The sequence below is a fragment of the Hydra vulgaris genome, chromosome 03 (genome assembly GCF_038396675.1).
Source record: "Hydra vulgaris chromosome 03, alternate assembly HydraT2T_AEP".
Taxonomy (NCBI): Eukaryota; Metazoa; Cnidaria; class Hydrozoa; order Anthoathecata; family Hydridae; genus Hydra; species Hydra vulgaris.
Genome location: NC_088922.1, coordinates 1,519,954 through 1,592,042, shown reverse-complemented (window position 1 = coordinate 1,592,042; position 72,089 = coordinate 1,519,954). Strand labels below are relative to the sequence as shown.

The 72,089-nt window shown below is 27.3% G+C and overlaps 2 protein-coding genes across 3 annotated transcripts in view; one reads left to right on the top strand and one right to left on the bottom strand.

Annotated features, from left to right (window-relative positions):
• LOC105844953 (uncharacterized) overlaps positions 1-9,287 on the top strand; it is a 117,037-nt gene extending 107,750 nt beyond the window's left edge. Inside the window, exon 21 of the mRNA XM_065792041.1 lies at positions 8,944-9,287. Within this exon, the coding sequence (XP_065648113.1) occupies positions 8,944-9,054 (111 nt within the window). The 3' untranslated portion in view covers positions 9,055-9,287. The remainder of the gene's footprint in view (positions 1-8,943) is intronic.
• A 27,692-nt stretch (positions 9,288-36,979) lies between these two features.
• Positions 36,980-66,564, bottom strand: LOC100204219 (inositol hexakisphosphate kinase 2). Of its 2 annotated transcripts, XM_065792039.1 has the most exons (6): positions 66,283-66,564; positions 54,657-54,747; positions 54,109-54,146; positions 47,364-47,450; positions 44,179-44,339; positions 36,981-37,486 (listed from the first exon to the last, which is right to left on the bottom strand). In XM_065792039.1, the coding sequence occupies exons 1-6, from the start codon at positions 66,488-66,490 to the stop codon at positions 37,085-37,087; spliced, it is 987 nt and encodes a 328-aa protein (XP_065648111.1). In that variant the 5' UTR covers positions 66,491-66,564; the 3' UTR covers positions 36,981-37,084. The 2 variants fall into 2 exon arrangements, with proteins under 2 accessions (XP_065648112.1, XP_065648111.1); XM_065792040.1 differs by lacking the exon at positions 47,364-47,450 and having other exon boundaries at positions 36,980-37,486.
• Positions 66,565-72,089: the final 5,525 nt, after the last annotated feature.

Below are 72,089 nucleotides of genomic sequence, written 5' to 3'. Positions count from 1 at the left end.
CCTCTGGTGCAGTGTTGACTCACCTGTAAGTTGCTATCTGTGTGTTTGTGTTTTGTCTGTTTATGCTTATATGTATGTTTGTGTTTTGTCTGAACCTCTGGTGCAGTGTTGGTTCACCCATATGTTACTTTATGCTTGTATATGTTCTATTTAAATGTTTAAATTTTTTGATCTGTTTTGATGCAGTATGAGCTCATTAACTAGACACTACAACTATAAAACTTACGCTCACTTTTATCTCTAGTATTTTGTTAGATGTAAAAATTTTCCTAATGCATTTTGGATGTTTTAAGGTACTGTTTGCAGTAAGTAGAACCTTTTAATTACTCCAGGTCAGGTCAGGTTCAGGATTATTACGATCACCCTGCTCCTGTATTATGTAATCCAGTACTACCTGCCCCATGCTCTGCCGCCTTGTAGAGCGTTTTTAAGCAAAGGCTAAGAGAAAAAAACTAAAATATAAAAATCCCCTGCCTTGGGACTCTCGGTTGAGTAAAGGCTTGAAATGGTCTCTCGATAAAAATACTCATCTTGGGCAGATGTTAATTGCATCCAACTAAAATTACCCTGCCTTGGGGCTCTTGGTTGAGTATAGGCTAAAAATAGTGTCTTGATAAAAATACTCATTTAAGGGAAATGTTAACTGCATCCAGCTACTGTCTTGTAGGAGGCCTCCTAGGCAAAGACTTCAGGGGTAAGCAGAATAATTCTGCTAACTAGCCTCAAACCCTTTCTCATCTTAAGCTGGCATAGTTCCAAACCTGTGTTACATTGTTTCCTGTCTAGGATGATGAATGCTGGATCTTCTTGACTTTTCTCATAGTTTTTTGCTTTTGGTCCTTAATAGTGGCTATGCAACTCTTCGTGTTATCTCCTAATGAGGGTAAAGCTCTAAAACTTCATTTAACTTTTGTTAATGAGTTTAAACCTCATTCTACTTCATTGTTTTCACCTTCTTGTGCAGCTGCTACATCTAATTGTAATCATTTTTTTTCATCTTTTTCAAAAGAACAATTCTCTTGAGAACAAACAGCTATTTATTATTGCAAGATATTGATGTAAAAAGGTGCCATTAGATGCTAAGCTCCATAGTTCTCAGTTCACTAAATCTTGTATCTTATCTCAGAAGTTAGGCTCTAGAGACTTTTGGAAAATCTTCAACAGCGTTGTTAACAAGGGAAGGTCTAATATTCCATTTCTCATTCATGGGACTGATCTTATTAGCTCTTCCAAGGAAAAGGCAGAACTTTTTGCAAAGAACTTTTCTTCTAATTTAACTCTCGAATCTTATGGCCATTCTCTTCTTTCCATTCCAGTTAAACAATTTAACCAATTGTTAGACATTCAAATCATCCTAGCTTCTGTTGCTAAAGTCATATCTCAATTAAACTCTTCTACAGCTTGTGGTCCAGACAACTTTTCTGTCACAGTCTTACAAAAAAATTACAAAAAATTCTCCAGAACTCTCTCAATTCTCTCTAAATTATTTAATAAGTGCTTGACTGAGTTTTTTTTTCCTGCCTTATTAAAAATGGCATCTGCTGTTCCAATTTTCATAAACTCTGGTGAACATTCTCTCTCTAAATTATCAGTAACAGTTTAAATATATTATTTTTACTAATTAACTTTTATTAAATTTGAATAATTATAATAGTAATTTAAATTTAAAAAGTTTAAATAAAGTAATATATATGTAAATATATAGCTATCACAGAATCATGAAATATATGTATATATTTACATATATATATATATATATATATATATATATATATATATATATATATATATATATATATATATATATATATATATATATATATATATATATATATACTCTTTCTGATGATCCAGCAATGGTGAAACTTAAAGTTGAAGAAAAAAGTTAGATAAGTGTTTTTTACTAATTTATTATTGCTCTGTTCTTTAAGAACATTGAGCACTCTATTTGTAAAATACACTAACATAATTCATAGTTTTTTCCATATTTTGTTGACAAAAAGTAAAAATTAAAATGCAAGACCGGAATTTTTTTTTTTTATTAATGATAGACTGCCTGCCCCAACCAAACCCTCAGTCGATGTAGCAGCACTCCTCTGCGAGTCAGGCTATTTGTCAGTCGATGTAGCAGCACTCCCTTGCGAGTCAGGCTATTTGTCAGTCGATGTAGCAGCACTCCCTTGCGAGTCAGGCTATAAGATAGTCGATGTAGCAACACTCCGCGCATGATTTACAGTAAAAAAAATATGAATAAAAACATTTTATTAAAAAAAATAAAAATAAAAACATTTTATATAAAAAAATAAAAATAAAAACATTGTTTATGTTGTTAAAAATATTCAGAATGTTTTTAAAAATATTCTGGTCAATTAAATTTGCGTTTTTGTGGTTTTTTTATATAACGATTAAATTGTAATTAAATTAATGGTTTTTACTTTCGTCCAACACGAAAATGTTGGACGAAAGTCAAAAGTAATTAAAAGTGACGTATGTGTTGGCGTAAGAATCACTTTTTTCCTTCAGCTCTTCCCAAAGACAACAAACTATAGATCTATATATATACATATATATATATATATATATATATATATATATATATATATATATATATATATATATATATATATATATATATATTTAAACAACTTTAAAAAGTATTCTACACAATAGAGTGCTCAATGTTCTTAAAAGAACAGAGCAATTATATTAGTAGTAGAAAATCACTTAACAAAAATTTTTTTTTCCATTTAACACTGTGTTTCATCAACAAAGATTCATCAGAAATCTATATATATGTATGTATATATATATATATATACATATATATATATATATATATATATATATATATATATATATATATATATATATATATATATATATATATATAATATATATATATATATATATATATATATATATATATATATACAGTACTGTGAGTAAGTCTTAGACCACTTGTACAATTAGATGTATTTATAATTTTTTTCCTATGTAATTTTTTTAAAGCATACTTAAGTTTAATAATAATAAAAGTTGAAAGAATATATTATTTTGAATAAATAAACAAAATTGATGAGGAAACATGAGGGATTTGTTTGTTTATTTATTGAAACAATGTGTCATAACAACTACATCCAAAACAGGATGTTCGAAGAATGCTGTTACAGAAATCAGAGAAACTGGCTCCCTTGAAGATAGAAAGAAAAGTGGTAGACCTCCTAAGCTAACAAAAGATGACAATAAAACTTAAACAATAAAATTTAAAAACCCTATCTTTATGAAATACAAAAAAAACATCAACCAAGCTGGCAAAAGACATTAACACAGCAACTGGGGAAAATGTCAGCTCTTCTTTTATTCGACAGTACCTACTTAAATTGGGATTAAGAGGGTTTGTTGCAATTCGAAAACCATTATTACGGTGTGACAATAAAGAAAAATGACTTAAATATGCAAAACAACACAAAGATTGGGCCCAGGAAATGTTTAATCGGGTCCTGTACACTGATGAGTGTAAATTCAAAATTTTTGGAACAAAAGGATGCCAATATGTTTGATGAAGAATTGAGGAAGCCTATCATATGGAGTAGGTGATTTCATACACCTACTCCATATGAATATGGAGTAGGTGATTTTGATCAAATCACCTACTCCATATTCATATGGAGTAGGTGATTTGATCAAAATAGGGAGGGTGACTCACCGGGGAACGTTATGTGGGTATCCTATGGCACCATGCTGTATCATCCGGAATGAGACTAATAGGTTATAATTTTATTCTGCAGCAGGACAATGACACAAAACATTGTTCCCGAGTGGCAAAAAATTGTTTAAATGAAATGGGAGAGGAAGGAGTACTGGAATTGATGATCTGGCCTCCCCAGAGTCCAGTTTTGAATATAATTGAGCATATTTGGAATTACCTGGACAGAAAGAAGGTCGAACATGCTCCCCGAAATGCTGAAGAATGTTTTGAAGTACTTCAAAGAGAATGGCACAACATACCCCATTTTATAACTAACTTGTATGAATCAATTTAGGCAAATATAGGCTGGGATTGAGACAAAAGGAGGACATAGTAAATATAAAGAGTTTTTTCTGAAATTTGACATTAAAAAGTTTGTAATTGTTCCATATTTTGTGTGAAATACACGTGTTTTATTAAGTTTATAATTTAGAACTACAAACTTAAATATTAGAGAAGAATTCCCCAGGATTTTTTAGGGAAGGTAAAAGGTAAAAGACATAAGAAAAGAAAAGTTTTTTTTATTTTGTTCCAGTTTTGCTTTTTAATTAAATTTAAAGATTTATATATATGTGTGTGTATATATATATATATATATATATATATATATATATATATATATATATATATATATATATATATATATATATATATATATATATATATATATTCTAATAGTACTCTTCCTGATGATCCAGCAATGGTGAAACTTAAAGTAGAAGATAAAAGTTAGATAAGTGTTTTTTACTAATTTATTATTGCTCTGTTCTTTAAGAACATTAAGCACTCTATTTGTAAAATACACTAACATAACTTACAATATATATATATATATATATATATATATATATATATATATATATATATATATATATATATATATATATATATATATATATATATATAAAAGTAAGAAAAAAAACAACTTTTTTACATTACTTAAAGTTTCATGCCATTTGCGGCACTCATCAGCCATGTTTTTTTTCATCTTAAACTAAAATTAAAAATAAACAAACTATAAACTGGAAAAAGAAATTAAAAAAAAAAATACAAATCTTATCTAAATACAAACTAAACTAGAATAATAAAAATCTTAACAAATGATAAAATGAATGAAAACTAAACCCGAGAAAATAAAAGCGTAAAATTAATATATATATTTTTTATTTTAATTTAAAAGTGTTTCAATACAAAGAATTTAGAAAAAATCAAAGTTTCAAAGTTATTTAATTATTTAAAAATTTGGAACTGATGTTTTCTTATGTCTACAAAGCAAATAAAGCATTAAAAAAACGCTATCTGTTACTAGGATTTAAATCCTTGACCAATGCCAATATAACTGTAGCGCCTCATAATTATTCAACCTAAGCGCTACATCAATGTAACAATATATTATTTGAAACGCTTCTTTTATATTAATTAAGTTTAAATTGATTTGCTTCTAAATTAAAAAACACATATATATATATTTTTTTATTCTGATTTACTTCCAAGCAACCACTATTAAGTTGGGAGTTACTAGAAAAAAAGAATAGAGTTATAGAGCAAGGAAATAGTTGACAGAAGACTTAAAAAGTTGAAGGTTGTATGAATCAGGAAAACATGAAGATGCGAGAGGGTTTCAAAGGGATAAACTGAAACAAAAATGGGAAAGAGGCTCAAGGTTAGCAGAGAAACTGGGTCCAACAACGTTTACAATGCGTTTTTGGACCTTGTTTAGAAGAGAAAAAGCATCATTAAAAGAACCAGCCCAAATATGACAACAGTATTCCATACAGGGATGAATAAGAGATTTGTAGAGGTACAGAATGAAATCTGGAGAAAGAAAATGCCGAGCAAGATAAAGAGAAGCAACCTTACCAGATGTTTATTTAGCAATCAATTGTATATATGGTTTCAATGAAAGGTCAGTAATAAATGATAATCCAAGAATATGTAAAGAAGTAGACTCAGTGATAGGGTTGTCATTCATTAATATAGGAATGTCAACAGTACTGCGATAGTTGTTTGCAGTAATAAAGTCTTGTTGGAGTTAAAATTTACACCCCACTGTGAGCTCAATCTGTTTCAGAAGTGAGATCTGATTCAAGATTGACTGCCTGTTCTAAGTGATCAAAAAGAGAAGACTTTTTGTAAAGACAGGAGTATAAGGTTGAGTCATCAGCAAAAAGAGCTACTTTAGATGTAAGGTAATCAAGAATTAAATTGATTAATCATTAAAATAGATAAGAAATAAAACAAACAGGACCAAGAACAGAATCTTGAGGTACCCTCGAAGATACTAGAGGTAAAGGAGAGTGTTGGCCTTCAAGGATGACTTTAATAGAGCAGTTATAAAGAAACAATTTGATAATCTCAAAAACTTTCCCAGATACACCATATGAAACAAGCTAATGGGGAACACCAACATATCAAACTTTGTCAAAAGCATTATATATGTTAAGAACAATAGCCCTAGCCTCTCCACCTCCATCAGACATGATCGGACAATAATTGGAAGGGTCACCAGACCAGAGTTGTTCTTGAGTGTACAAAGTACACTTACCAAATAGAATACTGTAAACACTAACTTGGTGATTGTACAAAGTATAGTTACCAAATTGGAAGCTGTAATCAATAATTCAGTAAGTGTACAAAGTGCACTTAGACAGCTATATTATTATTCAACATTTTATTATTTAAAATCCATTTATCATTTTTTTTTTAGCTTTAAAAGAGTTTATAGAATTAGTATAATTAAAAACATGAGTAGTTGATTCCAACATAAGTATGTTTTGTTTGTAAGAAATAATGTCTCAGCAAAAAGTTAGTTATTTCATTATTATATTTCATTTGATGTGCTCTTGCTGATTGGCAAACATTCTTGGTCAAAATTATTTTTTCAATTCCATTAATTATTTTGTATTACATTTGAATTAAAGTGCCTTGAATCCATCTTACAACTGAAGTAGTGAGGCTAAAGTAAGGCACCTTTTTCGTAGCAATACCAATCTAGTAGCATGAATCTTTTCTGAAATTTCAGAAAATTTTTTTAATGTAAATAACAAGTAGTAAAAGGCTGATAAAAGAGCTCAGTGACACGCCACTAAATATATCCTACCAAGATTAAACATTTTTTAGGAAAATATATTCTCTGTCTTCTATTTTGAAGAAATACTTCAATTTATTTTATCAATGTACCAGAAATACCATAACATCTAAGTTTTATCAGTAATTTTATAGGGCACAGAATCAAATGTGAAGTCCAAGTAAATTGTGTCTGCAGGTATATCCTATGACAAATAACTTGAAATTGTTTCAACTGTCAAATCAGAGTACAAAATCTTTTAAGTTTTGAATAAAAAATTTTAATTTGTTTGATACAATTTAAGAGCAAATTGATGCAACTTATCTCTACTTAAACATTTATCAACAATTAAAATAATAACACAGTTTTTTATTTAAATACCATTTTAAGTGACCAAAGCCTTAGTTGCTTTTAGATAAAATTCAATAAATTTTTGGTTTAAAAAAGGTGAACAGATAGATTTAACAAACTGTGATGAAAATATTTAAGTAATTTTGTTTATCTTTAGCTCTTTAAATAATATTTAAAAAGTTGTTAAATACTTTTTCATTAGAAATTAATTTTTAGCCAACATTGTTTTGTGATTTAAGGCTTATAGCCAAGAAAATGGCATAAATGAAAATGTAGATAAAAAGCTGTTTTTGATTTCTTTACATAAAGACTGATAAAAACTTGGGCTCTGTGTGCATCGCTTGTTATCATTCTTAATAAACACTCTCACACAAATGCACTGTTGCACAAATCCTTAAATATTAAAATTATAGAAATAAAAAAATATTTAACTAAAAATTAATTAAATAAAAATATTAAGTGATTTTTTTTTTTTTTTTTTGTTTTTGCAAAAATTATAGTGTATTGTCCAAGGGTGGGTTTTTCATAGCTTATATAATTTATTATACCAATTCATAACCACTACATAGTGCTACTTGTCAAAATTTAAAAAAGTGTAATTTGTAAAGTGTATATACATATATATTTATATATATATATATATATATATATATATATATATATTTATATATATATATATATATATATATATATTTATATATATATATATATATATATATATATATATATATATATATATATATATATATATATATACACATACATATACTTTTTTTGGTTATTTTATTCCATACACCTTTTTCAAAAAAAAAAAAAAAAACGAAAAAAAAAGTTACTCCCCAGGCCAAACTCTTAGTTGATGTAGCAGCACTCCCTTGCATTTTCCAACTATTTGTCAGTTAATGTATTGAAACCCTCGGCAACAGCATAAAAAAAAATTCCAACAACACTATTTTAAAAAATTTAGAGTTAAATGTAACCTCATGTACTATTAGAAGACGTTTACTTAAAGCAAGTTTATTTTCGAGATCACCTAGAAGTGAAGATCACCTAGAAGTGAAGATCACCTAGAAGTGAAGATCACCTAGAAGTGAAGATCACCTAGAAGTGAAGATCACCTAGAAGTGAAGATCACCTAGAAGTGAAGATCACCTAGAAGTGAAGATCACCTAGAAGTGAAGATCACCTAGAAGCCTTTATTGAAAAAACAGCATATAAAAGCCAGATAAAAGTTTTTTCATAAATATTCTGCATGGACAAATGAAATAAAAAATGGGGCACAGTTTTGTGGACAGACGAATCTAAACTTATTATTTTGGGATCAAATGGTAAGCAGTTAGTCTGCAGGCCAACGCACCAACCAAGAGTTTGACCCATATTACACAAAAATATAGATCTATTATATTAGATAATTTATATATATATATATGTACATATATATATGTATATATATATATATATATATATATATATATATATATATATATATATATATATATATATATATATATATATATATATATATATATATATATATACATATATATATATATATATATATATATATATATATATATATATATATATATATATATATACATATATATATGTACATATATATATATATAAATTATCTAATATAATAGATCTATAGATAAAAGTATAAAGGCAGAGCAGAGTGAAATTTACAGATTGAAGTAACAGAGAAACCAATGACAATAACACAACAATGTTTTGTTGAGTTATTCATAAATTTTTTAAGCTTTTTTATTTTTAGCCATTTAAATCAGTTGAAGATTTAATCAAATTCTACCAATCAAACTTACTTTCACTTACATCTGGTGCTGAAGTATGTTTAACTACGACTCCCCCGCGTCTCAAAAAGTAATTTTTGGGATTTTTTCCTATAAGTTTATTTTTTGTAAGTTTTTGTATCAAATAATGTTCATTAGTATTAGAGAAGGAATTTTTAATTTATTTTATATCTTATAACTTTTTTTATATGTTTGGGAGATTATTTTAAAGTCTTTTTTAATAAAATGGAAAAATATATTTTTTTTTAATTCCTAATTTTGTGTTGATTTTTTTTTTTTTTTTTTTTTTTTTTTTTTAAATATTTTATTATTGTGGAAAAAAGTATTAGTTATTTTTAAACAAATAACTAATTAAAACGAAAATTTGAGATTTTATATCACTTTGCGTCATCACCACACATTTCGTGTCCTCAAGTATAAATTTTATTGTTGCATTTCCGTGAACATTTTCGTGAACATTTTTTGTGTATTTAATTCTTAAAAGTTTTTTTACGAAATTATTTTTTTAATAAAAAATTATTACTACGGATTTGTTATAAATTAATATAGAATAGAACAAATTTTAGGGTTATAAAAAAATGTAGTTGTAAATCTTTTAGTATTATATGATATAATCATATTCGGTGTTTTTTATTCATTACCAAATAATTATTTGATTCGTATCCTTAATTTAAGATCAAGAAATCTTGATTTAACGTCAACAAACCTCAATTTAAGATCAAGTTATGATAAGATGATGATAGATCGTATGATCTATCATCATCTTAAGTCCTGCCGATTATATTTGTAATAAAGCTATTCTGTAATTGTAATTTTTTTATTGAAGGCAAATTAATAAATTAAAAAAAAAAAGAAACCTTTATTAAGATCAAGTAAAAGAATGAAAACTTTTTGCATAGTTGTTTCAAACTCTCCTCTTTCCTCCTTTTTTGAAAAATCTTAAAGTTCCGTAAAATTTTTAACCTCTTAATTGTCCTTCAATAGCATTACTAAGATTTCAATAGCATTCAATAGCATTACTAATATGTCTGTTCATAATTTTTGCTTCCTAATTTCACCTATTTTTTTTATCTTCTAGGAAATTTTGTTTAAGAGAATGGATAATAGTAATTGAAAACTAGAAAAGCAAAAAAATTATTCAAAATTTTGATGAGCGTTATTCATTTTAGAGTTTTAAAAAATTAAAGAAAAAACGTAACTAAATTGCATTTAATCAAAATGCAATTTTTCTTTATCGTAACAAATAGTTTTGCTTTTATTGCTTATTCTTTATTATTTTATTGCTTCACTTAATTCAACTTCCTTTAGGAAGTTGAATTAAGGGAAGCAATAAAAGCAAATTCAACTTTCTTAAGGAAGTTGAATTACTACAACTTCCTTAAAGAAGTTGAATTAAGTGAAGCAATAAAAGCAAAACTATTTGTTATGATAAAGAAAAACCTCCAGAATAAATGTAAAAAATCGCCAGATTTTTTGCAAAAAACAGATTAAATGCAAAAAATCATTTATGCATAACTGTTTATGAGACAATCATACAAGCATATATTTATCTATAGTTTACATTTACCTTGTTAGTAAGACTGGCTACATTTGCTTGCATTATAGTTAGCATATACAAATTATTTATAAAACGAACCCGTCTCTGGTATTTTTTATTCATTCTAGTCAAGTTATATATTTAGTTTAACTAATCGTACTCATTACGATTAATGACCTTTTATTCTTTACCTTTTGTATTATACTTTTAATATTTTAATTTAATACGCAAAGTCTATTATTTCGCAGCAGTTGTTGATTTTCATATGAAAATCTGTAATTTTATTTTACTTTGCTATTTCTATTTTATTTTTAACTTATCTCAGTCCCACTAAAAGTATAGAACATTTATAAAAGATCATTTATTGAATTTGGTAGTTAATATATTGTCAACTGTTTGGAAGTAGTAAATTTTTTTGATTTAATTATTAAATTTTTTTTTTCTGCATCAACACATTGCTATGCAATGCATTTAATTTAACAATTGAATGAAACTAAAATCATGTTCCAGAATTGGGCAACAAAATTTTCTCTAAGAAAATACATCTAACAGTGACATTTGTAATTAAAAACTCACTATTACAACAGACACTAGTCTAACGGAACTGTTTCCTTGGGTGTTTATTACTAGGGTGTTTCATTCCCAACAACTCTTCGAGAATGGTTAAATTACTTGCATAACGGGGCAAATGATGGACAAAAAACACGTCTATAAATCTTTTGAAATTTTAATGTTATTTAGAAGTCGCCATCTTTTATCAACTTTTTATAAAAATTTCAATAACTTCAAAAATAACTAATAATATGTAATGTTACTTGTTGCAGATAATAGAGGTTATCAAATAAACATTTGGTCAAATTTTGAAAAGAACTGGTTAATGTCTTGAAGTCGCAGTATTATAAAGTTTTATTTACAACATTTTATTGTACTTGCTTTCTTGTTGGTTTGTTTATTTAATTATTTATTTGTTTATTTTTTTTTTTTATTTTTTTTTTTTGGTTTCCTCGCAAAACAAACACGAGGTCAGCGGTAATAGTTTAGCTTTAATCGTTTAGCGTAAATAAAAGAAATCGTTAAGAAAAGTAATTAAAACAAACAATAAACAACTAATTTTTAGCGTTTTAGTTTAGTGTGAATAAATAGAATCGTTGCTGAATAATAAAAATATTAAAAAAAAAACTTTTTAAAAATAACATTTTAAAAATGGACTAAGAAGCAAAAAATAAACTATTTCACGAGACCCAAGTACTTAGTGTACGTACACAACTTGATATCCATTAAAGTCAATGACTGAAAATGTTAGACAACTATGTACAACTCGTTCCTATTGACGTCCAACATTTTCAGCCATTGACTTTAATGGGTATTTCAGGTTGTGTACGTACACAAAGTACTTGGGTCCCGTGAAATAATTAATTTTTCACTTTTTAGTCTACTTTTAAAATGTTGTTTTTAATAAGTTTTTTTTGCCATATTTTTTTACCTAAAAATTGTTTTTATAGACTTAATGTCTTGAAGAATGTTGTTGCATTGTATACAAAATTTTAGAGCGAAATTGATAACGTCGCGACGTGGTTAATTTTGCTCTAAAATTATTCAGGAAGTTATTTAATTTGCTCCTGACAATCATAAAAATATATAGGGAGGGTAGGCACTTGTAGGCAATTTGAGATGTCTTTTATATTTCAAAAAAAATGCCTTAAATTAAATAATTTTCCATTTTTTTTTTATTATGAAAAAATTAAATTATAAAATTCAAAAATATCTTATTTTGGATCGTTACTCGTAATAGATAGATTGACCTTTACAAATCTCAAAATTCTTTTCTTCTTTTGGTAATTTCAGTTTGTAATATTATAATTTGACTATTTTCAAATTATCGAAATTTGCAACCTTTTTTTTGTTTTATACCTGGGCACATATTAGAGGGATGTTTAAGCACGTTAAGAAAGAAAACCGATACATTTTTATTTAATTTATAGTAAACTACAGTCATTTCAATAGATTAGAGTGATTTTTTATATTAAAAAGAATTTTTTCAAACCTTGAATTCGGCCATTTTTTTACCTGTTTGAGTTTTTATTTAAAAACTTCTACAAGGTATTTTAAAACTGGTTTTAGTAAGCTAAGTTTAGGGAAAAGCTGATGTACCGATTCGATCAGATGACTCTTACCTTTTATCACTTACAAAATTGTTGGGGAAATAAGGTAAAAATAAAGAATATGCTAAATTTTAGCTTTAACATTTTCTTTATTTTTACCTTTTTCCCCAACAATTTTGTAAGCAATAAAAGGCAAGAGTCATCTGATCGAATTGGTACTTCAGCTTTTTCACAAATTATGCATTTGCCGCATTTTGGATAGGAAAATTTGTCAGATTTTGTAATGAACTTAAACAACTTTTTTGACATTTCAGCAGTAAATACACATAAACAGGAGTTGAAAAAACTTTTTATATATGTTTTGATACAACAGTCAGCAATACAGGTAATAAAAAAGAAGCAGCAACTTTAATCGAAATTGAGTTAAAGAGACCTATGCCTTGGCTAGCATGTCGCCATAATAATAACGAGCTACACATCAAACAAGCATTTACTGCATTTTAAGGTGAAAGCAGATAAACTTATTTTTAAACGTTTCCAAGTTTTCTAGAATTGAGATTTATTACTCAAACTTTACTTTTTTTGAGCGGAGAAAAAAATAACGCCAAGAAATCTTTAATCAAGCAAATTTAGGTCTGAAATGGGTTTATCAATGTCTTGACAAGAAAACATTTCCGCGAAAAGACTACCTTGAATTAATTGATTTAACTCTAAACTGTTTTGAGGGGACAACTGCCAGGGGACAGAAAAGGTATTAAAAAATCCTCAAAAAAAAAAAAAAAAACTTTATACTAAATACTTAAAAAATAGAAATGAGGCAAACCTAAATATTTACAAACAGTATAAAAACTTGTTTGAAAAAATTAAAAAAAATTCAAAGAAAAACTATTACTTAAATAAAATAAAAAACACAAATGGTGATATTAAGAAAACTTGGGATATCATGAAAGAAATAATTGGGATAAAAACCTGCAAAATAAATAGTTACCTGCTCAAGTGTCATAGATAATAAAGAGTATAACAATAGTAATGCAATTTCAGAAAAATTTAATAGTTTTTTTGTCAACATAGGCCCAAATCTAGCTTCAAAAGTCAATTGTCCAAACAACTCATTTGAAACTTATCTAACTAGTGTCAACAACGAATTAACATTTAAAGAACTAAAAATTGATGAACTCGAAAATGCAATAAACTCTCTTAAAACAAACAAGTCTCCAGGTATTTATGACATTTACAGTAATATCGTCGTCAATGTCTTTTCGGAGATACGCAAACCTATTTTCGAAATATTTAAATCATCAATTATAACAGGAACTGTACCAGATAAATTAAAAGTAGCTAAAATTGTACCTATTTTTAAAACCGGTGAAACATTTCTAATAAACAATAACAGACCAATCTCAATACTTCCAACCTTTTCTAAAATACTCGAAAGAATAATCTACAATAGATTATATTAATACCTAGTTTAAAACAAGTTCTTAAATAAAAAACAATTCGGCTTTCAAGCACAGCACTCAACAGAACATGCAGTTTTAGATTTAGTTAATAGCATAAGTGATTCTTCTAATAAAAAGCAATTTGTATTAGGAACTTTTATAGACCTATCCAAAGCATTTGACACAATTAATCATGATATCTTACGGAAAAAAATGGAAAAATACGGAATAAAAAATACTAGCCTAGATTGGTTTAAAAGTTATCTGTACAACAGACAACAATGGGTTATTTCGAACGATAATAAATATTCTAATTTACTAAAAATAAAATGCGGAGTTCCTCAAGGTTCCATTCTTGGTCCTCTTTTATTTTTAATTTATATTAACGATCTTCCACAATCACTAAAAAAACTTGATGCAATAATGTTTGCTGATGACACAAATTTATTTTATTCATCAGCATCAATTGAAAATCTCTTTACATTGCCCATAAAAAAAACAAAATTTTTGAGAATTTCAATTGTATACCGTGGCCCCTATTTATACAACAAAACAATACCTCAAAATATAGAACTTACTAAATTGGATAATCTTATTGCCCTGAAGAAAAAACTAAAAGATCTCATAATTAACAAAACCAATTTTATCGATATGTATTAAATATAAAAGAACAATTAATATAATAAAATGTAAAAAGAACAATTTAAGCTATAAAAATAAAAAATAAATAAAAAAGAAATAAAACACAAAATATAAAAGAATAAATAAATAAAAATTGTTAGCAACTATACATAGTAAAATATTACTGAACAGTAGACCTCAAAAAATTAATGTGTGTCTTTACTCTTTAAATTTTTAGTTTATTTTGTATTTTAAAGGTTCTCGATGAAAAGACTTTTCTTAGTCTTCTGCGAGTTTCCTTACAACTACATAGTACTACTAATGTTGATATATATTTTCAACATATGTTGATATATATTTTCAACAAATAACATATATTTTCAACGACAACGACAAGCAAGTCCCTAGTAGCCCTGTGGTGCGACGGACTTGCGTATATTTTTTAAATGCATGGGTTAATAGCCAGCACTTTATATTATAAACCACGAATTTATTATTTTAACTCGCATGAGTTAAAATGTCAAACGCGCATGCGTAAAACAGCATAGTTAACGCTCTTTAGATATTGTAAATATTTGTGGTGGACATTTATATAAACTGGAGACATGTAAGTATTATTTGTTTTTGAAATATATAATAATGATTGTTGTAAAAAAAAAAAATAATAAAAAAAAAATAATAAAGCGACCTCCAGACATTACCTCTAGACATTAACTAATTTTTTGAAATTTGGACCAAATGTTCATTAATTGATCTTTGATATACACACCAATTAATAGCGGAGTCACTTAATAAAATTTTATAAAAAAGATATTTAAAAATTTTCTAAATAAATGAATTTTTTTTAGAAACTATGGTTTGCAAGCTTTAAAAAAAATGATCAGTGCAAATGCGTGACTCCAACAAACATGACTTTGATCAATGTGCGGTGTAATAAGTATGTTCGTGCCGTTGAAAAGTCTGCCTAAACTACCTTATTAATGAAAAACAAACCAATGTATTATAAATCTGCTTGATTTACATAAAAGAGCAATTATTGTGGTTGGAAAAAAAGTCTCTAGCAATTTAAATCTCAGTCTCAGCAAGTCTGGCAAATTTTACAAGAGGTAAGATTCAAATGATAGAGTGTTACTTCAAAGACCACGGATATTTGCAAAAGATATATTAAAACAGCAAGGTGGTGAGGATGGTTTTGTGGCCTTGATAGTGCACACCAAAAACATTAACAGGAACACCATCCAGGCGCAACATGGCACTGTTAATACTCTGATATTTTACAGCTATTAATGGAATCAGCCTCTCTGAGATCTACTACAGAGTTCTGGAAACCTTACCACTAGCTGACCTCAGAACCATTAAACTAAGTTTTAGAACTGTACTCTTATAAGAAGATAAAAAAAAGAATTGCCGCTATCAAGGAGGCTTAAACAAAAACCTATGAGAAGAGTCTAGAAAATCCAATATTCATCATCCTAGACAGGTAACAATGTAACACAGGTTTACATCTACACTAGCCTTGTAGATGAAGAAGGGATTCGAGGCTGGTTAGCAAAATTTTTTTGTTTACCAGTAAAGTCTACGCTTGGGAGGCCTCCTACAAAACGATGAAGTTAACATCTGCTTAAGATGAGTATTTTTATTGAGACACCATCTCTAGTCTTTACTCAACCGAGAGGGCCCATGACAGAGGATTTTTAATTGTGGAGTTTGTTTCTCCTAGCCTTTGCCTAATCTTCAGGTCTGTGATTGCTTAATAGAAATTTGTTTTCGTTAAGACCTTTGGAAATCAGCTCCGTTTTTTTCATTCAGTAGCTCTTCGGCTTTTTTTTAAAGTAAAATGATTAGTTTTTGATATAAACAAAATAAACATTTTTTTGTTGTGTTATTGTAAGCAGGGGCTCTTTTTAGGATAGACTAAGTTTATTCAGGTGTTTCTTTGAGTTTTTCCCTAGTTTCCCATATATATTTTGAGAGAGTGATTGCATTTGATAGTTTTTTATTTTTAAATGATTGGTTATGATTCGCATATCTCGGAAAGATTTCTTTTGGTTTGTAATTGCAAGAGAAATTTAAGTCGTGCTTTTTGAATTTATTTCTTTGTTGTGACTATGATTTTTGAAATGTTGTTAGAGCAGCTGTACCTAACCTTTGTGGTGTTTAAATTGAATAGTTTATGCAATAGGTTTTCTTTGGTGTGTCTTAATTTTTTGTTATACTTTTTTGTTGCTGTTGTTGTTGTTGTTTTTTTGTTTTTTTTTAATTCACCTCCTTAAGGCCATGAAGGAAAATTACAGACGAGGAGGCTACTTAATTGTGGTTATAACCCTCTCTCAACTCTATGTCTCCGAAACGCGAACCTTGACGAACAAGACCGCTGCGCGGAGAAACAAGTTGAGCGCGGTACTACCAGGAACGTGGTAGTACCGCACTCAACTTTGTGATGGTGTGAAACTGTATTGTGTAATAAGATTATGAAGTTTAATTTGAAAATCTGTTAAACTCTTTTTTTGTTTTTTCAAGTAACTACTACTCTTTAGTGCTACTAGCGGTACGGCTTTTATATACATTCAGTCAAGAATTCCTTGGTTCGGAATTGATCTACAAGGGAATTATGGTGTTGCAATCGTTATCGATTGTGCAAATTTACCGCGCCACATAAAAATGTATTTAAAACCTGAATATCTGTGGACAGTTATCCAATAGATATATTTCATTTTATGATTAATTAGTGCATACTTTTTTTATAAAAATCACTTTATAAAAAAAATCCATATCTAAAAATAAGCTTACTTTATGTAAGCACATGACCAACATGCAAAAAGTAAAAAAAAAGTAAAGTAAAGAGATACTATAGTTAAAACTAGAAAGTATTCTGCCCAATTATCTAAATGCGTAAACTCGAGAAATTAAAAAAACATTCACAGTTTGTTCAATGGCTAGATCCAGATTTTCAACAGAAAAAAAAAGAAAGTTTGTTAAGCAAACGTTACATTAAACAAAGCATTAACTTAGCAGAAAGATTTGTACACAATTTGTACATAACGGCACATGTTTGATTGGGAGGGGAGTTCAACATCAATGTCCTAAAATAAATAACTTTGTTCAAAGTTATTTAACGCTTCTGAAAAGAAAGAAGCTTGAGCATGTTATCCATACACATCTAAATAATTTGTTTATTAGATTTATTAGTGTTTTGGAATTGATTAAATCATCAATAAGTTTCAAAGTGCTTTCGATAGATAATCAAAAGTATTTTATTATTCAGGTAGGGTAGGCCATTACCTATAGCTATTGATGTTCCTCAATTAGTTATAAGTAAAGTCAAGTTTAAAGAAACTGAAAACTCAACTAAGTTGATTCAAATCACACATCTCTCCGACATCCTTAAGGAAAAGTGGAGTTGACTTTAAGAAAAGTCTTGAAAAAAAACTTTATCCAAAAAGTAAACTGATTTTTATAATGTGAAGACAGTTATTTCAGAAATCAAGTAAAAATAAAAAAGTTGTCAACAGATGTATTAAGAGACTTTGTTTATGTTTGTCAATTAACCGAGCAGCTCAACTTTGTAATGACTTACCGACAGCAAAATCTTTACCAAACATTATCAAGAATTAGAATTGATTCAGGTAAATATGTTATGAGATAATCTTCTCGCCCCTGCTATATTTATATTTTGTTAGTAAATTACGGAATGTATATTTTTAAACGGCAAAAAAAAAAAAATAATAATAAAAATAAAAAGATAAAGAGATAATTTAATAATAGTTTTTCAAAATTAAATTTAATATTTTGTAGGAGGCGGATAACTTAAAGTAGTTTGTAACTTCTTTGATCGGTAGGTTTATGAGAAAACTTTTATCATCGGCATCTATCAATAGATCTATGACTTCAGAGATACAGAAAAGTTGGCTATCGAAGTTTCGAAATGATGAATTATTAGGTGTAAGTGTTAATTACTACTTAATTTAAAAATTATTATTATTTTTTTTTAATAATAACAAAATATTTTTTTAAAGTTAATAACCAAGTTAATAAACTTTACAGGAAAACAAGTCAAAACTAGTTTTTACGTCATTCCTTTGGGAGAGCTTCATATGTTAACGGGATTTGTAAATGAATAAGAAGCGAATAACCATGGGGTGAATACATGAAGACAATACATGTAAGATTATTCTTAAAAACTGTGACCGACTTTCACTAAAGCTACTAATTGAGCTCTCACCACTTCTATATCCAATAAAAAACTTGAGAAATTAGTTCAAGGATCTTTGAAAACAACTGAAGCCAGTTATTAGTTGAAGATAATCAGAGCTAAGATAACTTTATCTTAACTCTGGTTATCTTCAACTAATAACTTGCTTCAGTTGTTTCAACAAAGCAACACTGGAGTACTGTTCAGAGGTACTGTTAATTATAACAAATTGGCTTTAAATTGACTTTGTATTATTATTTTGCAACTATTATCTATCTTATAGAATATTTTATTTGTTTCTAAGCAAGCAACTTACTGTGAACTGGAAATACATTTATTCTCAGCTCGCTTGCAACAGTCTATTGAACTTGCTGTCTATTTTTTTTAGACGATACAATGAACAAGCGCCTGAATTGACATTCAAAAAAAAAAAAAGCCAATAATCCAACAATTAAATGTTTCACAAACAAGTTTAGACTCTAAGAAGCAAAATAATTGCTGAATTGTTCAACAGTACTAATTTATAGATTGAAAAAATGAGATATTATATGTTTATATTTATAAATTTAAAATATTTATATATATAAGTTATTGGATTATTATAAATATATATTTATATTTATAAATTTTTAGATTATTGCAAATATATTTTAAAAGTGTTAGCTAACAGTATGAATAAATCTTTCTTTTTTTTCTAACGGTTGCATTTTTTAACTTGAAATCAAGTAGGAGTATAATAATCAATAAAATGTTTTCTTAAAGAAAGTTTTTTAAAATCCCTTAAAATCTTTTTACTTTAAAAACTTTTTAAACCTTTAAAATCTTTTTACTACCCGTTTCACTCCACTTAGAAATTGTATTGCATGACAATTTTTTTTTTAAATCACCTTTCAAAAAAGTTATTGGATTATTATAAATATTAAAAGGTAGCTGTTTTTTCAAAACGGCTACCTTTTAATCTTTAAGCTACTAGATACAGTATCCTGAAGAATCACTGATAAAATTTCCATAAAAATATTTTAGGTACTCTGACCTAAAACGTCTTTTTTTGATATGTGTGGTATGGAATCTGTTGAGACAAAGGTTAACACTTTTAAGTTTATATTATTTCCAGACTTCAAAAACTGTGACTTTTTGCAAGGCATCTTCATTTGTCATAAGTATAAACTAGAGATGTCACGAATATTTGGTGGCTATTCAATATTCGGCCTAGTCAGTTACCTTTTTTTTTATTCGGTATTAAACGGAAAAATGCGAACTGTTTGTCCGAATATCGAATACCAGATTATAACGAAAAAAAAGGAATTCATATAACTATCTTTATTTATTTTTTATTTTAACAAACAATTGGCATAATTAAACTGCAGAAAGCAGCCACAAAAAACTCAAACTGACTAGTTAAACTAATCAAACTAGTTAAACTTAATAAGTGGTTGTGATAAAATATTTTCATCGTTTAATGACATCAAACGGTTGCAAATATTTTATAAGTTATACATACTTACTACCTTATATTTCTTTATTTACAAAATTTAGCCGAAACATCACTGGTGCTACTACGCGAAGTTAGAATTATCCTGTTCTATCTTCGCATTTATGAGTTTTGAGATCAAACAATTTCAAAAAGAAAGACTTAAGGAGACGGTACATAAAAATATTTTTATTACTTATGTTTTTTACTAATAACTTAGGTTTCAATACAGTAGAAAAACATTTTTCTGAGGTATATGAAACTATCAATAACTTGATTTTTTTCGAAAAGTGGAGATAAAACAAGTTAACTCTGACGTCGCGATGGTCACCGGAGATGGTTCATTGTTGTCAAGAGGCTCAGAAGGATTAATCTTTCACAGGCCTAATTTTTCCCAGAGGATTTAAATTATAATTTTTTTTAGCTCGTTATGTTTTAATTAATCTCTTGAAATTAGTTTTGTAACATGTATCTATAGAAACATGCATCTATCGAAAAAGGCAACCGCATAATTACCGTACACATCCTCATTAAAGTTAAAAATCAGATTGTTGTGAAAATATCATTTTTATAAGTTTGGAAATTTTATGCTATATCTATCTATAGAAACTTCTGAAATCTGATACTAATGTACTTTTATATATAACTTAAAACTATTTGATGTAACTCTCAACAGATAATGCGAGCTGTGGCACAACCTAGTCATAAATGAAACAAAACAATGGGTTTTTAATTAAAGTAGGACGGAGTCATCAAAATAACGAAGTGTTGCCGAATATTCAGTGCATTGGCCGAGCCCTTAGCCGAATATTCGGCATTCGGTAAGATCATTATTCGTTACATCTCTAGTCAGAGTTGTTAAAAGGCCAAAAGTTTCAAGGCCAAGGTCACACGTTCAAGGCCAAGGTCAAGATCAAAGCCAAATATTACAAGACCAATGATAAGGCCAAGGCCATGAGTTTTGAGGTCAAGGCCAAGATTAGGAGTTTTGAGGTCAAGGCCTACGCAAATATTTTCAAGACTTAAATTTTTGCCTTGCCTTAAGGCCAATTATTAACAAAACTGTAAGTAGCAAGTGCAGTAACAATAAAACCACATTTTGCAAAAATAGACCGAGGTTGGACCAAGGTTCTGCGCAGAATTCAACAAAATCAATAAGAAAATATGTATCTTTTTTTTAAGGCTAAAGCCAAAACAATCAAGATCAACGCCAAAATTTTTAAGACCAAGACCAAGGCCAACAGTTTCAATGCCAAGGCCTAATTTTTGGATTTAAGGAAAGGCCAAGGCCAAGGACTAACAACTCTGTCTCTAGTATAAACATATGCAACTTTGGGGTTTGCTTCTTGCATTAAAGTTACCTATTCATCAACAAAGACGTTCATAACCTTTCACTTCAAAGTTTTTGAAAAAAATTACAAAAATCATAAATATATTTATACTTTTTGCTTTAATATCCAGAACCAAATTCAAAAGTTTCATAGACAAAAAAAATATAAGAACAAATAAAAGTTAACAATTCAATATAATTAACAATAATAAGAGTGTTTTATGTTTTGATTGTAACCTCTGAAAATTACATCATTATTATTTAGTAAATATTTACGTTTGTTTCCAAATAAATTAAAACACTCAAATGATTATTTTTAATTATTAGGTCCAAAAAAACTGTAAATGTAAATGGTATTAACAGTATAAGTACAGATGTCATGCAAAGTTTTTTGTTCAAATCTGTTGAACAAACGTCTTGTGCAAACGTGCTCTTCAAACGTGTTCTTCAAAAAATATAATTTAAATATGGTTGGTATATAAAAATATATAAGTATATAATAATATTTAAAGATGTTCTAAAGTTTAAACTTTTTTAAAAGTATACTTTTTGGCATAGAAACCTTGTTTTGTTAAAATCCAGATGTTAATAACCCTTTGTATATTGATTATTTAAGAACATACTATATTTTTAATATAAGAATATTATACCGCAACATAGAACAATGTATTTTTAAATGAAGAATTCGTATTTAAAAGAATGACTGAAACAGTAAATTTTTTAGGTCTTGTAGCAGTTGGTAAATCCATTATTGAAAAAAACATTATTAGCAATGCAAAATTGGTCGTCTTCTTTACAGTAAAAAGCCTCACTTTTTACTGTGAATGAAACTTCAACACTTTTGTCCAAACGAATACCTCTGTTACCTTCCCCACATCGTCGAATACCGTGAAGATTTTTATCTGTGTTCCAGGTATACCATTTCTCAAGAACACGTGATCCAATTATAAAATTTACTCCTTTTTTTTTAAACCCTTCTACTGTAGAAGGGCCGCAACTGAACGCTAAAAAATGTATGCAAACGCTGCCGAGGTATTCAAATGATATAAATTGGAGTGGACTTCTGTTAACCTAAAAATAAAGCATATATATTACAGACTACAAATTCATACTAATATTTAGGTTTAGAAATAATATTAAAATAATAAAATAAATTTAATTATATATTAAATAATATTAAAATAATAAAATAATATAAAACATATCGAGAAAATTTTTAAAAAAGGAGGGGGGTAGTTTTGGAAAAAAAAAGACAATTTACAATTGCAGATTATTATCTGTCTCAATAAAACTTGCGTGAAACGATTAAAACTTTGTAAAAAAAAAAGTGTTTCAAATTTACCCGACACCAAAACCACCCACCCACCCACCCTTACCATTCCTAACGGTACGGACATGTATTTAAAAAATCAATATTAGGCTATTAACCTAATAATTTTGATTAAATTTAAAAAAATATGATTCACAAACCTTCAAAACATCAAACTTATATTGAAAACCTTTTTTATACTTATTGATATTGAGAGTACTTTTTTGCCATTCTGAACTCCAATCTTTGGTGCACATTTTTACAGTTGCAGGTAATGATACTTCAATTTGAATTCTGGCATTGTTGATGCATTGAAACGGTTTATCTGTTTTTTTTGATTCAATTGATGTAATTAAATTAGAAGCCAGTTTTCCTATAACGAGTACGGACGATACACCGCCAAAAATATCTAAGTTTACAATTTCTCTTTTTCCCACAACTCGTACATTATGTGGTGGACTTTGCGTGATGTTTGATAAACTCGCCACACTAATTGTTGTTAGCACCGTTAGAAACTCTATTAGCACCATTTTCAGCAAAGTATAAAGGAATAAACAAATTGGAAAAACATTCTTACTTTAATATTTAAAAACTAATTGATATTATAACCGCAAAATTATAAAGACATTGTTTTGATCTATTTCAAGAATATATAATTGCAAATTCAGCCAATTTGTTGTTGTTGTTTATTTTTAATTACTTTAGCAAAAAACCAAAGTAATTAAATAGTCCTTCTCGTTTACCAATAGATAATTTAAAAATAATCCAAATGTATTTACATTGAACAATTTTACATAAGTGCCTTTTAATGAATAATAATTTTCAAGTTTATGTGTAAAACAAAATTGAAGTTATTAGAATTATAACTAAAGTACAATCACTATAACTTAAATACTTAGGTGTAACAAATATCTTTGAGAAAGAAAATCAAAATAACATATAGGATTCATAATAAACCAACAAATCTGAAAAATTATTCTGATATTAACTTTAACTTTTTGTTGTTATTTTATGCTCGTACTGATAAATTGTTATTTTATGCTCGTACTGATGAATTGTTATTTTATGCTCGTACTGATGAATTGTTATTTTATGCTCGTACTGATGAATTGTCTGGTCAAAGAAAATCAAAAAATTTTTTGGTCTTCATTGATGCTAATATTAGCTTGACCATGTCAAAGTCAAAGAAAGACTCAATTAGGTATGCAATTCTTTACCACTTTGCTGATAATACTAACTTGCTCATTATCAACAAATCTTAAAAAAAAATTAACAATATATTAATCAAGATCTTGCCAATCTAGTTCAGTGGCTTCGCTCAAACTTTCTCTCAACTGTAACAAACTAGCTAAACTGAACTGGTCATATTCAAATCTAATAAAACAAAAATCAATAAAAATTTAAACTTCAGATTAAGTGGCCAGAAAATCATTCCCGTAAACTCAATCAAATATCTTCGTATTATAATTGATTCCAACCTATCGTTTGTATTCCATCTTAAAGACTTAGTCATAAAATTAAGCAGATCAAATAGAATGCTGGCTAAAGTTCGCCATTATGTCAATCTGGAAATACTATTAATTATAAATCATGCCATTTTTGGTTCACATATACGATATGCTTGTCATGTATGGGGACAATCTCAACAGCAAGTAGTTTTAAGGATATCCCATCTTCAAAACAAAGCTTAAAAATAATACATTTTCAGAATTACGAATTCAATCCTAATGTGCTTTATCTTACTTCTAAGATTCTTAAACTATGTGACCTTGTTCAAATCTTGAATTGCCAGGTTGTCTGGAATCACCAACACAAAAACCTACCCCTTACCTTCAACATTTTCTTCCCCAAAAATGCAAATAACCGATACTATTTTTAATCAATTGGTAATCTGAATCTTGCAGTCTTAAAACATTGTTCTGTTACTTATGGATATAAGTCCATAAAAAACCAAAGTATAAAATCTTGGAATAACCTTCCATATGACCTAAAAGTTCTCCATTCAATCTATGTTTTAATGAGTAACCTATTCTATTCCTTCCTAATCAAATACAGTTGATAAATCCAAAGATATGTGCATCTGTGTATAAGTGTTTATTATAAGTACATGTGAATAAGTGTATATGTATGTATGTGTATATGTATGTATGGAGGTGTATGTGTGTATGTGTATGTTTGTATATAATTATATGTGTATATATATGTGTGCATGTGTATATAAGTATATATATGTGTATTTGTGTGTGTGTGTGTGTGTCTGTGTGTGTCTGTGCGTGACTGTGCGTGTATGCGTATATATGTGTATATGTATATAATATATACATATATAATACACATATATAATACTATTAAATGTGTGTATATGTATTTATGTTTGTATATGTGTATGTATATATGTGTTTTTGTATCCGTATGTATGTATATACATATATTTATGTGAATATATATATATATATAATAGTCTACATATATGTGTGTGTATATTATGTATGAATACAATTATTGTATACATACCTGTATTGAATACAGGGGAGTATAAGCATATGTGTTTATATGTATTTGTGAACGTAAGTGTGTATGTGTGTTTGTATGTATGTATTTGTATGTGTCTATATGTGTGTATGTGACTAATACTAATTACTATTATTTTTGTTATGATTATAGTAATTATTTTTTATTATTATCATTTTATTTTTATTATTATCATTTTACTTTTATCATTGTATTGCTATTATTGTTACTTCTACCACTTTTATTATTATCATTATTAGTATTTTTACTCTTTCAACTTTTAATGTTCGTTTTGTTACTGCTGTGGACGAATAATATTACTATTAGCATTAAAAATATATTTATTAGCTTTTATTTGCAAGGTTTTTACTTAAGATTAGTACATGTACAATTTTTAAACTTCCGTGAATGTAACAACTATTTCAGAATATATGAATTGATTGATTGATAGATCTAATATAGGCATGACCATGTCAAAGGTAAAACTTTTAAGATTATTGAATTCTTCCTTACCAATTGCAGTATAAAAGTTGCCCTCGATGGACAACACTCTTCTTTATTTCCTGTAACTTCAGGGGTTCCTCAAAGTTCTACCCTTGACCCTATACTTTTTTAAACTTACATTGAAAATCTCCCTAAAACTCTCACATCTAAGGTGGCGTTGTTCGCTGATGATACTACCATTTATTCTTGTATTGATGAAAAGCCAACACTCTCTGATTGCTCGGAGGAGGCATTTGAGCTTGAAAAAGATCTTACTTCTGCAACAGCATGGGGCTCTCAGCGGCTGGTGAACTTTAACTTGGATAAAACTCAATTTGTTTCTGTTAATCTTTATCGCAACAGGCTAGATCATTCTATATTTATGAATGGTAATGTACTCAATGAGTTATCTACCCTCCAACTTCAAGGATTAACTTTTATGTCGGATCTTTCTTGGAAACCATATCAAATCTTTTTCAAAATAAGCATCTATTATCGTTGTGTCTTTTTATCGTCCTAGCCACTTTCTTACTCTAGATTCTATTCTTTATCTCTATAAATCTCAAATCCGTCGTTGTATGGAATACTGTTGCCATATCTGGAGCGGATCTTCAAACGATGCCCTTTTTCTTTAACACAATGCTTTAGCAGCCAACCTTTAACGGTTGTCACATCGTCGTAATGTTGCTTCTCTTTCTTTTTTCTATAAATATTATAATGGGTGCTGCTCTAAAGAGCTATTGCCTCTGGTGCCATTTACTAAAGTTTATTTTCGTGTTACTTGCCCAGAGGTTAGGTTTGAACCACAATTCCTTTGTTTCTGAGGCAATTGTGCTACCTTTGCGCCATGGCTATTCTATATATGGTGGCAGGAGTCCCGCACATTGACTCCAAATAAAAAAAGCAGCAAAAATTATCTACCTATTACTTATATATACGAACTAAATAGATTTTTTTATGTTCAAAAACCTAATTACAAGGTTTATTCATTACAAGGAAATGATTTCAATGCAAAACGATGGCCAGTAAAAAGTGTTTTGCACGCGCAAGATTTTTTTTGTTATGAAACCACAGGTGAAAAAACGCCATAGTCATATTTAAAAAGTTTTGAAAAAGTATATATAATGATCATTTATAAATGTCTTTATATAAAGTTAAGGAAAAAATTTTTTAATAAAAGTTACAAAAATTTTATTATAAAGTAAATTTTAGATAAATTAAAGAAATTCTTTTTCTAATTTTTACACTTCTTTGCTTATTATGAGGCTTAATGTTGCCATGGCTGCAACAATTATTATTATGAGGCTTAATGTTGCCATGGCTGCAACAATTATTATTGAGTAATTCCATGTCAAAACAACCAGGCCATGCAACCCTATGTCTTTGGATTTTTTTTATAATTTTACCATAGTTAGTACATTATAAAATAAGATAAATCCCAAAATTTCAAGGTCTAACTCCCAACGGTTCGTGAGTAATGGTTGTTTTAATTTTAGCTACTATTATTGATTTGGTCATTTTCCGCCATTTTTAATTTTACATTTCTTTTTATAAAACCAAGCCTTTAAACGTGTGAATTCTAAAAATAAGTGACGTAGATAATCTCAAGGTGAGGAATTTAAATATATAAATAAAAAACTCATTTTATAATTAAAAAGTACCTAAATATCAAATATAAATGTTAAAATAATGGACACCTGCCACTGTAAAATTTTTAGGTGTGCGGCAAATTTTTTAAGCCTAAAATTTCAAATTAGGTCATTGTATGTTTGAAGAACATTGTGTGAAAAAATCATTTATGCCAAATACATAGTTTTGTAAATATTTTACTTTTGTACTAAAAATATATATATAATTGCACGGGCGGACCACGATTTTTTGGTGTTTGAGTTAAATAACTTCCAGCTAAGTTCTATACTCCAAACCTTTGAATGTTCATACTTATGACATTTAAGGATGTTTGCAAAAAAATTGCGCTGCGAAGAGCCTGGGAACAAAAATACCCTAAAAAGTAGAAATCATCCGCCCAAACGTGAAGGGGATTGATTTTTCCAAACAGAAAAATTACTTACTTAAATAAGACTAAAAATTGTACATATTTTTAAAATTTTGTCAAAAAATCATTTGGCATTCAGAAGGTATAACCATGTAAAGTCTACAACCCCCTAAAAACGAGGGGGGTTGTTTAATTAGGTATGATTTCTAAACAAATCATTATTTTTCAATGAAATTTTATTACCTTAAAGAAATTTCTACCTAGTTTAGGATATTAGAATTCATATTTCAAAAAATTAATTTCCCCACGTTTTCAATTTCTAATTTTTAGGGTATTTTTGTTCCCAAGTTCTTTGCAGCGCAAATTTTTGCAAAACATCTTTAAATGACATAAGTATGAACATTCAAATATAGAACTTACCTGGAAGTTATTTAACTCAAACACCAAAAAATCGTGGATCCGCTCCTGAATTAAACGTGCAATTTTCATTTCTTTTCCTAAGAGTAATTCCATTTCAAAACAACCAGGCCATACAACCCTAAATTCTCTGATTTTTTTTCAATTTTCGCCAAAGTACTTTGGGAAAAAATGATAATTCCTACCTAAATCTAAATCTAAGTGGTTCTCAAGTTATGAAAGTTTTTTCAATGTATTTTTTGTTTCCTTTTTGTTCCTTGGTTCCTTGTCTTTTCCAATTATCAAAGTTTAATTGCTGAATTCAGACATATTCATCTAATTTAAATGTTGCGATTAGTTCTACATAAATAATGTAATTAATACTTATGCATTTCTTAAATTTGCAAGTATAACATTTTTAAATTCATTATCAAAATAATTTCATGTGATATTGGTAAAGTTTTGAAGTCAGAATGCCGTAAAACCTCATATTCTAGAAATAAAGAGATTTTTTTACTACATGACCTAGACACTGATACTCGTCAAAACATTTTATGGAGATCTGAGTTGCGTGTTTGTGAAGAACTATTCAGCATTTGTAATCACCATTTTCACTACTTTTGAAAAGAAAAATGGCAATTGTTGTAATGTTTATAAAGTGCATAAAAAAAAAAAGAAAGGTAATTTGATTTCAAATATATTTTATGTAATTATATCAAAGAAACCCTTCTTTAATTTTCAACTTGTATTACTTTTCTGATGGATGTGGAGGACAGTATAAAAATTTTCAAAATCTATGCCATCACTCAGAAGATTTATTATTGAAAGCTGAATGGATATTTTTTGCAACCAGTCATGGCAAATCTTCTTGTGATGCAATAGGTGATACAGTAAAACGAACAACAGCAAGAAAACGTCCAAAGAAAAATCAAATACTAACAATCGATGCAATGTTTGAACTTTGCACTCAAAAAACGCTCACAATAGAGTTATTTAAAATTGATAAAGGAACTATGGTTAATGTTAGAGCTACATAAAATAAACGACTTGAGAAGGAAAAAAACAATACCAGGAAGTCGAAGATTTCATCATTGCATACCAGTTTCGAAAACATCTATGTTATTTAAAAAACTAGTAACAATATAAATCCAAAATTTATTAATATAACTAAAAAATCAAGTTACCAAAATTTAAGTTTAATAAATTTTAAGCTAATGCAGAAATACAAATATTACGCATGTACATATGACTCGTTTTGGTGAATTGCAGTAGTTGAAGAAAAAGATGAAGAATATAATGATATAAAAATAAAGCTTATGCATTCACACGGTCCATCTGAACAGTTTATCTGGCCGAAACGGAATGATTATTGTTGGATACCAATCACCAATAACATTTTGGTGCACTCATTAATGTAATAACATTAATAAGTGCACCAAAAATAATATCAGACAAATATGAACTTTCAAAAAAAGATTTTAACAAAATTAAAAAGTATATATATGTAAATCAATAGTTTTTAATGGATATATTATAAAAAATTGTATATCAATTCAAGTATGCATCATTTTTATTTATTTTGAATACTACGATAAGCGAAATATGCTATATTTGTATTTTTTTTGTAATATTTTTCATTTAATTTTTAAACTATGCATTTGGCAGAAATGATTTTTTCACACAATGTTCTTCAAACATACAATGACCTAATTTGAAATTTTAGGCTTAAAAAATTTACTGCACACCTAAAAATTTTACTGGGGTAGGTGTCCATTATTTTAACATTTATAATTGATATTTAGGTACTTTTTAATTATAAAATGAGTTTTTTATTTATATATTCAAATTCCTCACCTAGAAATTAACTAAGTCACTTATTTTTAGAACTCAAATGTTTATAGACTTGGTTTTATAAGGAGAAATGTAAATTTAAAAATGGCGGAAAATGACCAAAACAATAATAGTAGCCAAAATTAAAACAACCATTACTCACGAACCGTTGGGAGTTAGACCTTGAAATTTTGGGATTTATCTTATTTTATAATGTACTAACTATGGTAAAAATATAAAAAAAATCCAAAGACATAGGGTTGCATTTAAAAAAAAAATTGGTTGTTTTGACGTGGAATTACTCTATTATGAGGCTTAATATTGCCATGGCTGCAACAATTATTATTATGAGGCTTAATGTTGTCCATGGCTGCAACAGAAACTTGGCCAGCAAGTTCCGAAAATTTGTTTTCAAGTGAATTTACATTTGTGTACCAGATTCTTAAACTTGATAAATTAGGAGGTATGCATTGTAGATGATTTAACTTCGATTGTTTTTTTCGATTCGGTTTTTGCTTTTGCATTGGTAATAGCTTTGTCAACTATTGGTTTGATTGATAAAGATAGATTATAAGTCTTTAACTAACTCTGTTGCATTAATGGATTTAACACAGTCATTCCGTCGACGAATGGCAAAATAAAAAGCCTGAATAAGAAGGCCAAGTGTATTCAGTTCGTCGTTCTTTTTTTTTTCTTTTTCTATCGTATTAGTTCATTGAAGTTTGCTTGTTCTGATTCTGTTCGGTCCTCCTTTGCGTGTACATTTTTGCAAGCTGGCATCATGTGATGATGTGCCTTTGATATTATGTTTAATCAATTAGTAGATTCTTTTAAAATTACTTGAATTATGCTTGATTTACGGGTTTTTAGTATTTAGTAAATTAACATTTTAAGGATGAAAACAAATAACTTTGATAGTCATGTTTTTATTGATTTCAACCGCGTTAATAAAAGTCAGTGAGTAATTTTTATTTGCTATATTATCATGGCCCTCTTGAATATCAATCCAGAAACTATTTGACTCACATATTTGACGCTCTTTTTGCTCAGCCACCGTTTGATTGAGTAAAATATTTTATTTGCTTCTGTTGTTCAATTTATTGTTGATGAGAAATAAAAAATTTACTTTCTTGTCTGATGATGATGTTGCTACAGTATTACCGCATTCAGATTGTAGCTTATTAATTAATTTTAATGACCACTTCAGTTATGACATTTAAAAAAATGTTTTCAATTTTTTCATTTAAATGAAATATAATGGAATCAGATATATTTTCTTTAAGGTGGTAGTATAGTAATTAAAATTGAAAAATTCATTTTTTCAAAAATACATTTTTTAGCTAATATAACTATTGTAGAGTCAAAATCTTATCTTGCTTTATAATAAAAAAATCAGTATATACCTCTGAAATTGCTTTTAAATTGTTCAATATCAATTTTTATCCGTAGCAACGCTTTATTTACCAGGTTGCTACGGGTTTTTGCAATCAAAGTTATATATAAACAATAAAAACAGTTTCATGCTAAACTTTTATAATGAAAATTGTTAATCAGCAGTTACTTCTTGTTTATTGACTCGATTTATACGCGAATGAGCACGCTTTATTGCTATTTTATGCTCTTTATAAGTTCACCAATAGTCTATAGTGTAGTATACATCAGTCAATTTTTTAAATATCTTATTTTAATAAAAGTGTAATGGGTCGAACGAAAAGAAAACAATCTTCTAAAAGAGTATACCAAAATAAGAAAAGAAAGTTTTATGGAAACAGACATACAAATGTCTGCAAAAATAATGAAACCGTAGCCATACCTTCAGTTGAAAACATACCATGTTCCTCATCCTACAAGAAGTTGTTCAACAAAGAAGTTGTAAATGAACCTTAACAGATAAATGAAGACTTGAACTTTATTATGAACTTTGGTTTACTTAAAAAAACAATAATGGTCCTTAAATGCCCAGAATGTAACAAGTTAGTAAATTTGCAGTTTGATTCTTCAAAAAAATATGGCCTAAGTATTGGACTAAAAATTTGTTGCAGTGATTGTGAATGGGAAACGATTTTTTTTTCATCTGCTAAAATGGATAAAAAAATTAATTGTGTTGGACGAAAACGCTTTGACATAAACACTCGTACAGTAATTGCATTTCGTGAAATGGGTAAGGGATTTTCAGCAATAGAAACATTTTGTGGAATTATGAACATGAACCCTCCAATGAATAAAAACTGCTATAATGACACATTGCACATAATGTTGGATGTCTATCAAAGTTTGATTGACAAAAGCATGTCAAATGCAGCAAATGAGTTACTATCAATCAATGAAACATCTAAAGATATTATTTGTGGGTTTGATGGATCATGGCAGAAACGTGGATACACCTCAAACAATGGATTAGTAACAGCTGTTGCTGTAGAAAATGGTAAGTGTGTTGATTACGAAATAGAAACAAAAACTTGTAAGTTGTGTTCTATATGGGAGTTAAAAAAGTACACACATCATGAAGAATATAATGATTTTCACTCCTTACATTATAAAAAGTGCAAAATCAGTCATACCGGTTCAGCCTCCTCTATGGAATCAAGTGGTACAATAAAAATATTTTTGCGTTCTGAAAAAAAAAATAATTTGAGATATACAACGTTTCTAGGAGATGGAGATACCAGTTCATATGTTAATGTCGTTTCTGCAAAACCTTATGGAGATTTTGAAATAAAAAAAGCAGAGTGCATTGGGCATATTCAAAAACGTGTTGGTACTAGATTAAGAAACTTAAAAAAACAAAATAAAGAAACTTTATGTGATGGCAAAAAGTTAGGAGGAGCAGGTCGCTTAACAGAACATGTTATAAATACATTGCAAAATTATTATGGTAAAGCAACAAGGCAAAACGTTGGAAATTTATATGGAATGAAAAAGAGTGTTGCAGCTGTACTTTTTCACTGTTCTGAAAGTTGTGATGGCGAAACGCGTCATCAGTTTTGTTTGCGTACCAAAGATTCTTGGTGCAAATTCCAGTCTGACAAACTGACTGGCAAAATTTCATATAAAGAAAATATTTGTATTCCCGCTGCTGTCTGCAACACCATCAAACCAATATTTATAGACCTTGGTTCCGATAAACTTCTTGAAAAATGTTTGCATGGAAAAACGCAGAATCCCAATGAGTCTTTAAACCAGTTGATATGGAAGCGATGCCCAAAAGATATATTTATTGAAAGAACTGCTCTAAGTATAGGAGTAGCCTCAGCTGTACTAAATTTTAATGAAGGGCAGCAGTTCTTAAATAAATTGTTTAATGAGCTTGGAATGGAATTCGGTGTAAATGCGCAAAATTACTGTTTACGTAAAGACAATAAACGAATCATTAAAGCAGAAAAACAATGTAGTACTAAAGTAAAATCAAGAAGAAAAAAGTTAAGAGCAATAAAAAAAGGTTTTTGTGACCAAAATGAAGAACTGGAAGGTGTAACTTATAAAAGTGGTGAATTTTGAACTATTTTATTCTTCTTTTTTTTTTTAATTGCGTTTTTCTCAAAATCATGTATTTGGGGTTTGCGACGTGGATTTTTTAAAAAACCAATTATCAGATTTACTTGAAATTTGGCACACATACTCACTACATTAGTATCTACAACATACACTAGGATAATTTTTATTGCTTCTCTCGTTCAGTAATTTTTAATCATTTTTTTTCATAAATTACCCCCAAAATTGCAAAATTTTACACAAATGCAAATATTTTTTGATTTTTTTGACCATATCAAAATCTTCTAGTCTATGTTGCAATGCCACATGTAATATATCACCAGCCAAATTTTCAATAAAAAATATATAAGGGTTCTTGAAAAATCTCTGTCACAGTTTACCCCATTTATGGGCCTTCAGCGATAATTATGCTGAAGAAGATTTGTCATAATTTTTTTTTTTTTTTTTTTTTTTGCTTTTTTATTTTTTATTAAAAATTGTATAATTTTTTTTTATTTGAAAAAGGTGATTATTTTTTTTTTTTGCTAATTACTATACTACCACCTTAAATTAGATTGTAATCTTTTTTTCAATATTTTGGAATGAAATTTAAAACCGATGAATTTAAATTTAGTATAAGGTAGTAAAGCTAAAAGTTTTACTGTCCTCACATCTAGTCAGCAGGGGAAGGGGGTAAACGTTTTAGGGTTTTTTTATTCCTAGACCTTTTTTATAGCAGTTTTTTTGAAAAGCCTTCTCATTTGGCATAGGCATAAACATATTTAAGTTTAGGGTTTGCACAGTGTGTTAAAATGTCTTCTTTCGAACATTAAAAATCCTACGGGCGTCCACGGTATATTCAATAATTAACTTTAGAATTGAACAAAGAAAAATCGCTTTAACGCGAACTAATATTTTAATACTGCCAAAGTTCTACTTAACGAGAACTCACTTTAGTCAAACATTCTTTACGTCAGACCGTTTTCCTTGGTCCCTAGGAGGTTCGAGTTATCTAAAATTAACTATATTTAGCATAAATCAAAATTGATGTGTCCTTACCAAGAAGGATGTTTTTCAAGTAATAATTTAGCAATACAGTAATTAAAAAAACAAAAACAGGAGAGACCGGGGCTAGTTGACAAACTGCATTTATCTTCAGAGCTTTTTATCAGAAAGCGCCAAAAATTTCATAGAACCTTCCTAATTGATCATTTCATCATTCACTCTAGTATTGTTAGGATTTGCGAATGCACATTAAAGATATTGGGATTTATTTTTTTTGGACAAAAACGTAACTTTTGGAACATTGCTTCCCTTTTACTTTATTAAAAAAATAGTCGTACTCGGTGTAGTTAAGGCAGTTTAAAAATATTATAGCGTCTTCATGATATTTTGTTGACTACGACATATCTCCGTTAAATGATCAGGTCTGTAAATTATGATAAGACGAAAAAAATTAAAATGATAAATTTTGTGGTACCATAAAATAAATCTTTAAATCGAAAAAACCCAAACCGAAGATTTTTTTTAAAAAAAAAAATCTTCTTAAAATCAAATTCGCTTGTCCAAATTTGAATAAGATTTTAAATAAATACGTTTTTAGGTAAAATGAACATCATAGTTTAATAATATGATCTGTTCTGATCGTTTATTGGCAATTTTTTTTAATTATAAGCTCTTTCTTGGTCGGAATTCTAGTATTTTTTGTTAAAAATGATGGAAATATTGTAGTTTGACAACTATATACAGATAATATACGTCAGAACCAATTAGAACTAGGATCTATAGTAAATTAAGGCACTTTTTAAATGATTTTTTACTAAATTCAACACTGATGAGCGAAAGTGATCTAAAGACTCCAAAATAGGGTTCTTTAGATTCACTATTAGGGGTAGTAAAAACTATATAACTATGTTTTGAAAACTATATAAAAAAAAGAAAAGTTTTTAAAGTTCTTATTTGGACGTAATACGCTGATAAAACCATGCTAATTCCAAATAAAAGAATTCAAATAATTTATAAATCGCCTCAACTACACCGAGTATGAAAAAAAAATATATATATTGTAATATTTCCAGTCACAACTGGTTTACTTTTTCCAGTCAGATTTTTTAATAGTTGCCGTTTTTTCAGGATCTATAGATTTCATAAATAAAAACAAGTTTAAAATTTTACCTAAATCCATACTCTTTAAGACTCCGCTTTAATATTTACAAAAAATTTTGTCGATAGGGCTACAGAGCTCAAAGAGTAAAACTATTATAATTTTAAAACGTCGAGATTATTTACATTTTACATACTCTCGGGTGCTTAAAACACAGATGGGAGTGGGAATAAAAGGAGGGGGAGGGTTTAATTCAGATCTAATAAACGGAGAAAAGGGGATCTTAATAAAAGGGTGAGTGGGAGTTTTTTACAGAACACGAATAAATAATTTAATTCTAGTGCGGCTTTCGGTCAAATACGCATTTTTTAACAGTTGCTTCAATATAATTTAATAGAATTTAATATGCTTACATAAGTTTTATACTATGTAAGCATATTAAATTCTATACTAGAGAAATAAACGAAAACCTAGTTTTTGACCAATCGAAATTTACGAGATTTGTTATATAATCATACAATAATAAACTGTATACAACATGTAAGAATTATAATTAAATATAAAAGTATATCATATTATGTGTATTACATATATATAATTATTGTGTATATTATACATATGTAAAGTTCTAATTTTTTCACAAATTTTAATATAAATATAATATAATATAAATAATATAAACTTATAAATAATATAAATATATAACAAATATAATATAATATATATAAAATATATAATAAATATAAAAATATAATATATAAATTTATAAAAAATATAATATGTAAAAAATATAAATTTAATATAAATAATAAATATTTATTAACAATTGCCATTAATAACAAAGTTTGAAAATAAATTTAATTTATTTTAATTAACAATAAAAATATTAAAATATATATGATTTCTTTTTTTTTTTTCTTCAAATTTTATTTAAATTGTTTAAATTATGTTGATTTATATAATATGATATAACAAGCGCATGCATTACTTTAAAAAATTATTTTTCTTTAATAATAAAAATATTACTATCTCACCAAAATACTTTAAAAAATATAATAGTGCAAAAAAGTTGTGTGCTACCAGAAAGTGGGACTTTTTTAATGGTTTAAGACTTTTTATTCATAAAATTTTAACATGTTGAAAGAAATTATTACAAAATGATTGTCTGAATTATTTAAACTTTCAAATATTAAAAAAGAATTGCAAAAAAGTGATTAAAAAAAAAGCAACAACAAAAAAAAATAATAACAAGATATTTAAGATCTTAATATAAAAATATTTTTATCAAAAGAAATTTTATCAATAAAATTTACTAATGTAACTGAAATTGTATTTCTTCAAATATTTTTATTAAAGATTTCACTCCAAAAAGCAAACCAAGATCTGGACCATCAAACTCATGTTTATAGCACGTGTGTGCAAAGTCTATCATTCTTAATTCAACACAATCATCAACTGAAATGTACATTTGGTTGTCTGACTCACCGTCATATATCAACAGCAGCGAGCAGCAGTAGAACCTATACCCATCTATCATTTCAAGGGACTTTAACAACTTGTTTAATTTTTTTATCAATGATGGCAATATGTCTGTCCTGTATCTCATACCAGTATATAAAAAATCTTTGAGAACTAATTTAAACTCATGTTCAGTCAACATGTGTCCTTCAAATTTATCCATTCGTAAATTTCTTCCAGTTATAGGGTGGTTGACCTAAATTTTATAAAATAAAAACAATTATTTATTTTTAACTCATAGCTGACAACACAGTTAAAGATTGAGATGCTCCAAGTGCTATGATTGTACAGGAACTTAATGGGTTTATAGTTTGATACACAGTAAATATTTTGTGGCATACTACATACTACATAGGCCATTTATTAGAAAAGCTAGCATCTATTATACAAATTACTGCCCTGTAACACAAATAAAATTATATACATTATTCCATCTTTAAGGGTTGGAGGAGCCACAGCCTACTTTAAAAAAAGCCAAAATTGTTTCCAAAGCAAAATGATTTGTTGCTAGTCTGCCAAAATATTTTTGTAGAAATTTTAGATGACTGAATGATTTGGTAAAAATTTTAGATTTTTTTTATGCATTAGTGGTGTAGAAATAGAACGCTTACTTAATAAGCTTGTAACTTTTATATATAATGAAAAAAACTTTTATAAAAAAAAAAAGACTCTAAAGGCCCCTCGGCTTTAGGGAGGCAAAAATTATTAAAAAAAAAAGACTTTTTAGAAATTAGTTTCAGATGATATAAATGAAATGAGAGAATTTATTAAGATTCTCATTAAAAACTTTAAAGTAACAAAAAAACACTAGTAAGCACACAGAACAAATCCCTAAAAATAAATATTAAGAAAAGCACAAAATTATAAAATATTATAAAAACAAACAAAAATTAAAAATATTCATTTTAATTACCTTGAAAAAATTATAAAATAGGGAAAGCTTAAATAGGCTATAAATAGGTAAAGGTTTAAATTTCTTTTTTTTTGAGTAGTTACATAGCTTTGCTTAGGTGTTAAAAATCTTTTATATATATATATATATATATATATATATATATATATATATATATATATATATATATATATATATATATATATATATATATATATATATATATATATGTATATGTATATATATATATATGTATATATAAAAATTATAAAATAGGGAAAGCTTAAATAGGTAAAGGTTTAAATTTCTTTTTTTTGAGTAGTTACATAGCTTTGCTTAGGTGTTAAAAATATATATATGTGTGTGTGTGTGTGTGTATAGTAAAAATAAAACTATGATTGAGTTTGTAGATAGGGCCAATAGGGTACTGTTTTGCTTTCGTCGTGGATATATTGAATAAATTAAAATTAAGGGATCAAAATGCAGTCAAACAACTCAAAAATAAGCCTAATTTCAAAATTTTTAAAAAATAATAATAATTGGTTTCTTAGATATTAGATGTCAAAGTTTGACTAAACTTTTAGAAATATTGACTAAATGGTATCGAAGGTATTTTTGAACTCGAAAAGAAAGCAAAGTAAATACTTTACAACGAGTATTCCACTTGATTGTTTATTGGCTAGTTCAGACCAAAAATTAATAAAATTGCAAAAAGAATTTTTTTTACCCCATAGTTTTTTTTTGTTATTATAAATCTTTATATAGTTACGTACCTAAAAGTATAAAAATACCTATGGGGAAGCAAAAGCTTTGCCGCAAAATCGAACTCAAAAACAAAATTCTAATCTTTTTACGCATTGATTGTGACATAATAATGGTTAAAGCCCAGGGATCACTGTAAAATTCAATTTAAAAAAACTTTTACTGACCTTTAATCTACCTTATTTATATAAAATACTTATGAGGTATTGCAATAGTTCAGAAAAAAAAACAATTTTCTTTAATAGTTCATAAAAAATAACAACTTTTCAAAAATTAATTTTCTTGGTGCTTTTATATTTATTTATAAGCGCTTGAACTCAGTTTTCTTGTTATCATATTTTTTGAGTATAATTTATCTTGGTGAAACTGATTTAGAACTGATTCAGCAATAGAGATAACAGAGGAGACACCTTAATCGCAATGCATTTGCTTTTTGAAAAGTCATTTTTTTTTGTAAAAAAAAACTTCTATATGCATACTTAGTCCTTCTGACCCTATCTAAACTTCACAGGTAATATCTTTTGTGAATAGTCTTTCAACCAAAATGCTGTTTTGTCATCTAGTTGTTTATATGCATCATTCTTTGCTTTTTTCTGTTGTGCATCTCTTAAGAGATGTTTCATATACTCTGTGATGCTGCCTATTAATACTTTAATGCCATATAATATATCATCACCAACATCATCTTCATTTCCTATTTGGTTGACTTCATATAAAACTTCAAACAGCTCATTGTATTCATTGCATTCAGAATGATTTAAAATGCTACATGATTACATTTTAATGTATTTAGGATCAGAAAGGGCAAATCGAGTTGAATGTGTTGCAATTTCATTTTCCAAATAGCTGCAATGAAGTTTATATTTAGTTTTTAAATACCTTTTTGATCTTTCAAGTTTCTCAACAGTTGATATTTTATTGAAAATATTTGCGAATTGTTCAAGTGTTGCAAACCCATTCATCCCAGCAGCAGTCGTGTCATTTAAACCAGCCAGCATTTTCTATGAGATGGTTTAATTCCATTTAGTATCCACATTAGATGCAGTAGTGGTGTAGTGGTAAGAGCACTTGCTTTGTAAGCCAGAGGTTTGGAGTTCGACTCACACCACGTCCCTGGAAGTACAGCGCTCAACTTAGTTTCTCCGCGCAGCAGCCTTGCTCGGCAAGGTTCGTGTTTCGGAGTTAAAGAGTTGAGAGAGGATTGCACCACGAATAACAACTAAAAAACAATTAAAAAAAAAAACACAAAAAAATGAGAAGCCTCCTCGACTGAAATGGCCCCCTCGGGCCTTGGGGATGAATAATCTAAAGAAAAAAACAAAAAAACATTAAACTTGTGTTGGACAGAGACTCGTAAGCAGTTTATTTGCAACTCTCCCATTATAAAGCAATGTTGTGACTGTTTTTTGCTGTTAAAATGACACTAGCTACAGTTTCAACATCACCACTGTCATACTTTATTTTGAAAATACCATAAGAAACGTCTTGTAACAGTCCACTTAAAAAGATGAAATCTAAAAATTTTTACATTTTGGAATTGAAAGTCTACTTTTTGTAAATAAATTCTTTTGTTTCCATGTTCTTTTCCTTGTTTCCATCCGATATATCATCCGATAATGCGTAGCAATGATATGCACATATTTTCTCAATATTGTTAAAATTTCTGCTTAAGCAATTTTCAATTAAAGACTTTTTGTTCAAATCACTAGCTAGCTCATAGCTCTTTAAGACCTCAAAATATAATATAAAATAGAGTTTCTAAAAGTTTAGTCAAACTTTGACATTTAATATCTAGAGAACCTATTATTATTTTTTTAAAAAAACTTTGTAATTAAGCTTCTAGTATGAATAGTAACAATATATTAAAAAATTAGCAATTTTGAAAGAGGTCACTCTAAAAATTTAGTGTTTTGGGCTGATTCTTACATAAAGTTGCTTTTAAACTTGACATTTTAAAGCTTGATTACTCCAAGTTTTTATTTTTATCAGTAGATAGTTTTCTTTGGCAATAAGTGAAATTTAATAAAGGAATGAATTTAATGAATCATAATATGCTCAGGGTGGGCATATTTTCTAAAAGTTAACTAATTACTCCTACTTCAGTTTAAATACCTAAGAGTAAACACTTAAACAAAAAGAATTTGACAAGGTCAAAAAAATATTAACAAGCTCTTTAAACATTGACTGTTATAATGATGTTTTTAGTTATGATAATTTATATATTTAGTTAATAAATATATAAATTTCTTTTTAAAAGTTGCGACCAAATAAAATAAGTAAATATTTAAAAAATGTTTATGAATAAGTTTTAATCAATAATTTTTAGGAAAGCTTAAATTTCAACTCTGAAAAATTTGTTTAAAATGGTTTTTTAATCTTTTTAAATTTACATTTTTTTAAAATTAGTTCTTGTATAAGAATTACACAAAGGAATCTTTATACAAACAGAAAAAAATGTGAAAAAATCGCATTTCTAGCAAAAAAAGTAACAAAATAAATAAACACTTTTGTAAAAACATTTGTAAAAAGATATTCAAGCACACATAGTCTAAGAGCGAGTGGCTGCCAGACCTACATTATTTTATAAAGGCTGAAAATTTCTTAGCGCATACTCCTAACACAAGTTTTATTTTGAACAAAATAGCTATTTAAAACCATTTTTTAACTTCATTTTTATTACAATTCTCATCTTAGATTCTAACTGTTATTAAATGTTAATAGAAACCAGAACTTTTTTTGATGCAATCAAAATTAAACTGTAATTATTTTCAGTTAAGTTATGTAACTAAGGTTTTCATGAAAGTTTTTAGATATAAAACTAACAATATTGCTATTATTAATTACATTTGTTTGAAAATTACGAGTGTCTGGCAAGGGTTTGCCACTATGATAAGTGTCTGGGAATGGATGGTATGATTTCTAATTCTACTACAAAGAAAATTGTAATTACGCTTTATAATTTGACGTAGTTTAGCTGGTATTTTAAAAACCTTTGGTACCTGTTACCAGCCAAAGCCACATTACTAATACTACACTGATATAAAATTTGATAGATTCTTTTGGTATTTTATAGATAACTATTTACTCCTTGTTCTGAAATGTGAAAGTTGATAATTTACTGGTCCAAGAAAATCATAAAAGTAGAAAATTGAGACTCATACTTTTCATGTTCATATAATAAAGGAAATGATACAGAAATTCTACAATAAAATCATGGCTATTTCCAGTATTAAAATCAACAATGCTACATTCTGTATTTATATCAGAGCTAATGAGGAGTTTACAAATTTCTTTGTTACAATGATTATACATACTATTTGCATTTATGTACATTTAATAATATTTTTTTTCTTTGCGATAAGAAAATCTAAAAGATTTTTGTTTAAATATTTAAAAAAGGTTCAACTTTATTTTTTCCTTTTTTCCAAGTTTGTCATCAAATCTTTAGTTATTCATTTTTTTTTTTAAATTACACCAGCTGGCAAAATTTTAAGGTAGCAAGAACCTGATGAGAATAAATTCTAATAACATTATTTTATTGAACTTTTATACACATTTTCTTCAGAATTGATATTAAGTTTCTTTGCATTTTGTATTGTTTGTATGCATTTTGATCGCAGAAAGCTCTGCGAAAAGTTTATTAAATCTATTTTTAGAACTGCAATGGTACCCTATTAAATGTGAATTATTATTTACATTCCAGATTTATAATCCATCACAACCTTTCTGGTGCATTGTCTCTACCCCCCTCCCCCTTGATCCAATCAAGCATAACATTACATCTTATTACCACAGCTGTTTTATATATTTCTTTACTACTCTCTTTTCACCACTCTTTTTTTTATGTAAATAAATTTCTTCAGGTGGTTTTTAGGTGGATTTTTGAGGAGTCAATTTTATTTTTTTAGGAAGTTCATTTAGGTGGTTTTTTAAGTTTTTTTTATTTTATGAATCACTTAGTAGTAGCATATCTTTAATAATTGCAAAATAATTGCACAATAATTGCACAATAATTTTTAAAATTTCAAGATTCAAGATTATGAAAATTATCAGAAGGATAAAAAATACAAAAAAATGTGTGTAACAATGTGCTTAATTATTTATATTACACACTATTTTAAAAAACTATTTTATTATAAAATAACTAGAAAAAATTTTGAGATTTTAAGATCAAAAAGATTCATGATTTTTGAACTATTTTATGATTTTAAGATCAAAAAGAAAGTTTAAAGATTCATGATTTTTACTGAATAATTCTAACTAAAAATATTTTTTGAAAAATTATGAAATTCTATATTCACCACTTTTAAAATAACTAAAACTTAATAACAAAAAACATTTTAGCCTCTGCAAGTAACTCTTTTTGACTATTTAACCAGAACCACGCTTGACAAAAAGACCATATTAAGTTTTGGCTGGAGCCTGGATCAGAGCCCTGGTTTTCAATTACTAAAATGAACAATCAAAATACTTGAAAAATGACAACCTTTTAACAAATTATATTGTTAACTGATTCTTCTGTCGAGTCTTAAATAAATGTTAAATGATTCTTCTGTCAAGTCTTAAATAAACCAGATTGTTCTTCTGTCCTAAATACCTACTTTTACTATTGAAAAGGCCAATTAAAGACAAATCACTTAATAAAATGTTTGAGAAAGAAAATGACAATCCCTTTATTAGACCTATGTTTTACCCATCAAAGAACTTGCAGGATTTTCCTAAAATAAACGTGACATGAATGACATGACAAAAATTAAAATAGTGTAAAATAAATAAAGTATTGTAAATAAAGAAGAAAAAATAACTTAAAACATAATAAATATATAACATAAAAATATACAACAATATATATAATAATATATAATAATAGAACAGTATATATATTATATATATATTAATATAAAAATATATAATATTAATTTAAGATAACTATATATAATAATATAACAGTATATATACAATATACATAATAATATAAAAATATATAATATTAATTTAAGATTTATTTATTTAAGAATTATTTCATAATTAATAACTATATTCTTTATAGAAATATAGTTATTAACTATATACTCTTACATTATTAACTTTTATTTTATTATTATAAATTCAAATATATGAAAATATATATATAAAAAGTTAATAAATCAGCTTGACATTCTGAAAGTTACTAATTAAAAGAAACATAAAATAAAATTTAAAAAAGTATAAAATTTATAGCAAAATTGAATCACCTGAAAACCTCCTAATTTTACACCAAGGTTAGGTGCAGTTGAAATATCTCTGATTTTTTTCATTCTTTTTTCTCTTTTATCACATCCTCGTGTTCCCATCTTTAAATCAATAACACAAGGGTATTTATACTTTCGTGTGACATCTTCAATAATCATCAATTCTGATGCAATTAAGTAAAGTTAGATAATATCAGTGAAAATTTAATATAAAAATATGATGAAAAATTTTATTATAAAATGTTTAAATGGTCATGAACCATAACCACCTATCCATCTATCCAGAAATATGATGAAAAAAACAAACTTAAAAAGCAAACATGCTTCATACTATTAATTGAAACCTTTTATTTAATACTTGAAACTATATGTTTAGCACACTATATTTAGTATAATATATGCAATACTGTCAAATGGGATAAAAATAACAAGAGGAAAATGTGCAACAGTGTAAAAACAAATATCATTGCATTGTTAAGAAAATGGTAAAGCAACACACAGAAGCAACACACACTAAATATTTTAGTGTGTGTTGCTTCTGTGTGTTCTCAGGATTTGAAAGTCACAAAAAGATTTCTTTATCTGAGTTTTTGGTATCCAGGAGCTCTAAAAATATAAATAAGTTTATGGACTACTATTAGGAAAAAAATTAAGACTTTTAGGTTAGAGGAACATTCATTTTTTGAGCCCGTAGTCCTTAAGTATAATAGCAGCAGGGACTCCAGGACTCCGGGCTTAAAAACAACAAGTTTCAAGTCATTAACGTTCATGAATTTTTTTCTCATAGCAGATCATAAGTCAACAAACATGTTTAGAGCTTCTGGACACTACAGACTTGGAAAAAGTAGAGATATAAAGCCGGAGTCCTTTTGGGACTCCGCATCCCTGGTGGATACAATGTGAAAAGTGAAGCCAACCATATCACCTGCAGTGTTGTGGTAGCATTTAACGGGTGATGCGGAAGTTATCGGACAAAATAAAAACATCAATAACTTATTTATAAATAAAAAAAAAAAACTACTATTATATTTTTTTTAAATAAAGCATTTATCTTTTAATAAAAATATATTATTTTTTATATGAAAAAACACCACCATCTGCAATTGATCTCAATTTTGCTCTGACGCCTTTCATATGCGACTGTAAAAAGTTTAAATCAACTTCTTGTAGTTTTAGTTTAATGCGATCAATCAAAACTTGCTCTGTTGAAGCTTGCCAATCTCCCTCATAAACCTTCTGTGCCAAATGTCCCCAAAAATTTTCAATTGGTCGTGCTTAAGGCACATTTGGGGGATTGGATTCTTTATCAACGTAATAGACATATTGGTCCATCCAATTTAGAGAACCTTTAGAATAATGAGAACTTGCTAAATCTGGCCAAAATAAATAGTTAAAGTCTCCATGATACTTGTGAATAAATGGAAGAAGTCGTTTTTCTAAACATTCATTAGTATAGATTGATGAATTGATTGCTACAGCCTTGGAAGTGCGAAACAATGGCTCGGACATACTACGTCAGATATGGCTATCCACATTAATAATTTTTTTGGAAATTTCTCTTTTCCTATAAAACGAACACTTTCTGGGCATGTCTTTTTGTTGTTTGTGTAGTATCCAGAATTTCCAGGCATGTTGTCCCCTGCAAAACAAAAGTATTTTTCGTCATCGATGACTAGAAGCGATTTTGTGTTATAGAGATGGTTAACTAGTTTCCTGCTTCTTTTCTTTGCCTTTATTTGTTGTTCTATAGTGTATTTTGGAGTCTTTTCACGTTTTTTATATTTAATATTCATTTTTTTAACTGACGACCAATTGTCGATTGATTTACACCGAATTTAATACCTATTTTTCTCTGACTGACCCCTTTTCAATTGTTGTCAAGACTCATTAATTCGGCTTTCTTTTCTCTAGTCCAGGATGTCGGACGACCAGGGTGCTTTCTATCAGAAAACGATTGAACAGTTTCAAGTCTTTTTAGGTTATCATATATTGTACTTCGAGCAAATCCTTTCTTTTCAAAATGATTTACAATTTTTTTTTATTTATTAGGTTTATTTACAAAAAACATTTTTAGTCGCTTTCGAAAAGATTCTCGTTCAGCTGCATTTAACTTCATTTTAAATAATTGTGTTTCAAATAATAAAGTTTATATTTTATAGAACGTTTATGCCTACGCATAAAACCACAAAAACTAATCATTATGCTCAAATAATGAAATTAGGATTTGTCCGATAACTTCCGCATCACCCGTTATGATAAAGGCAATTACTACAAGCTCAACATTAAAAACATTACTATCATATACAGCTTATGTGCAACCTTTGTTGGTTAAGAATATAGTGATGATTGATATAAATATTTAAAAACACTAGATTTTAAACTTTGCACAAATATTCTTTTACTTTTAAGTGTGCTGTAATATGAGGTTTTACACAAATTATAATTTTTTTAGAGATGGAAATTTAAGTATTAATATTATCATTATCATCAGCAGCATCATCTTGCTTTTTTTTACTAATCAACTCCCTCAATCTATTCACTGCACACTATTTCCAAATTTGTATAGAATACTATTGCCATACTTTGGCTGGATCTTTTAATAAAATTTCTCTTTTAGGCAAAATCTAAAAACACATAGTAAAAGTATTTTGACCTGCTCTAGCTGCTATGCGTAAGCCTCTACTTCAACCTTTTCAAAGTCCAGCTTTTTTTTCCTTCTGCAGGTATTACCATGGTCTGTTCAAGTAAGCTTTAATCTCTTGTCCAATCAAGCGACACTCAATTTTGCATGACTCTCAATTCATTGAGATTGCATTCTTTTACTACAACTAGTCTTTGGTGCTCCAAAAACACTTATTCTTTTTTTTTTCCTTAAGCGTCAAGAACTCTCTTCTAATTACATATTCGACTCAGTAAAATATAAAATTTTACAATTTTACAATTTTTTTACATTTTTTTTTTCTTTCCTGTTCTTCAACTTTTTTTTTTTTTTTTCATTTGTTTTAATTCCAAATTAACTATTGGTTATTATTGATTGCATCCTATAGTTGTATGTTTGCATCCTTTTTAGAAGTAAAACTGCTAAAAAACGAGAACAAAACAAAAAACATAGTGGGTTAAGATCAATACCTTATACTTTGGCTTGGAACTGCATAAAAAGTTATCTAAACTTAAACATGAAAAGATACGATGTCTTCCAGATGCTACAACCTTTTGCGACAAACTTAGCAAACGGTTGTTTGATGCACATTCACAATTATTTGATTTTTTAGATTCTGTAAAGTTTTATTAAAACAATCATATATAAGTTTTATTAAAACAATCATATATAAATGTATTAAAAATTGATTAGATCAATTTATAAATGTGATCTTGTATGCTGACGTATCAAGTTAAAATGCATTAAATAACTTCAGATAAAAAAAATTAAATTTATGCTATTTTTAATTTTTCAGGTATTTTTTTACATTTTTGAAAAGTATATAAAATTTAAATAACCATCAAATTGTTCATCAAATAATCACCAACTTGAAAAGAGGGGAGGGGTAATTATATATAAATATATATATATATATATATATATATATATATATATATATATATATATATATATATATATATATATATATATATATATATATATATATATATATATATATATATATCTAGACCACACAGGTAAAACCACAGATGTCACATTTTTCTCATTTTGAGAAAAATGAAATTTAGTGTTTAGTGACATTGGATATCTGTTTATTAATAATATATTTAATTAAAAGTATATTTTTATGATATTTTAGTCCTAACACAATATATATATATATATATATATACAGTTTTTGTGCTAAATACAAGAATTATTTATTCACAGTGTTCTTTTGAAAACAAGACACTCATTTTGGACATCTGTGATTTTTCCATTGTAAATTCATCAACTCGTAAACCACATTAGCATGTAACCTTTTAGAGCACTTATTTTTTTTAAAATAGATGGTAACACATTGTAATATACAACCACAACATACTAAGTGTGTAATAGGATAATGAAGCCGCCCCCCCCTTTTTTTTTTCAAAGAAAAAAATTCAAATAAAAAATTATATGAAAGTTTTTTTTTAATATTATACAAAATACCACTGCACCTTATCTCTTCCCCAACCTCATCTATTTACCATAGATGATTTCATGATGTGTTCCATCACTTTATATCAAGTATAAACCATACAAAAACTTGTGAAAACTTCAAATTGCAAATCAGTTTGATATCTTTTACATTATATATATATGTATATATATATATATATATATATATATATATATATATATATATATATATATATATATATATATATATAGTCGGCAAAAAAATTTGACACAAAATATATAATATAAAATATTTCTTTGTTCAAATTTGGCATATACTGTATATATATATATATATATATATATATATATATATATATATATATATATATATATATATATATATATATATATATATATATATATATATATATATATATATATATATATATATATATATATATATATATGTATGGTCGGCAAAAAAATTTGACACAAAGAGATCACCATATAACATGGAAACTCTAAGCTAACTCTAATTATTATTATTATTATTTTTTTGTTAATTCACCTCCTTAAGGCCAAGAAGGCCACTGCAGATGAGGAGGCTACTTATTTGTGGTATAACCCTCTCTCAACTCTATAACTCCAAAAAACGAACCTTGACAAACAAGGCTGCTGCGTGGAGAAACGAGTTGAGCACGGTACTACCAGGGACGTGGCGGGGATTGAATTCGGAACCTCTTGCTTATGAAGCAAGTGCTCTACCACTACACCACTGCTGCATTCCGAGTGTTATATATATATATATATATATATATATATATATATATGTATATATATATATATATATATATATATATATATATATATATATATATATATATATATATTTATGCATATATATGTATACATCTCTTGGAATTAGAGTTAGCTTAGAGTTTCTATGTTTTATGGTAACCCCTTTGTGTCAAATTTTTTTTTGCCAACCTGATTCCTTACAGTTTGAGGTCGATAAATTGATAATAATAGCGAGAAAGAGTAGCAGAACTTTTTTTTATAAGAAAAGTATATGAAAATATCTAACTTAAGCAAACTTCAAATTATGCAATGTAATGTTTTAAAAACTTGGTTTATTTCTTAGTATGTAAAAACATACTAAGACATATACCAAGTTTTTTAGTTTTGCTTTCACTTAAAAATTGCAGCAACATCTCCTTAGAACTTAATTTGTTGCACTTATATCTGTTTGATAAATTTTTTGATATATTATATAGTGGTTAGCGTGCAAGGCTCCTAGGGCAAAAAAGTCCAAGTTCGAATCCTACCATCGGCTTTTTTTTTTTTAATTTAATCTTTTTCAATTTTTCTAAAATACAAAGTAAAACGCTTTGGAAAAAAGAAGTTTGTTTTGAAAAAAAGAAAGTTGTTTTGTTTTGCATTTTAAATAACAAAAGTTTAAAAAAAACAACAACTAATGATTTGAACTTGCCACGTGGCAACCTTTACTTTTTTTAAACAGTAAGGGGGTTTAAAAAATGTTTTTATTGAGAAAATAATTGAAAATTTTAATTTTATATCTAAAATAAACCATTTTATTAAATTTATAATTTCTAAAAATAATAAAAAGTTAAAAATATATAATATTAAGGTAATAAGGAAATTAAAAGTTTTACAGTTATTTTACCACATGGGGATGTTGAACATTCTAAATAGTATTATACTCCATATAATATTGGAAGAGTCAACTCGGACGCTTTTAACTGATAATGCACAAGGCATTGTAGATGTGCACACTGTGAGTTTTTTGTAGTTCCTATTTTACTTTTATAAATTTCTGATAACTTTGAATCTTCTATTATCATTATCATAAACAATATAATTGTTGAATATACTTTTATTTATAAATAGTATGTATTTTTTAACTTTTTAATGCTTTAAAGTTACTAAAGTTTAACTTTTTTAATGTTTTACTTAACAAAACATGTTCTATTTTAAAGATGATGTATTGAAATTCTGTCTTGACAAGCTGGTAATTTTATAAAAGCTAAAGATGACTTTATTTTAAATGTAAGTAAGTTGTTTTTTTTATTTGTTTTGAATAATTTTATGTTAGATATTCAATCGTATTTTATATGAATCTATTTATTTAGTACAGCGTTATTGTCTGGTGGCGATACTCAGGTTAGTTTTTATAAAGTTCAATTTACTTTTAAAGAATCTTTGAAATTTACTTCTTAAAAAAGTTACATTTGCTTTTTCTACTTTCTAATTCAACAAACTTTTTTGTACTAAGTGTTTAGAATTGAATAACAATATTTTGTTTGTTATTTTATTTTTAGCTCTACAGTTTATTACATAATGGTTTTATTTCTCATTTATTTTTATCTTTAAAACTCATTTAGAAAAAAAAAACATTTCCTTTAATATGATTGTATTATTCTATTTTATGAGATATTTTACTAATATTTTGATTGCTTTGAATTGTTTTTAATTTTCAATTTGATTAGTTTTTGTTATTTATTATAGCCAATAAAGTTTAAGCATCCCAGCGACAATTGTGTTGCTGCTGCAACACACTTATCCGTAAGTGGTAAATAAATGATTTGAAGGTTTTATAATCAAGTATGAAACTAAAATATTATTCAGCTATTTCAATTGTTACTTTTGTTATTTTTACGTTTATCTTATAAAGCGTTTGTACGCTATTGAGATAATAATAATAAGGGCCCACATCCTTTACTTAGGGTGTGGGCCCAGAATAGGGGAAAAGATTTCCCCTATTTAATTCATTTAATTTTGACCAAAAGTTAAGTGGGAAGATTTAAAGCAGGGAAAAATACATAACTACATCAATAATAGAAAATATAGTTGAATGGTTTTAGTTTTTTTTCTATTTGATTTTTTATTTGATTTTTTTTTGGTTAATGTTGTTTGTAAATAAATAAAATTGTAAAAAATTACCATTTTTGTTTCTTTTTTTTTTTTTTAACATTAACCTATGTTTATAAAATTTTTTTGTTGAAATGATATATATTCTGTTTCTACACTAAACATTATCAAAATTTTAGTCAGCAGAACATGTAAAATATTAAAATTTTAATATTTTGCATGTTTTGGTGATTTGCTGCTGTGACAGTGGTTATGATTCTCCATGTCAAAATAATATTTTATTGTTAGTTAAGATTTTGTGAATACAGTTAATAAATTTCATAATAATCATTGAATTAGGGGGTATCTAATAAGTATTTACAATAAATTTGTAAAGGAACTTAAAAATCAAATTTTCACTGTGTATGGTCTTTATCTATGTATCCTTATCTGTTCATGAAAACATTAATGTTTTTAATTAAAAGGATTGTATTTTTTCTAAAAATAAATATTTTATATTCTTCTTTTATATATATATATATATATATATATATATATATATATATATATATATATATATATATATATATATATATATATAATATATATATATATATATATATTTGTTTGTTTTGATAATTTTACCTTTATTATCTCATGATGGTCATGATGGTCATGATGGTCATGATGGTCATGAGTTCTTTTTCATGTTTAACTGCAAATAATATGTATTACAAACATTTTAAATTTTAAAATTTTAAATTTAGCTGTTTTTTTATTTCTTTAGTTCTGTGCTCTACCAACTATCATAAGTTTACTTTGTCTACTGTTAAAATATGGTTTTACATACATAGTAAACTTAAATTATTTAAACTTTACTATGTTGATCATTAGCTAATAGTTTAAAAAGAAATTTGTTTGTTGCAGTCAAGGTTAAAACAATTTTATTTTTTGGTCAAATTACAAAATTTGTTTACACTGATAAGTATTATGTTTTTGTTTTTTTGTGAAATAGCTAATTGTCTCTGCAATAAATGTCTTTTCTTTCAGATTATGATTGATTTTAAAAATGCTTTAGAAAAAACATCAGCAACAGGTAAATTGGTGTGTTTTTACTTCTTTTTTTATTAATTTTTTTTTCCATTTTATCTTGTAATGCTTTTTCAGAATATTGCAGAACAAATAGAGGACCCAAATACAGCACATAAGGTGTTAGCCCAAATTTAGGGCTAAAGCGCCCCTAACCCTTTTTTTTTTTAAAGGACGTGTGGATCCTGTAAAGAGTAAAATACAAAGAGAGGGAGCGGTGAGAAAGTAATACATTACATCTATAATTAGTATTTTAGTTGTTGGTTAATCTACCAATTGTTAACTGATGATGTAGATTTACTTTTTTATATATATTTTGTTTTTTTATTATGTATAAATATATTGTAATTGCATATAATAAAACGTTTTTTTATTTAATGATGTTTAGTTATAAAAAAATATTTTTTATAAATAAAAATTTATATTGTTTTGTTGGTATATAAATCTTTTTGAAAAGGTATATTTTGTTCCGTTTTCTTAACAAGTTATGCTTTTTTAATTGTTAAAAAGTTTTATATTTTGGTTCTTTTTCTAAAAAAGAATGTTTTGCTAATTGTAAATAAATATATAAATTTATATACCTTAATTTTTAATAATTATTTCATAGCATTTTATTATTTTAGTAAAAGTGTAATAAATATAGAAAGGGAGGAACGGTATGGAACAGACTTACCAAAACCTGCATTTTGCCTAATATGTATATATATATATATATATATATATATATATATATATATATATATATATATATATATATATATATATATATATATACATATATATATATATATATATATATATATATATATATATATATATATATATATATATATATATATATATATGTATATATATATATATATATATATATATATATGTAAGGAAACTATATGAAATAGAAAATCTAAAAAAAATAAGCTAAAGAGAATTTTTTTTTTTTTTAAATGTTGTCAAAAAAATAATATACCTAAATATCTAATTGTTTTTGTTTTATTATTTTTAGGGCATTTGTTTTTTTTCACTACCAAAATTGATACAAGTCAAGGAAAAAAGAAGATAAGAACATAACAAAAATAAAAACATTGATATACAATTTGCTCGCGACTTTTTTCAGTCAGTATATAAAAATACTTTATTATTTGCACTAGAAACATATACAATTTTAAAATTTGTTTTTCAAATGTTTTTGCTAAACTTTACTGTTTTTATCAATGCATAGGAAGCAAGAAAACTAATTGGTATTTATTTATTAAGTTTTTAATGTTAAAAAATAAATAGTCATTAATACTTATACCTAAATATAAAAATATATATAGAATATATTAGAAATGATAACTCATACAAGTTAAAACCGAAATTACTTAGAATTCATATAACAGCTAACACAATATAAAAAAGTGTAACAATAAAAAAAACAACGTTTAAATAAGTTCTGAGCTTTGCAGTTTAAAATCTTAAGTGTCATCGATGTGGTTTTTAAATTGATTTATACTTAATTATTTAATGGTTTCTTGTGCTAGAACATTCCAGTCATTTACAACTCTATTAGAGAAAAATGTAACACATGTTTATAGATAAGAAAGAAAATAGTTTCCAGTCTACTTTAATTTTACTATGATAAGTAATAACTAAATAAGTGTATAATAAGTGTCATCTAAGTCTAGAACTGAGTGTTATTAGACTCTCCACTAGAGGCTCAGCTAATCTTTAGTCATTTGGTATTTAAAAAGATGATGTTAAACTAAAAAGGGTACTTATATTACCAAACAGGTACATATCTTAACAAACCGATTAAATATCTTAATGCACCAGTTAATTTGTTTAACCTTATTTTTATACATATACTATGTTTTTTAAATTTCATTTTTCAATTTTTAATTAATAAAACTTACCACAACTACTGCAAGTATTAATTAAGTCGGATACTACACTAAACAAAATAAATCAAGGTAAATATAACAACTAAACAAAATTTAGTTAAACATTACACTAAACAAAATATTATTACATTTTATATTAAACTACAAAAAATAAGTTTGATACTACGCTAAACAAAATAAGTTATCAGGGGCTATTCTAGGAAATTAATTTGGACGGTGGTACCTCCTTGTCCCGTCAATATTAAGCAGAAATATTGCTAAATGTAGGTGGTTTTTTGCAAAAAAATTGCCCAAAAAAAATAAAAAAAAAGATCCTCAATTTTAAATTTGGACAGCACCCAAATCGGCGCCCAAATACGGTCGACGCTGTCAAAAATTGTCTAGAAAAGCTCCCTGTATACTACACTAAGCAAAATTAATTATCTTAAATATTACACTAAACAAAAATAAATAAGTTAAACATTACACTAAACAAAATTAAGTTTGATATTACACTAAAAAAAATTCATCTATGAGATGAGATTTTAAATAAATAACTCATGATAATTCTAAAGAAACACCTGTTCAAGTTTAAATCATGAAGATTGTCAAAATTTTTAGACAAACAAATAATGTTTTTGCCAGCTTTTTTAAAAGTAATTTCCAAATATCCTGAAAAAAAATCAAAAATATCAAAGTTTTTAACAAAATAAAAAAATTATCTTTTAAAAAAAAAGATAATTTTTTTAAAAAGTAGTGTTTTTTTTAATAATGTTGTTTTTAAAAGTAAAACTGTTGACTTGAGTATATTTAAAAAAAGCAAAACAAAAACATACAAAGTATATAAATTGTAGCACTTAAATATAGGGAAGCAATACAGGCAAAAATGACAAACGACTAGAAAAACCTTTTTCTAAAACGGTCAGGCAAGGATGATAATAATGTTTTAGTGTTTATTATGTTATAATGATTTATTAACAATAAGATTTTTCATCATAGAAAGAGAAAAATTCAGAAAAGAAGAAAATTGTCAAAGTAATTAACTCATTATAAAGGCTTGGATAGGAATGGTGTACAATCGCTGACTACGCTTACTATTTTTCTTTACAATTTAACCATGGCTGATCACGGCTGTTTACAATTTGGCTGTTTTAACAATTTAAATGCAATAATAAAAATCTTTTCTAAAGTTTTTATTTTATGCAAAGGCTTTAAATGAAAAAATTAATTATAATGATCGTTTAAAATAAACACATTTTTTATGTAAAATAAATGTTATACTTAAATATTTTTAGTAGGCATGTAACTTATGATAAATTTAAACAAATGAAACTATTTTTCCATGTCTTTCAAAAAATATTTTACAAGATTTTTTTTTTCAAATTTAAATTATGAATAAGTTAAATTAAAATTTTCCCGTTTAATTAATTTAATAAGGATTTAATTGCTTTTTTTTTGTTTCTATTTTTACAAAGAATTTAATAAAAGTTTTTTTTTTTTTAAACTTGACTTTAATGAAATGATTAAAAATTACTATTTTAAAAAGACTACATTGTTATTTAAAAAAATTTTTTCTGCAACTTTTTGAAAAAAATGTTTATAAAATTTAAAAATATATTTTTTTCTTTTCAATTATTTAATTTCACTTTTCAATAATTTAATTTCACTTTTCAATAATTTAAATGAAATTTGTTTATTTATTAAACAATCATTAGAAGAATTTATAAAAGCGTTTTGCGTAACTTTAATAAAACCTTTCAAATGATAAGTTTTAAAGTAATTTATTTAAAACGCAAATAAAAACGTAACAAAAAGTAATTTTTGCTTCAAGTTTAAATTTTTTGAGTTTTATTTAAAAGCTTATATATTTTCTTTTTCATAAGGAATTGTTTTCTTTTTTTTCTAATTGTTTTAAATTTTTTTCCGAGTTTAAGTTTAGCTTAGGGTATCGAATAGGTTTTGGAGATATTGTTATTTTAAAATCAGCAGTTTTTAGCAATTTTTTTTGTTCGGCGGCCATTTTGATTTCACTATAGTTTTTGTTTTACAAGTTACTGTTCAACTAAGCATGTAATTAAGCTGAAAATTAGCACCAGTATAGTTTTAAAGACGAGGAATCAGAATATGATATTGGTTTTTAATGAAAAGAATTAGAAGTTTATCAATATTCGGATTGTACTTCACCTAGAGCTATTTTTGAAATTTTAACAAGGGCAGAAAGGAGGTCTGGTAACCATGGTAGCATTAATTTTTTGAGAATTTTTTTATGTTTTTATTAAAATAGATATATTAAAGAGTTTTTTGGTACAAAATTGAGAGGTGGGTTTTTTGAGGATTTTTATAAATAATTAAACAAATTATAATGAAAAAGTATATTTGGATGTTACTTATTAAGAAATTGCTTATTTTGAAAACGTCAATTATAAGAAAAAAAAACCATTAACAATACTTAAAATAAAAAATTCATAATAAATATAATATATTGAGTCAAAATAATCACACAAATACATGTTTTAAATAAAAAACTAGTCAATAAAAAACCAGAACTTGCATCTGAATAATTCATAAATTGCTTTTAAAAGAAAACTGGTGTAATATGATTGAGTTAGTTTAAAGATTGGATTTTGGGCAAATCATCTGTGTCTATCTGGTATATGCGCTCTGTTCTTGAAGATAATGGTTTTATTATCATAATTAAAATATGGGGCTTAGGAACCCAACAACAATCATCTCTACTTGGCCAGTGAAATGAAGTGTTAGGTAAATGAGGATGCATGAATTTTACAAGGGCATCTTCATTTTTTTCATCAACTTCAAATACCAAACCAACCCAGTTAAACATATCATATTTGCAGATATCATATTTTCCTGCAATGATTTCTTGAAGATATTGATTTGAGTCAGTAAGGTTGAGTGTTAGATTAAATTCCTCCTGCTAAGAGACTCTTTTGACATTTATGCTTGTTGCAACCTGCAGAATAAATTGGTGGAAATTTCTTGTACCAGGTAAAGTCTTTGCATCATTCAATCGGAGAGTCAATGATTTACGGACTGATAAAATATCTTCGCCTTTTAAAAAAAAGAAATGGATGCCAAATATGTTATCTTTTGAAAAATTGAACATTTCTTCAGCATTCTGAACTTGTAAGTTAATTGGACATTGAAGACTAACACTCGAAACAAGTCTTTTAACTGTTCCACCGCTGCCATCACATGGCAACTTTCTATGTGATGTTGCAAAGAAATTTCATTCACATTGCATCCCAAAATCTTCAACATGATGGCATAAATTTAAAAAATGTTTGCAATTTTTGTACTGGCCAGCACAACCATCAGAGAAATAGTGGATTTTATTGGTATTGGGAAACATTTCTTGTACAAATTGGACAGTTCTTTTTACTATACAATAATTAAATTTAACATCATTGTTAAGTCATCAGATTTAAAACATAAAGACGTTGGTTGACTTTTAGTAGCACCCTCATTGTTTTTGTTATAAATAACTACAGGATATAGGTTCCAGTGGTAACTCTGGATTTCGTCTTGTATGACAAATTTAAAGTTTTCTGCAAAATTAACCAAAATAATAATTTCATTTATGGTTATAGATGACTTTAATGTGTTTAAATATTTACTTTGTGCTTTAGCAATATAAGAGTGAGATGTTATGCTATCAAGTTTTTCACTAAGACTTTCAATGAATTCGCTTACTGTAGATGTGTAACTTAGAAGCTCTGCTCTATCTGTTGTACTCCACTGTTTGTATTCAATTATTTCATCTTCATCAACTTTGTCATCATCTTCAAATGATCCTTCATTTTGCGATAGATTTGCAGTTATATAATTTATAATATTTTGAATTCCAGGGCAACAATTACATCTATGGACCAATCATTCCCTTGACTCTCTGCTTCAAACAATCTTCTCAATAAGTTCTTGGTAATTCTTCTCCAGTTTAACTGCGCTAAGCATAAGCTTTAGGTTTTGGTGTATTACACATATACAAACAGCATGGGTTCCTTTATGACCAGCATAAATACACCATTTTGGCTTTAACTGACCAAATTTAGAAAATCCTATTTTGGATTGAGGGTGCTCTAGTTTGAATTCGATAAATAATTCCTTTAACCTGCAAAGAAGTAATCGCTTTGATACATGTTTATTTTTGGATACACTTACAAAATCTTTTACACCTGTCAACTGCCGACTAATCATTACATTAGAAGCTTTCCACCTTATCAATGATATCTAATTCAATTCTAACAATGTTAGTTTTTTCCGGAAGTGTTAATATTCCTTTTTCAAATTTAAGTTTTCTTGCTTTAGTTATGGTTGACTTTGATATATTAAATGCTTCGGCTGTTTTCCTAAAAGACCATGAATCTGGAACCAATGTTAAAATCTGAATCTTTTCTCTTCTATTTGCTGTTTTCAATTTTTCTTGCATTGAAAGTATCAATTTATCTGGATCTTCAGCTTTCTTTTGATGTTCAACATTGGGCTCCTCAGTAACATCATTTTTCAGGTCTGTTGCGTTAACATTGAGGATAACTGATAGCTTTTTTGACATAACATCAGTAGCTTGCATTAATTTTCTTTTCCCTAGAGAAATTTTAGCATGTTGTGGAACCCCATGAAATTTTACTGGTGATACATATAATTTATCAAAACTGGTTTTTATAAGTTCTTTTTCTTGTGCGATTTCTATGTCTTTATCAAAAAATGTTTGTTCCAGAAAATTATCTTCACCATTGTGGTCCTGTAAAGTAGACCAATCATCTATTTTTTTATCACTTCTTTTCGACATGAAGGACACATTTTAAAACCAGGTGTTGTTTCACTACCAATTGAACACATACCTTTTGCCAGTTGAATATCAATTTCTTGCAAACCACCTATAAATATATTATAAATAAATAAAATTTGCCAAAATTAGGAAATAATAGTTTAGATAATATAATAATGTTAGAAATAAACTAAAAAAAGTGTACTAGATGTATTTTTTGCAAAAAGATGGCACAATAAATTAAAAACATATAAATTTACCTTTTACATTAGTTTTATGCCTTTTAAATGGGTTGATGCAATTTTTTTGGGAATTAGCAAACTGGTTAAGTAAAATTTGCTCATGGTGTAAACAGATTTTAACATTAATGTTTAATATTGATAGCCCAGATCTCCATAATAACAAATTTCTGTTTTTTTCTGAATAGCTTGATAAATCTTTCAATCCAATTGATTTCATGTGCACCATTTTATGACATCAGTCATATGATAAAATACCAACTGTACACAAAATCTTGTTCATTTTATCTTTTTCAATTTTTTATTTAGCTATAAATAAACACAAAATACACAGACATGTGCATTTATTAAAAATGGAAAAAACTTTTATGATTAGTATTTTTAAATATGATAATATTTATTTATTATTTACATAATATTTATTATTTTTATTTAATATTTATTTATTATTTATATAATATTTATATAATATTTATTTATTATTATGATATATTTTATTTATTTTTTACTTTTATTTTACAATTTTTTTTTAATTTAATGATTAGCTACAGAGAACAAACAACAGCTGGTAAAATATCAGACTAATACTAAGTCTTAGCATTTTATTATTGAGTGCTTCTTCTGTTTTAGTGAAAGACGACATTATGTGACATTAATTAAAAAGCAAAAATTTGTTTTAAAAAGAAATATTTATTTGAATTAAAGTTTCTTTAAATAATAGGTTAAAATGTTTTCTTTTGTATAATATTTGATGACTAATGAAAATTCTCAATGTCAATTTTTAAAAAATTATGAACACAGACCTATAAAACTCATTTTTTCACATATTACTCGAATGTTTTTACAAAAAATTTCAAAAAACCCACCTCTAAATTTTGCATTAAAACACTCATTAAAACATCTATTTTTATAAAAACAAAAAATAATTTACAAAAAATTAATGCTACCACGTTTACCAGACCTCCTTTCCATCTTTGTTAAAATTTCAAAAATATCTGTAGGTGAAGTACAATCCCAATTTTGATATAGTTCTTAATATTTTCATTAAAAACAAATGTCATATTCTGATTCCTCGTCCTAAAAACTATACTGGTGCTAATTTTCAGCTTAATTACATGCTTAGTTGAACAGTAACTTGTAAAACAAAAACTATAGTAAAATCAAAATGGCCGCCAAACATAAAAAATTGCTAAAAACTGCTGATTTTAAAATAACAATATCTCCAAAACCTATTCGATACCAGTGCTAAAATTTTGCAAGGTAGTCTATGTTATATAGGTGACCATTTTTACAAAGTATGAAGAAAATCTGAGATGGTGGGTTACATGCCTGTCCCACTTTCTCATGGAATACCTCCAAAACATTTAAGCAGTTGTGGTCAAGTTGTCAACAAACTCATTTGCGTGGTCATTTAAAGGGTTCTATTGCACACCATTCCTTTCCAAACCTGATTATAAAGTCACATGATATGTACTTTCTATTTTTTTTAATGCTATGCTACTTTTTGTACACTTCTCATTTCTTTACCACTTTCTTGTTTCCATGACATTTATTAATTTTGATTATAGTGACATAAGCTAATAATAGCTGAACGATGAAGAATTATTAATTAGATTAAAAAAATTGATTTCTTGATGCAATTAAATATCCGTCGTTGAAGAGATTTCTAGGGATAGTCCATAATGCGGTGTGGTGTTGTGGTTAAGCGCTCGCTTCATAAGCGATAGGTTCTGAGTTCGATCCCCACCACGTCCCTGGTAGTACCGCGCTCAACTTGTTTCTCTCCGCGCAGCGGCCTTGCTCCTCAAGGTTCGTGTTTCGAAATTATAGAGTTGAGAGAGGGTTATAACCACTATTAAGTAGCCTCCTCATCTGTAGTGGCCTTCTCGGCCTTGAGGAGGTGAATAACAAAAAAATATATATATATAAAATATAGATTGATGAACTTTTGATGTTGTTATAAAAATTTTTGATGCTATATTTTGATAATATTATGAATAATATTACACCAAAATAGAGAAAAAACTCAAAATTTGTGGATGCTTGTTACACTATAACTCTTTTATGAATTTATATCATCATTTTATTTTATTTAAATCATCATAATTGTGGCTTTAATAAACTTTTATATCTAAAAATTTAAACATATATCTAAAAACTTTTATATTAAAAAATTTAAATCAACTTTTAAATAAAAATGATAATTATATTAAGATTAAATATCAAAAATAAATAAAAGTAAAATATTATTATTATTATTATTATTTTTTTTTAAATAATTCACCTCCCCAAAGCCGAGAAGGCCACTACAGATGAGGAGGCTACTTGTGGTTATCACCCTCTCTCAACTCTATAACTCCGAAACACGAACCTTGATGAACAAGGCCGCTGCGCGGAGAAATAAGTTGAGCGCAGTACTACCAGGGACGTGGTGGGAATCGAACACGGAACCTCTCGCTTATGAAGCGAGCGCTCTACCACTACACCACTACCGCATTAAACTTTATTCATTAGATAAAGAACAGACAAAGTCATTTAGCAACTTTGTGCTTGTTCTTTATTTATTTACATTTATCCAAAATTTGTTTTCCTTAGTGTTAATAGTTAGTAAACAAATCCACATACAACTACACAATAAAAAAAGAAGATAATACACGGCATCAACTACAAATCACTACCACTGAACGTGATGTTAATATGCTTGTTTTAGACGACCTCAAAGTCAAACAACAGGTTGATTTGGCAGCATCAAAAGCAAACATAATGTTCTGAAAGCTCAAAAGGTTGTTTAGAAGCCGAGGTATGCTGCTTTGAAAAGTACTCTACTTAGAATTAGACCATACTTAGAATTTGGTCACCTTATCTCAGATAGGGTGACTAGAAACGAGACATAAAAAGACTTTTATATAATTTTAATTTAAAAATTTAAACATGTATAGAAACTTAAACTGAGACACATTTTGTGTCAACTCTTTTTACATCAATGCTTTAAGATGTTTAAAAAAAGTTGATAGAATGCTCATGTTCTGATCAACTTTATGAAAACATTGTTGTGTTTCAATATGAGTACTATTAGCAGTTTGAGTTGCTTGTTTCAGGTCAACATTATTATTATTATTATTATTATTATTATTATTATTATTATTATTATTATTATTATTATTATTATTATTATTACTATTATTGTTAATATTATTATCATAGGGAAGAGCTGTTGCAAGCAATTGAATATTTGATGAAGATGAGACACCGATCAATGCATTTATAAGATGTTCCAGGGCTATTCAAGTAAGCAATTTCTGGTCAATCTGTCACATAAGATAATGATCCATAAACCAACTTTTATAAAGGGACAAATACCAGAGTATCTAAATACTTATATTTGTAGGAGTAGCAGCTCTATCCCAAGCTTGGAGACAAATTTGAGGGATGCTAACATTTATGAATCTAGACCATCATTGTAAAAATTCTTAAATGGCAAAAATACAGTTCAGTCTAATGATTGATATTTATTTGATGTGTTTGGTAGCAGCATAAGGATGAAAATTCCATTTACTTTCAGTAATTCAGTCCACAGACAGATAAATGAGACTAATGATTATATATGAATAATAAAACCTTGTTTTGTACAAAAAAACAAAATATTCTCACTCCTTAATAAAAGTCTGAATTGTCATCAAGCCTGGGGATGGAGGGAGGAGAGGGGAAACAAACCAAGTCCTGTAACATCTGGAAAACCTTGCATCACTTTTCTTTTTTTAAACAGTTGCAAGTAAAATCCAAAAAGGTGGTAAGGTATAGCCATAATTACTTTATGATTCCTGCGTTACTAATTCTCCTTATTCGTGACATCACTTGACCTATTTGGTGTTGCCTTTTCAGAGATATTATCCCAAGATACTTTAGAAACACAATGCACTATGGTAAATTTCATCAATATTGTAAATTTGGGATGGCGTAAACTTATATCATATAATAATATTGTGAAGTATATTTTGAAAATGTGCTATTGTTACTCTATTGAAAGTTTGAGCAAGATTCATAGATAGAGGAGACTGTTTTAATAGGATGATGTTTCATGAATGCTGAAAAGCAATCACATTCTGTATAATTTATATAATTTCTTTCCGCATATTTAAAAGCTAAATGTCTTCTAGCTTTAGGTGTTAGACCATAGAACATTACTGAGCATTTAATTAATTGATTTAGTCAAACATTATTGATTTGCTAACGCCATATTTAGCAGCACTCTTTTTTGCTCAAATTATTTGATTTTGACATATTTTACAGCTTCCTTTAACTTCTCAGGTGAAAACACAATTGAAAGAAAAATGATTACTAACATATTGAACAATTTATGTCTAGTAAGCGACCAAGGTTGATATTTAACCGAGGGCGGGTTTGATAAAATATAGCTGGGGTTGGGGCCGGGTTTATAACTAGGGCTGCATAAACATTTATACATCCTAAAGTATATTTTTTCTATTCAAAATTCATGTTATATTTTGTATATATATGCATATATAAACATCATGATTATCATCATCATCATGATTATCATCATCATCATGATTATCATCATCATCATGATTATCATCATCATCATGATTATCATCATCATCATGATTATCATCATCATCATGATTATCATCATTACAGGGGTGCAACTTTTTTCATTCATGTAGTGAAACCTTTGTTAAGATTGACAAAAAGAAACGACATGAAACAGATATCAACAACAACAAAAATGACGATCTTTAAAAGTTGTATATATATCTTTTTACCAATATCTCTTTGTAACTAAAGTTACTTAACAAAATTATAATAGGTTATAACATACTTTACTCTTTTTTATTAATTAATTTACTTTTAATTAAACTGTTTTTTATTAGATGTATTTTAATAATCAGATGTTTAAATTTTTTTTCTTCAGTATTTTCACCCGAAAAAAAATACCAAAAAAAACTATTATATTGGACTACTGATTATCATAGCGGACAACTCAGATGAGAAATATCGGGAAAAAACTGGAAGATACACCCCTGCATTATTGTCATCATTATCATCATCATCAATATCAGGCTTTAGCCTTCCTCTTTTATGCTGTTTCCCTAATCATCGCCAATGCTCAAACGAGTTATCATCTCTATTACGATAAACCAAAACTCATTCTCGCTTGGCTTCTTTTTCAACAAGTTGTATCCTTTTACTGTATCTGTCCCTTCATGTTATAAAAAATTTTAATAATCTAGTTTTTTCCTTACACATCAAAAAAACCTTATAACTCTTACCCATCTTCATGTTTTTCTTTTTTATACAACCTACAACTTTTTAAGTCTTCAGTTAACCGTTTCCTAACTTAATAGTGGTTGCTTGCAACCTTGATGGAAGTAAATTAAAGTCCAAAAATATATAAATATATGCCAGTATTTAATAAATAGTAAAGTATAAAACTATAATATATTAGGTATTATATTATAATTTTTTTCAAAAAGTACCAATTGTCACTCGTGTCCAAAGCCTTCCTTCTCTCCTCTAAGTAAAAATCAAGAAAACCAGATCTACAAACAATTGATTGAAATAAAATTAACTGATCCATAAAACAAATAGAGCGATAATTACAGAAACAAAATAAAATTATTTTGAATAAAGTGCAAAAATTTAAAATGCAGTAAGTTTTTTATTTGAAACAAAGTCATTCTTCAAGTGTACACTAATAAACATGCTTGTTTAGAGCAAGTGTTGCATATATTATGAAGGACTATTTAAAATTCATAAAAAATGATTTGTCACGAAAAAAAAAATTCGCAAACTTATGTCTCAAAACTGAAATGTAACTTAACATTTAAAAAAATCTATATATAAGACGTATTTTAACTACGTCTTATATCTAGATTTTTTTATGTTACATTACATTTTTTTTGGTCAATAATACAAGCGCAATACATCACAAGTTTTTATAATCCCACAAGCAAAAATGTATATAAAATGTCAATGTTTCTTAGGAAATAAAATATTTTATCAGACACATTAATTAGCTTCAGCCAATTTTATGTATAGTTTGCACTTTCTAAAATCTAGTGCAATAGCTGTCAATACTCTCTAATCTATCATTTTAACTTAACTTTTGTCTGTCATAAGGTCATGACTTTCTCTCTCTCTCTCTCTCTCTCTCTTTACATATATAAACCAAAAAAAAAAATTTAATTAGAAAGATACCATAGATTACATCTCATTAGGTCAAAATGTTACATATTGTTATGTAATGTTACATCTCAGTTATGTAAAAATTAGCTAACATTTTGCACGTAGCGTTATGTTATAGTGTTACACATTGTTGTGTTACAATGTTATGTCTCGGTTACGTAAAAATAATGGACATTTTGCACGTAACATTATGTTACAGTGTTATATATGGTTATGTAAAATGTTATGTCTTGGTTATGTAAAAATAACAAACATTTTGCACATAATGTAAGAAATCCTATTTCCATTAAAATATGTAACATAACTTGAAAATGTTATAGGGGATTATGAGTATGACAACAATCTTTTATATATTAATAAACCATTTACTAAGCTTTGCAAAAAAAATTATTCAAAATAATCATTCATCGTGCAACTGATTAAATAGTAATTGTATTTCCTTGGATACCACAAAAACTAATACATTATTTTTTATCCCCCTCAAAAAAAAGATTGATAATATAAAATTTAAATTAACAGGAAAAAACCTCTGCTAATAAAATATACGAATTATCTTGGAGTATATTTTAATAAAAACCTATTTTGATCATCTGAATCATCTTAATAAAAAACTTACATGAGCTAATAGTATTATTCCTCTAATATACTAACATGTTCTTATCTAAACTTTTAGATTAACTTATTTTTATTTTTTTTGCTGTTGTTGTATTGTTTAGAATTTTAAAAAAAAATTCTAAACAATACAACAATATCATAAAAAAATGTATCCATATCTATTTTATAAATATGAGTGATACCTAACCAATTTCTGTATATTTATGACAAATTTTATAAATTTAATAACATGATTAAACATGTTCCAATGAAATAAAGTTTCAATAAGATATTTTTACCCTACTTAACACCTAATGACATGCCTGAACACTTGTGTCATATTTGAGAGATATTGAAAAATAAATTTGAAAAAAAAAATACCATTAAATTGTGGTACAAATCCAATGAGTTCTTTAGGTATATTTTGGTAAAATGAAAGTTCATTTTCATCTATAATTTTGCAAATGTTACTTTCATCATACTTTAAAAGACAATTATGACCGCCAACTTGGTTTGTAAATGGATGTAACAAAACAACTTCTTTTGATATAAAAACTTCTTTTTCCATTTTATAATTAGAATTCTTCATTACAAATGCATAACTATACTTGCTTAAATTTACAAAACTATTAGTTTGAATTGTTATTTCTTCCTGCTATTATAGCCTACATGAAATACAAAAATGTTTAACATATAAATTTGAATTTACTAAATTTTTATTTTTATACTGATATACTCGCATGAAAGGCTAATATATCACTTTAAACGCAATATAAATAAAACCTAAACAAAATATATACTATACAATATAGTGTATATTAATATACAAAAACTATTATCAAAATGTATCAACACACTTGGATACCAAGAGTATCAAGAATAATATATTATTCTTGATACTCTTGGTATCCAAGTGTGTAATTTCGTTCAATCAATTTTTTTTATATTATATATAAAAAAAATTGATTGAACGAAATTAGCATCTTAAAGATGCTTTAAAATAAAAATCAACTGTTTTACTTAGTTTTAGTAGCAAAATTTTCTCAAATTTTTTATGTTGTGTTTTGTTTATGAATCTAAGATGATCTTCGATTCATAAACGAAACACAACAAAAAAAATTTAAGAATAACTTTGCCCCTAAAACTAAGTAAAACAGTTGATTTTCTTAAGAAAACATAATTTTTTATAAATAATCAAAAAGTTTAAAAACAAAAAGTTCAAAAGTGTTTGCATTAAAGTCAAATTTATAGACTTTAATGCAAATTCTATAACAACTTTTAATAATATGTATTTTTATAATAATTTTTGATAATTTAACATTAATCCAAATTTTTTAAATTTATAATTTTGCTTCTAACTGCATTTAGATTACTGTGACACTATTTAAAATAAATTGTTTAAAAAAAAACTATTTTTTATTAATTTAAGATTTCAGTTGTTTTTATTAATTTTAGTTGTTTAAAAAAAATCACGTTTTAAAATGAATGTTTTTTTTTTTTTTAAATAAATCACGTTTTAATGCTAATGTTTATGATGATTGTTATTTTGAAATGTTGCATTTTAAATATAGTTTTGGGATCGTCCATAAATTACGCAACGCTCCATAAATTACGCAACGTCCATAAATAACGCAAAACTTATATAAAAAACGGAAATAGTTTCACTTGCTCTTCTACGCCGTAGTTTTTCAATAAACTTAAATGCCCAGTTCAATCTACGGTTTCATTAAAGACTCTACGAAGGAAAACTTTTGATCTTTTTTGTTTTGACTATTAGTTAAATTTAGCATTGCGTATTCTATGGACGATCCGTTATCGTCCATAGAATACGCAATGCTAAATTTAATCAAAAACAAGTAAAATTAAAAACGAATTTTTAATTTTACGAAGTTATTAAAACACTAATTTTGCTATCAACTTTTTCTGATCATTTTATTTTATTTAGCCATTGCGGTTAAATTTATTTTTCATGACGTTTTGCTAATCGCATATAAAAATTTTTCTTCTTCTTCCCCAATAAAAAATAAACTATTTTAAAATTAACTAAATTAATTGACTGCAAAACTAATTATTGAATATTCTATTGTCATCAAGCAAGAGAAAAAAAGGGCATTTGAAAGGAAGTTCACACCTCCTTCCTTACTGATGTTATAAAACTTGCCTGGACATGGCTTTGAACTACGGATCTCTAGCTTCTAAGGTAAACGCGCTAATCATTTGGCTACGGCTGCTTTAAAAATTTTTTTTTTTTATACTGATATATTTGCATAAAAGGATAATGTATTAATTTTAGGCTATAATATAAAATAAAGGCTATATCAATACTATATAATAAAGGCTATATCAATACTAAATAATAAAGGCTATATCAATCAATATAAATGCAGTATAAGTATAACCTAAACAGGATATTTAACGTTTATTATTATTTTTTAAAACTAATTTACTCCTAACAAGGCTGCAATTAACCACTATTCAGTTGAGAGTGACTGTAAAACAATGAATAGTGTAAAAGAGCAACAAAACAGTGGACAGAAAACTTGAAAAATTAAGGGTTGTATGAATCAGGTAAGCATAAAGATGGGAGAGAGTTCCAAAGCATTAAAGTGCGGCGAAAAAAACAAGACAAATAAATTTTTTTAAAGCATGAAGGGACAGATGCAGTAAAAGGATGCGACTTTTATATTATATGATTATTCAAGCGAAAATGAGTTTTGATTGATGGAACTAGAGATGATAGCTCCTTTGAACAGCAATCATGACAGTATTTGTAAAAGCGAAAGAAATGCAACCTCACATCAGCAGGTCCAACTAGGACATGCGAGTAAAGCAGTTTATTGTTTACAATGCGTTTTTGAACCTTGTCTAGAAAAGAAAGAGTATTTTTAAGAGTACCTGCTCAATATGACAATAGTATTCTATACAGATACGAATAAGAGATTCCGAGAGGTAAAGAGTAAAATTAGGATGAAGATAATGGCAAATACGATAATGAGAAGCAATCTTAATAGATGCTAAGTTTGCAATCAATTATATATATGGTTTCCATGAGAGGTTAGTAGTAAACGATAATCCAAGAAAATGTAAAGAAGAGGACTCGGTGAGAAAGTTACCATTCATCAATATAGTAATGTCAACAATATATTACTAAGTTTTGCAGGAGTTAAAATTCACAAGCCACAGCAAGCCCCAAGCTGTTACAAAAGAGAAATCAAATTCAAAATTGGCTGCCTATTCTAAACTATTGAAAAGTGAAGGCTTTTTGTCAAGAGAAGAATATAAAGTTGAGTCGCACAAAGTAAGATTGTCAGGAAGATTATTATTGTAGAAAAGAAACTATCCAGGGTCATGGCTAGAATATTTAGAAACTACAGAATTTACTGGAAATAAAAAAGTGTGTTGATCTTCGAGAATGACTTTAACGCCGTGGTTACAAAAATAGTTTAATAACCTAAAAATGTTTCCCAGATACATCACACGAACAAGTTTATGAGGAAGACCAGCTTGCCTTTAGCTTGATGTTAGAAATTTTTTGATTAAAGATTTAAAGACCTTCCTAATAATATGAGAGAAGACTAATCGGATGATATTTGGAAGGGGCAGGTTGTTCTCAAGAATTTTTTGAAAATTGGAACCACAGATGTCACTTTCCAACAGACAGAATAACAAGATTCAGTCAAGAACTTAATAATTAGTTTAGAGAGATTTGAAGAGAGTTAAAAAAAACACTTTTGTAAGACTATGTTAGAAATGTTGTCTAGACCACAAGCCGTAGAAGAGTTTAATTGAGAAATGACTTCAGCAATGAGAAACCCGGATTGATTTGGATGTATAACAATTAGTTAACCTGTTTAATTAGAATGGCAGGAAGAGTATGGTCGTTAGAGTCAAAAATCAAATTAGAGGAAAAATTTCCTTTGCAAGTATTTCTGCTATACCCTTGGGAGAGGTAATAAGATCAGACCCATGAACTAGAGATGGAATGTTCGACCTTTGTTAATGACATTATTGAAGATTTTCCAAAAAGTCTTTAGAGCTTAACTTCTTAGATTAGATACAAGTTAGATACAAGATGTAGTAAAAAATAAATTGATTTAGTAAATTAATGTAAGGACTTGCATATACTCGTTACATTTATTTCTTGCAATAAAAAAAAGAACTTTGTTCTCAAAAGAGTTGTTGTTGTGAATAAGATAAAAAAAAATACTAATAATACAAATAAGATTTAAAAAATACAATTAGATATAGCCGCTGCAAAAAAAAGTGGAAACCATGGAGTAAAATGAATCCCATTCGTTCATTCCTCATTCATTCAGTCATAAGTTAATATGTAGTTCAACAATAAAGTGAGTCCAAAAAAAAAGTACGAGATTAAATACTTATAAAGATCACTGCGTGGTTTTAGATGAGACAACGATACAATCTAGACAAGCCCGAATCAAACATTGGAAACTCTATACAAGCTCAGAATAAGCACATGCACATATACATGCTCATTTGTTAAATTTAGGATAAAATCAAAATATTTGATAATAGTCCCACCAAGTATATAAAAGTATTATTGTATTAATATAATATTCTTTTTATTTTTAAATACAAAGAAAAATACGAATTTGAAGCATAGAACGTCACCAACCCCTCCCATCGTAGATTCATTAAGCAATCATTTTAATGAAAAAAATCTGTACACAAAGCCTGTATCATTCACAGAGCGATAAAATATTCTTTGTTAGGAGTAAACGAAAAAGTTTGTCAAGCTTGTTTTTGTCAATCAAAGTTGTTAACGTTCACGATTTATAGCTTTTTTTTTTTTGGTTGATGGTTACGTTTAAATAAAAATACTTTGCAAGCTACACAGTTGACAACTTTCAAAGCTCCAATGCAGGAGCTTATAATGACTCAAGTAATTTGACTTTATTTATATTAGAGCTCCATGCAGGAGCTTATAATAACTCAAGCAATTTGACTTTATTTATAGAGTGTGTAAATCATGTAATGTTGGTAAGACCTCATCAGCCCCGTCGATTTGCAATTAATTAAATATCAATAATTGAGCAGAAATTATTAGTTTTCATAATTGAAAGAGGGGGAAGCGTTTTGTAGCTCAATTTAAGGCGGGTTTATGGACATTTAAATTTTCCAATGAAAGGAATTTTTATTCTGCTAAGCAAAACTCTAAAAGTTGTCTCACGATAGAGAAGTAAAGGACGCAATACGTTTCAAGCGTCTAGAAGCGTCTAAAGGACGCAATACGTTTCAAGCGTCTAATGTTTGAATGTGCATTAGAATATCAAGAGCAGCATACGAGTTTAAAATAGCTTTCGATTACTTTCACTCACAGATGTAAACAGCAGCATTAAGGTCACATTTAAAGTTGAAACCTTTAAGAATATGAGTGAAGCTTGTTTTTTTCAGTCATGGTTAAGCGGATGCAAAATTATTAAAGTCATCACTGATTAAAGTTTTGTTGCGCAAAAAATTAGAACTTGTTGACCAGACGTTGGCCCCTTTGACTGCTCTATTGATGTCAATTTGTTGTCGTTGCCATCAGAAGGAACTTTGATAATTGCAGTACTCTTAGTGTCGTCAGCATAAAGTTTGCAATAGTGATTGAATAGATGAAGCGTACATTAATAAAACTGAGAAACAATAGTAATTTAATACATGAAATTTAAGATGCCACAAAATATATTCAGCCAATTGAGTTATCAATTTTTAAGAACTTGTTATTTTCAATTTGAGAGAAGAGCATTTACCAATTGGCAGACGTATTTGTTAAAACTTTAAGCACGAACTTTGGAAGGAGTAGTGAGTGACTGACTGTATCAAACACCCTGGCCAACCCAAACAAAAGTACATCAATGATAAAACGTAACTAATATAGTTTATATGGTTTGGCTATTTATACCACAAATAGTTAAATAAAACGATTACAATAAGTTTGTTAAAAATGAGCTTACGAAGGTGTTGTTGGTTTTCATCAAGTCGGTTGTTAGACAGTAATTGTTTAAGCTTTTTATTATCTATAAAATTTTTCTACCAATTTGCATAGAACAAATGTAATTAGGATTGAGCAGTAGTATTAAGTTGTTTTTTTCTGCCTTTTTTTGTAGATAAGTGTAATACTATATTGTTGTAAAAAAAGGAAATATTGCTTGATGTCATGACCCAGAAAAATCTTTTGGTGG

Bases quoted from the DNA above. Each gene is read 5' to 3' on its own strand.
- LOC100204219 (XM_065792039.1), bottom strand. From the start codon at position 66,490: ATGAAGAATTCTAATTATAAAATGGAAAAAGAAGTTTTTATATCAAAA. The intron at 47,451-54,108 runs GTAAGTTTTATT...AAAACTTTACAG, and splicing joins TAATACTTGCAGTAGTTGTG to AATCTAAAAAATCAAATAAT. The intron at 44,340-47,363 runs GTATCTTTTCAT...TAATTGCATCAG, and splicing joins TGTAGCATCTGGAAGACATC to AATTGATGATTATTGAAGAT.